The 72,089-nt window shown below is 34.9% G+C and overlaps 2 protein-coding genes and 4 non-coding genes across 6 annotated transcripts in view; 5 read left to right on the top strand and 1 right to left on the bottom strand.

Annotated features, from left to right (window-relative positions):
- Positions 1-824, bottom strand: part of LOC131619305 (serine/threonine-protein phosphatase 7 long form homolog) — a 1,222-nt gene extending 398 nt beyond the window's left edge. The window contains exons 1-2 of the mRNA XM_058890415.1: positions 582-824; positions 1-479 (exon numbers count right to left, since the gene is read on the bottom strand). The exon at positions 1-479 is cut by the window's left edge and continues 1 nt beyond it. Coding sequence (XP_058746398.1) covers positions 1-479; positions 582-824 — 722 coding nt within the window. The remainder of the gene's footprint in view (positions 480-581) is intronic.
- A 27,122-nt stretch (positions 825-27,946) lies between these two features.
- LOC131617417 (uncharacterized) lies at positions 27,947-29,572 on the top strand. The gene is made up of 3 exons (XM_058888706.1): positions 27,947-28,599; positions 28,690-28,862; positions 29,258-29,572. The coding sequence occupies exons 1-3, from the start codon at positions 28,003-28,005 to the stop codon at positions 29,328-29,330; spliced, it is 843 nt and encodes a 280-aa protein (XP_058744689.1). The 5' UTR covers positions 27,947-28,002; the 3' UTR covers positions 29,331-29,572.
- A 10,680-nt stretch (positions 29,573-40,252) lies between these two features.
- On the top strand, positions 40,253-40,338 carry LOC131621216 (small nucleolar RNA SNORD25). The gene has a single exon (XR_009289541.1). It is a non-coding gene; the product is annotated as a small nucleolar RNA SNORD25 (small nucleolar RNA).
- Positions 40,339-40,409: 71 nt separating this feature from the next.
- Positions 40,410-40,550, top strand: LOC131621209 (small nucleolar RNA snoR136). Its single transcript, XR_009289534.1, has one exon. It is a non-coding gene; the product is annotated as a small nucleolar RNA snoR136 (small nucleolar RNA).
- Positions 40,551-40,627: 77 nt separating this feature from the next.
- Positions 40,628-40,711, top strand: LOC131621201 (small nucleolar RNA snoR31). The gene has a single exon (XR_009289526.1). It is a non-coding gene; the product is annotated as a small nucleolar RNA snoR31 (small nucleolar RNA).
- Positions 40,712-40,928: 217 nt separating this feature from the next.
- Positions 40,929-41,069, top strand: LOC131621197 (small nucleolar RNA snoR83). The gene has a single exon (XR_009289523.1). It is a non-coding gene; the product is annotated as a small nucleolar RNA snoR83 (small nucleolar RNA).
- Positions 41,070-72,089: the final 31,020 nt, after the last annotated feature.

Raw genomic sequence — 72,089 nt, 5'->3', positions numbered from 1 at the left:
CGATGATACTCAACAAAAAGCCCGTCACCCTCCTCCTCGGACTCCGCTGCTGCCACCAAATGGTTCTGATAAAGCTCTTCCAAGATGAAGAGCCGGATATGCGCCTCACTCGTCTCTCTGCACTCATAATCTTCCATGTTTGGGTCCATACCCAAATGATCCACCATCCACTTTATGGCCTCAACCCTCTGTATCCGAGAATGGTCTAGTAACCTCCAATTGATCGGCAGGTGGAGAAGACAGGCTACGTCATGTAGGGTGATCATCAACTCCCCAACAGAAAGGTAGAAATACGAAGTCTCCTTGTGCCACCTTTCAGCAAATACCCCCTGCATGCCGTGGTTGATGGTACTATATTCGGTCATGCATAACCCGCCAAGCCCAAAATGAACTACAACGTCATTAAACCATTGAGCTTGTGGTTTAAACAAATCAAATATTTTCCGCGCATGGTTCACAGATTTTATGGTCGCCCATTCCTGTCCCAACAAATAAAAAACAATGTTAGTTAAATTATTTGAAGGTGTAATGAAAATAATAATAAAAAACGGTTAAATTAGAAAGTGCAATAAAAAAACAACCTCTTCCTCCCAAACTCGTCGAGCGACATGGTCATGAAAGTAAATCAACATAGATGTGTTTGAAGGCCCTCCCGGGTAGCCCTCCTCCTCCACGTCCTGAGCATCATCCTCGTCGTGCTCAAGGTGAACATCGGGTACCTCCTCCTCCTCATGTCCCACCTCATCCTCCTCCTTACAAGAGGAAGACGCCCGAGACAGACGACTCCTCGATGCAGACAAAGATCCTGCAGGAGCGTCATCCATTTTTACAGGTACTCGGACTCGACCCTGTCCCCGAGTCACTGCTTGTTGTATAGCTCTCTTGCATCGAGCCGAGGCTGTCTGTGTCTCCCTACCCTGTCTAAGTCGAGCGATTGGTGCCTATTTGCCTGCCACTTTCTTGAAAAAAATGCAACAGGTAAGACTTTGAAACCAATTTGAAAAAAAACAATTCACACCATATTTCGAAAGTGCATCTCCGAAACTAGTCAGAGGTGATTTCGGAAATGCACTTCCGAAAACACATGCGAACAACCATTTTTAGCAGACCACCATTTCTTGCCCTAACTCAATCAAAATCTAATTTTTATCAACTAAACACTATCATTGACCTACAATAACTACACCCTACAACATTTTTCTAATTTCTAATAGCCCTAATACCATTTCCAAGTTAGAGTTCAAAGTTATGGAAACTTACAATTTATTGGAGCTTTGAGTTGATGTTGAATGAGGCTTTGAATGCTTATCAATGCTTGGAAGGATTTGTAGAGCAAGAATACTTTGAGTACAAGTTGGCACAAATGGGTTTGTGTGAAAAAAGTTTCTTTTGTAGAGAGTGAAAGTGAAGGGGTGTCTGTTTGGGTTTTGTAAAAAACGCAACAGTTTCGGAGATTTGCATCTCCAACGACACCATTTGAAAAAAAAGTTATTTCGGATATACATATCTGAAAACATTTTTTTTAAAAACAATATATCTTCGGATATGCATATCCGAAATCACTTCTTTTTAACAAAAATGTGCCTTCAAATATGCATATCCGAAAAATAAGGATATTTTGAGGTTTTTATCACCTGTCTCTAAGAAGGTGTAAGAGTGGAAAAAGAAATTCTCAAATTATTTTGATCCAAACTCCTAAAATAGTTTACATCCAAACACCTATATTTAAAAAGCAGGCTCCTAATGCATCTCATTCTATCATAAAGTAATATTTAAAAAGCAGGCTCCTAATGCATCTCATTCTATCATAAAGTAATTGATTTACCTTACGAAACTATTAATATTGACAAAAGAAGACGAACACATAAATTCATCATCTATGCTTTTCTACATGGAAGTACTAGTAAGTAACAACCATATTATCTATTAGAGAAATAATGGTACCTAATGGAACCCAATGATTCAATTGATTGATGAATAAAACATGTACACCCTACTTTCTCTTTCAAATATGAAAAATCGTCTTTTTCCATTTGGGTGAGGAGTGAAGAGGACAATGCAATAATCTTTTTTCACTTACATTTGTCCATAGAAATAAACTGCATGATTAGTATCTTATACAACACACATAATTTTTTTAATAATTGTAAGAAAGAATTATTAGCCTTCAAGTTCCACCGAGTGATTGACATGTTCGTTTAGTTTATTATTATTATTATTGGTTAGTTGAAAAATAATAAAATTTTAGCCAACTCATTCATGGTCTAGACAAGGCAGCTTTACGTTAACCGAACCGCATAGTAGAAATCTAAAGCCAACCAAATCCTACTGCCAGCAATTGTCAACTGCCAAGAAATTGAAAAAATAGAGAAACAAGTAGTATAGCCAATAAACCAATACCATCAAACAGAACCAGGAGCCCTCGAGCTAGTCGGTAGCACCAAGACTTTGACGTCAAAAACAGTCCAAAAGATACAAAATACATTGGCTTAAGGAATAGTTAAACTTTTTCTTTAGCCACATTCAAGCCAATATTTGAATTTCATTGATCCAAACGTCCATCGAACCTGCTAGAGTTTTTGAGAATCTTTTCCCTCTTCCATATAATCAAAATGCACATAAATCAGATAATTGAGAACATATTATCCCTTACTCTATCTCTGCTTAATAGTCCGACAAATTTGTCTAAATGAACAAGGGCATAGTTATGCAAAGCATATGAAATATTCAGCCAAATTTTTTTTTTTGCCACACAATAGAGTATATTAGGCAGACAAAAATAAATGAGATGTGCTTTCAGCCAATCCACTTTCTGCGGAACATTTAGAGTGAGACTCCCTCAAAATGCATCTTTTAATCAGATTATCATTCGTAGAGATCCTATTCTGAAAGAATCTCCAGGCCAACACTACTACCTAAGACGGAATTAGATTATTCCAAGCAATAACATAGACCTATGGTTTTCAGAAGTTATTCCTTTCAGAATGGAATCATAAGCTTCTTTAACCGAAAATTTATTTATGCCCCCAAACCAAACGACTTCTTTTTTTTTTTTTTCTAACTGTTCAATTTAGTTTTCTTGAGAACCAATTAGCATGAAACCCCACAATCCATTTTCAATTTTTATTTTGGAGATCTTTCCACCATTTTGAATGCGACATACCCTTTATATTAATACTACCATTACAATTTCCATATTTACACACTAATACGTTGTATCCAAAGATATTTTTTTAGTTAGCATCCTCCATTCCCATTTCTTTAATAGGGTTGTTAGAAAATGTGGATGAGCTTAACTCAACCCTACAAAACCGGCTTGTAGGGTGAGGATTTCCCCCACTTATAAAGACAGGTTCAGCCCATATATTGTCCGGTGTGAACATCTAGAGCGTAGGAATAAATGGTGGATGGCTCGATAGCGAAAACCGGATAGCAGGTGACCTACCAGATCTTAAACGAGGTTCTAATACCATGTTAAGAAATGTGGTTGGGCCTAACTGAACCCTACAAAACCGGTTTGTACAGTGGGGATTACCCCCACTTATAAAGACATGTTCATGCCATATATTGTCCGATGTGAGACTCTTAACAAGGGTTAATTTGAAGGCCTTTAGGTTTTTAATCCCAAGTTCCCCATCTTCCTTTTAAGGACAAACTTTCTTCTAATGAACCCAATTAATTTTTCTAACATCTGAACCACAACTCATAAGAAATTTTTAAAAAGAGTTCGAGTTTAGAGATTATACCCGATGAAGTTTTAAAAATTGAAAGAAAGTAGTATGGTAATGCATACAAGACATAGTTCAACATGACTATTCTTTCTCCAATTGATAAATGTTTGTGGTTCCACCAAATAGCCTGCTTCTCACAGTGTCTAAAACCAATTTTCAAAACCTTCCCTACGCGGATCTCCAACAATGGTAATCCTAAATATTTGAATAACAATGCTCTGAATGTAGTATCGATGCTGCTTCATCTAAACAAGATTGAGATATATTAATGCATAGTAGAAGGCTTTTATGAAAGTTTATCTTTAGCCCGAACACCAATTCAAAAAGTTGCAGTATTGGCTTAATGACCCAAACAATTTTCCAACATTTTACACATGTGATGATTGTGTCATCTGTATATTGTAAATGCGGGACAATCTTTCCTTGAATTCCAAATCAAAATCCCTCAAAGAGTTTTCAGATATATCTTTTTCGGTCAGTATAGTAAATTAGTTCCTGAACTCTCCTTGCGAAAACTATTAGGATGAAGTTATTCGAATCCTTAAGTATTTAAAAGGATCACCTGGAAAAGGGCATGTTTTTTATGATATAGGATACAATAATATCATTAGATATTCAGATGTTGATTGGGAAAGAGATGCAAGTGATAGATATTCTACACCATGTTACTTTATTTTTGTGAAGTCGATAGAACTTCTATGTGATAACCAATCAACTTTGCGCATTTCTTCCAATTCATTTTTTCATTAGAGGACAAAGCTTATAAAAGTTTATTTCCACTTTCTTAAAGAGAAGATTACCACAAGGACTTTCAGAATCTTCTTTGTTAATTCTAAGGATCAACTTGCTGACCTTTTTTACAAAATCTCTCTGAGACATTGAATTACTCACATATGGCACAAGATGTCTTTAGTATCTATTACTTTAATTAGCAGTATAAATTAAGATATTATTGTATCTAATCTTTATTTTTTTAGTTTATCTTCCTCCTAATTAATGGAATTGATTGGAAGGGTGTGACATATTGGCTTCTAGTTCTCAAATTAAATTAGATTCATATTGGATTCAACATATGCAAATTTATTCATAAATCTTTTTATCTTTATGATATTTAGGCGCATTCTTGGATCATATTGGCACCACTCCATTTGCAGGTAGGTTTGACTTCTGCAATTTTTTTCAATGATTATCATCTGATATTATCATGACGTAACTTTATTATATTACTTCACAAGTTATCTTCAATATTTTTTTGTCCCAAAAGTTTAAACAATGTCCACCAAATGTCGGCACAAAAATAATATATTTTGTTGAATGCTCAAAATTCAGTGATTGTAGACATGGAGGCACCGAGGAACAAATGAAGCAAATTGAACTTATTGGTAGAAAAAGGACAACGCAAATGATAATGTCGACATTATGATTTTGAGTATGAGAACTCTCTTAAGAATGCCAACCTTACAAAAGATAATGTGATCACAAGATATGTCTATTCAACATTTTGGGATTCCATATATGTCCTTAATTTCTTTTATAGTATAGCTATATTATTTTTTAATTCATTATTATTCTAAGTAATCTAGAACTCCATTTTGAAATTTCTTTAGAGATAAGATATTCAATTTTTCTTTGGTATAGTTTTTATAATTTAAAATTTTTCTGTTAACAAATGAAATCGTACTAAATGTTGTAACTGGGTGATATGGTGTAGTAGATTAGTAATCTATCAGAAATTCTACTGCCAAGCTATCTTAATCCGGAAGTCCTTTTCCAAATGGCCATCATTGGATTAGGGGTCTCTTTTTATTTTTTTGTCGGAAACATACAAGGTATTGGAAAAAGGTAGAATGTTTTAAATTATTTCATATAGGCCTCTCGAAATTTATCTAGTTAATATTTCAATAATCGAATTTTGAGTTATTTATGTTTAATAAATTTGTCACTTTTTATGAAATGACATTGTATTGTATTTCGGTCTTAAATGTTTGATTTATATTTCATTTTCTTAAATTTCTATTGCCTAATGATAATTAAAGAATACGATGTTGTGAAGAATGGAAGAGTCATAAACACTTACCAAAAGATCTAAGAAGATATCTAATATCTTTATTATAATAGCTACGATAGAATATAACCTAAAACACATTAAAAAATAAAAAAATAAGTGTTCCTTAAGATAGTAACACTTAATTGCTGTTTTATATATTTTTTAGTTATATTTCACATCATAGTTATTATAATAAATCAAATAGTATGATAAAATTTTGATCCGACTATAATAAGGAAAATAGATACCTTAGATATTATGCTAAGCATATATGACTCATCCATAATTTAACATCACATTATCTAATTCTCATTAGCCTCTTTGAAGAGAGTTTTAAGAAAATCAAATATAAATCAAACATAAATATTACTTATAAATGAGACACTAATCAATATATCATTCATAAAAGTGGCAAATTTATTGATTATAAATAGATTCAATCTTGATTATTGAAAGTTTTTTTTTTTTTTTGATGGGAAAATACTTTCATTAAAGAGAAAGAAAGCCAGGAGCCCCCACAGGAGGGTAAATACTTTCATTAAATATTAACTAACTCTATTAAATAAATTTCAAGAGACATTGTATATATGAAGCAAATAAAAACACTCTATCTTCTTCCAATAATACCATCTATGTTTCTAATGAAAAAAAAGAAAAAGTTAAGAATCATAATCCAAAGATTGCCATTTTAAAAAGGACTTCTTGACTAAAATAGTTTGGCATCAATTACCAATTGGATACACCATATCATATTATCATCCAATTATAATATATATTAACTGAAAATAAATATATATCAGACCATGTTTACTTTTGTGCTAACAAAGGGGTTAATAAAACTTTATCCACACTAACAATATTGGTGGTAGGTCAATTACAGCATCAATTAAACACTGCAATCACATTAAAAAAGTGAAACATCAATAAAATCAAGAAAAAAAAGGATTGTGGAAGTGAAATGGAAAAACAACACATATAACTATTGCAAAATGAAAATGAATAACCTAACGTAAGAGGAAGAGAAGTGAAAGTAACAGGTTTGTTTGGTTGGCTATATAATGAAAATGATAAGTGATCCGACGGCTAGTAAATAAACAACACATATAATTATTCAATAAAAAATACCGAGAAAATGGTGAACTTAATGTTGAGAAGTCTTGCATGGAAAGTGGAAACGGTCATAAATCTAATTCTTAGGCACAACCAATAAGAAGAGAGTATTTTTTAATTTATTTTAATTTTAATTTTGTTTTTAATTAGATTCATGGGGTGATTGAGATTACGAAAGAGAGAGAAAATTATTAATTTATTTTTTAATTAATTAAAATTTTATGATTGGTCGTGTATAAAACAATTTGTTGTATCTGTGACCACCTAAGAATTTTTTCTTAATGTTTGAACTAATTGGGCTTTCAAAATCAGATCCACTTTTGTTGCAAGCAATTAGCTGCATTTGGCATGTTTCCAATAGTTTTTAAATTTAAATATAGTTTTTAATTTATATTAAATAAAACTTATTTAATTTAAAATTTAATTGTTTAAATTTATGTCAAGAGAAAAAAGAATATTCAATGATAGTGTAAAATATTTTTAAAATATCAACAAATAGGCGGCGTGTATCCAACCAAATCATATTTTTAATTTAAAATACAGATATATGAAATGACAAATGTTATATTTCTATTGAATAATATTATAAAACTAATTTACATGGACCATGTACTACTTTTATTCTCAAATATCAAATACATAAATACGGCAAACTTGCAACCGAGGAGTACTAGTCCTCTTTTTACATCTCTATTTTTGCTACTAGATTGTTGCATTTCTTTTTGAAAATAGCAATAACAAAAATTCGAATACAATCTTTTGAAATTTTGTTTTTGATTTTGACATTTCATTGTATCAAAATCTCATAAGCAAACAACAATGCATTGACAACAAAATCAATGATTTTAAATAATGGCAGTAACAATTTTTAAGTGTGGCAATTTTGAAATAATCAAATTGTAACAAAGGGAAGTAGTATATGACACTAGTGCAGAAAGTACTATTTATAACGGGCGAAAAGTACTTTTTACATCGGTCCTGGACCCGATGTAAAGCCAGGCATGTAATAAGTCTGAGACATTTTACATCGGGCCAAGGCCCGATGTGAAAAGTATCATACCACATCGGTTGAGTTCATAGGTCTGATGTGAAAAATAATGCAATTTTTTATAAAAAAAATATATGCGACATTTTACATCGGTTTTCAGCTTGGCCCGATGTAATAGATAGACTTTTCCCATCGATTGAGTTCATAGGTCTGATGTGAAAAATAATACAATTTTTTATAAAAAAAATATACGCCACATTTTATATCGATTTTCAGATTGGCCCGATGTAATAAAGAGTTTTTTACATCTGTTTTCTCAGAGCCCGATGTAAAAAGTTTTCTGTTTTTTAGCATATAGTGGCTGTTTTTCCTATTTTTCCATTTTAACCTGTAATTTTTTTTGTACCTAATTTTCCATATAAGATTCAAATACCACATAGACCAAAGAGGTCGCTATATATTTTGCACATTTTTACCCACAGCACAGGCCACATTTAATTGCAAACAAATAACTAAGATGCATATATATATATATATATATATATATATATATATATATATATATATATATATATATATATATTCGTCAAAATATACAAAAGTATTAATCTAGGATACACAAGTGTACAAAATGATAAGAAAGGTTTACACACGGTTTACTACTACAAAATAATAACATAACAAATATTCAACCATTTAAGTCCTTTCGCGCACTTGAAAACCAACACGCATCCACGAGAAACATAAAGTTATTCTTTATATAACTCAAAGAAACATTTTGCCCAACGGAGTCGCAAATCATACAAATCTTCTTGTGTCAATTCTGTAGGATCATTAAATACCTACAATACGTAAATAACAATATAGAGTTATTCTTTGAAAATTCACATTAAGTTGCAAAACGCAAGGTAAATAACAAATTAGAGTTATTTTATTACCTACATCCAAGATTCAGTTATATTGGCAGAGACAATATCCAACATATTAAACACATTCAACACTTAAAAATTTAAAAATTAAAAATTATACAAATTGCATGCTCTCTTAAAAATTGGATGCAGGTATATGCTCTCAACATATTGCATTCAACATATTAAACACATTCAACTATATGCTCTCTTAGAAAAAGGTCATATAGTTGAAAAACTTAAAAATTGCATGCTCTCTTCTCTTTTGACTTTAATAAATCATACAAACTTGAACAAATATAATAAAATGAATTTTATTGTTATTTATTCAAAACTAACTTATATAAATTAAACACATTCAACAACAAACAAACCATTATATTTTATTGTTATTTATTCAAAACTAACTTCTTCAAACTTTTTTTGTTCTGATCTGTTTCTGAATTTCAGAAAAATGGGTACTTTCTGTGATGAAACTGAAACTTCAGACCACAAATGCAAGTACTTTCTAAATTATGTTTTTATTTTAAAACTAGATCAGAATGACTTGCAAGCTAAAACAACATGCAAATAAGTGAACGAAAGCCACTGAATCAGGACTTACAGAAGAGGGAGAAGAGCGAACTTACGGAAGAGGAGGTGGGTCGCGGTCAGAATCAGGTTGTCGCGCGGAGACGGGTCACGCACCGTCGGACTCGGGTTGTCGCAGGGAGACGGGTCGCGCGCAGGCTGAAGCGGGAGAGTCACGCGGAGATGGTGAGGAGATTCGCGCGGAGGCGGCAGTCGTGGGTCTGTCGTGAGTCGCACGGAAGCTTTACCGGCGAGTCTGCTGGGTGTCACCGGCGAGTCTGTTGGGTGTTGGATTTTTGTCTCTCAGTCGCGCAAAAAGGGAAGAAAGAAAAGAAATATGTTTTGTGAGTGAAGGAGGCTAGGGTTTAGTTGGAAATAGTGGGAGACTTTTCCCATCGGGTATTATATGGGCCGATGTAACAGCCCTTTCTGGTAGACTTTTCCCATCGGGTATTATATGGGCCGATGGAAAATCCCTTTCTGGTAGACTTTTCCCATCGGGTATTATATGGCCCGATGTAAAAGCCTTTATAAAAAATTTCGTTTTATTTACACTAATGCCACCGTGTATTAGACTTTTCCCATAGGGTATTATATGGGCCGATGGAAAATCCCTTTCTGGTAGACTTTTCTCATCATGTATTATATGGCCCGATGTAAAAGCCTTTATAAAAATTTTCGTTTTATTTACAGTAATGCCATCATGTATTGGATTTTTAATTTTTGAGTTATTTTTCCCATCAGCTCCATTAACTGTCTGATGTAAAATCCTTAAATCAAATTTTTTTCACATCAATTTGTTATAAAACCTGATGTAAAATTCTTTGACATATATTTTTCACATCAGTTATCTTTATACCTGATGTAAAATCTTGTAATCAAATGTAATATTTTTAGTAGTGTGATGTTAAAAATCATTTAAATTGTAAGATAAAAAATTGTGCCATTCGATTTATTTCGGTTGATTTTTAGAAATAAACCAAATAAAACTAATGTGATTTAAGTTGGTTCGATTTTTTACTAAAGTCATTCGTAGATTACCAAATAACAAATAAGAAGTTATTTATAATGACTAATAGTTTGATTACATATTACACAATTAAGAATATCAAAGTAGTTATAGTCAATCAAATCAATACATTGTAAAGTATAATCACAAACATATAGTAAAGGATGTTTCCAAGTCTTATAGATCAATGACCCGGTCCTTGATACCTTGTTATGAGGAAGGGAAATGTAAGAATGAAGAGAAAAATTGGGAGAATATTTTCAAAGCAGTTGTTGTGTGTATCTATGCTATAAGGACATGTATATACAATAGAGCAGTTATATAGTTAATTACAAACAGTTACACTAGTTAGTTACAAAACAGAAAATTTATAGTAATCTTCATCAAAACCAAGCTATGATTGATGATGAACATCTTATTCACACTATTTTCTTCTTCTTTGCTCTGTGTTTTTGTAAAATTTATAGTAATCTTCATCAACATCATGGTTCCCAAAAGGATGTATACTTCTCGAAGCTCCTCATCAACAATTAACATCTCAGAACTTTTTTCATCTTAAGAGCAAGAAAATTGTTTCAACCGAGATTATGAAGAAAAAAAGATCCTACAATCCTACCACTTAGAAGAGAAGATTTTTAGATATTGCGTGTTCTTGAATTTGTTTGATGAAGCATACCTAAGGAGCTTCATTTGTGATATTCCTGAAGAAAAGTTTCTAAGTTTTGTGAGGATGTTTTATTCCAACCTCAACCATGCTAGGGGGGTCCTTATTAGTGCAGTGAAAAAGCATTAAATCAAATTATCTCTTGAGGATTTTTCTGATATTTGCAATCTTTAGGATACTAGTTAAGATTCCGAATATGATGATAATGGTTATTCTTATATGCATGTTATCTCTTTGGAAAAATACCCTTTTTGGTACCTTATGTAAACCTCGGGGTTTATTTTGGTCCCTTAACTTCAAAAAGTGTCATATTGATCCCTTAACTCTTCAAAAGGTGTCATTTTAGTCCTTTTTGTCATATTAGCGACCGATTTTTGAGTTTTTCCGTCGCTAATGTGACAAAAAGGACTAAAATGACACCTTTTGAAGAATTAAGGACCAATATGACACTTTTTGAAGTTAAGGGATCAAAATGAACCTCGAGGTTAACATAAGGGACCAAAACGAATATTTTGCCTATCTCTTTCTTAGTTGAACCTAGCTCAGGCATCCCTAATCCTTTCATGGTAATCATGATGCACCTTGATATTTGTCTCATCCATTATGTGGCCACCCATATTCTTGTCCTAAAGAAACACAAGTTTAGGAAACTATCCAGAATTGAGGTTGATGTGGTATGGAGAATTTCCAGCACAATCGATTTTTTTTTGCCAATGTTGTAATCCATCATATGATGGATAACAAATCAGTAATATGTGGTTATCATTTGATGGGCTGATAACAAAAATCTTAGAGCATGTCGGGTTCAACGTTGAGGATGAAGAGCTAGACCAAGAGTACACTGGGATATGAAGTATCAAAATAGGTCTAATGAGAACAACCATAACCAATGGAGTGTTAGCGCGTAAGACCTCCAAGGAAAGAGTAATCTCCTCAAGTTAGTCAGCTCCACCTCGACAAGGAGATATGTCTGTTCTAGAAGAGTTCGGTTTTATATTCCATACGCTACTCCAATTGAAACACTTGTCAACATCATGATCAAGAGGAAGAAGAATACTAATAGGAAGATCAACATTCTAGCTTGTATGCTCACAGAGAGTGGATCCCATATGCCTCCTAGAGTATTAACTGTTGTTGAGAAGGATTTCGAGTAGTTTTTTCTGCTTGATTTCCATCATGTTTTATTTATGTTTTAAGTATTTTTCTCTTTCTCTCCTTTTGTACTTGAGTTTTGACTTTATTTAATGCAATAATTTAAACATTTAAATGTGTATCCATGTTTTATTTGGTGATCTATGTGCTTGAATATCTTCCTTATATGTTTATTTCTTTTCTACCTTTTTGATAATTCTAAAGAGGGAGAAGTATACTATTAGGAAAAGTAGGGTATTTTTTCTATATTTTTTAGGGGGAGTTTAACCACTCCAATCTATCACATTGGTTTTCTCTGTTTACCCACCTCTTTAAGATATGCGTCGTGATCATAAAAAAGAGGATAATTTTATGTGCTTGGAGGTATGATGTCCGCCACAATATATTTGATTTTTATGATGACAATTGTATAAGGTGAAGTCGTCATCTGTTATTGCAGTAAAAGTGTGGTTCTTAGATCAAGATATCAAATCCTATCTCTGGAAGACGGCACATGATGTCAAGAGACATTCGATGAAGTCAATTAAGATCTCTGATCAAGCATTATCTTTGATGATTTTGCTTATCCTGAAGTAATCTTAGGTCTCATCAGAGAGAAGGCTCAAGGTTCCAATGAAGTGCTAAAGTCAAAGATAATTTAGGAAGAATCTTGAATCTTTAGAGTTATTAAAGAGAGGAAGTGTGAAATCTTGTCTTGTACGTATTGAGTGATCTACGTCTGTAAAGGTACAAGATTTCCTTTTGAATTTACTAAATCAAATCACACAAACACTTTTAAATGATCAGAAAGTCTCTCTAATTTTATTAAATAACTAAAAAAATGTTTTTTGTGCCTATCTATTGGGTTAACGACTCATTCTAATCAACTAGAAGGGGTTTTTCCTTTGGCATGACGAATTTGCGCATTAAGGTTAGTCAATTATCACTATTGTAACACTAATAATTTTTTAGCAATTATGGAGTCTAATTACTATTTAGAATTTAACTCTTTTAAAATGGGGTTAGTTTAAATTTTCAAAAGGAAGATCTCGAGAAAATTTAAAATGCTAAAGTTAAAGAAAATTATAGACCTTCTAGCACCTTACTAAAAATTGGTCGTAGATATTTTTTTTAATATGCAATTGGATTAAAAAATGAGTATAAGGGATACTCCACCCGAATACAAAACGGAAAACTTCTACTACTTAAAACAATTGAGAGGTAGAATATTCCAAACATGAAAGTTACAATTACTCACAAGTTTATGACTAGAATATAACCACTTCCAAGAATTGAGAATGATCTCCGACATACATTCATTAAAGCTAAATAACCCATTCTTGAAAAAGATCGAATTACGCCTTGTCCAAACACACCACGCCGTTGCTAACCAAAAACCGCAACAATTTCCCTTTTGGCTAGAATCCTCACCTTCTCAAAGACAAAAGGGATTAATCCCTCAAACTCCTCCAAGGATAAATCTGCAATGGGACCAATCCACTCAAAGACCTTCTTCCATATAGCCACCACTACACGACATCCCCCTAAAATATGCGATAAACACTCCTCCTACATCGAACAAAACACACAGAACACTACTATCCAAAATGTCCCTCTTATTCGTAGATGTTTTTCATCACATCAATAATGATAATTGATACTCTTAAGTTTATTTATTTTATCTTATCAGCTTTTAGTCCAAACTTGGTGGTAGAACTAATTTGTAAACTTACAATGCTACACATGGTTGGTTATCATTTTAATGTTAGGTAAGTTGGTAGATATGAGATATGTTTGTTTTTTCTTAAAAAAACTCAATAATTAAACTTTTATGCATTGCAAATTTTAATTAATTTCATATATTATTTAATTTAAATGTTAAGTAAATCAATTGTGTACATTCCACGTTATTATGGTTTCAATATGTCCTTCATACATAAAAGATGTTTTTCCACAACTACTTTAATTTGAAATGTATAATAAAAATTCATTCTTGTAAATTTTTCATATGTTAAGTATGATTCTTGTCATCATATATGTTATATGAAAATATATATATTATATATTCCCTTCTTGTTTATATTCATCAATTATATAATTCTTTTTTCTAATTTTCTTTCTCTCTTCTTGTTTATCATGTGTAAATCAAAAGACATCATTGTGTCCACACAACTACTTGCTAAACTAAAACTAAAATTGATATGTTGTGTTACAGTTGACTTGTAGAATCCTGTTGTAAGCTTAGTATAATCAAATAATACTTTTGTATTTTATGCTAGCCTTCTTTTATAAATATAACTTTTTATTTAAAGAAAACAAAAGTTAATACTCTCTATTCTAACTATTAAGAAAATGGTGTCACTCTTAGGTACATTATTTACTATTTTAATGGATGTACACTATCATGATATTTTTACTATAAAGAAATACTCATATTTCAGTTAAAATAAAGATAAAATTTAAAATGATTTTTTTTTAAGTAATATGTTTCACTTTATAAATTAAACTATATATAAACTATTGCTATCAACTCTGGATTAATTAAATTTAATTAAATACAACTTGTCTCTTATGCAAGAAATTTTGACTTAACACACATACTTTTTAAAGTTTAATTTATATGCACTGACAGTGTAAAATTATTTTACACTGTCATCCAATAGAAAACTAACAAAGTGCCTTATCATTAAAAGAATTTTTAATTTAAAGTGGAATTTATTCTGATATAAGGTTGTGATTGGTTGACAGTGTAAAATAATTTTACACTGTCAGTGTATGAACCTTTTTCTCTACTTTTTATTCATAAGACAAAATCTTGCATAAATTTTATCATTCATTCAAATACATTAAACTTGATTTTGTTCATTTATATACAATAAATTTAATGTAGTCATTAAAATAACTTATACTTAATCTTATATGGATATATATTAGAGTTGATTATTCAATTACCTACACTTTCATTTTTTTTTTCAAAACATTATTCTTAAGAAAACATTATTATACACTTAATATATATTTTTAAAAAAAATGACATAATATTTCGGTAATCTTATATGTTTTCAGCTTTTTGTATATTCCCAACAACAGAAACAGAAACAAGTTACACTCACAATCAAAAATTGAATTTTCAGTATATATCGAAACAAATATAAACATGTTAATATAATAAACAAACTTTGAAATTTTTAACATTCACAAACAAATGAGTTCAACAATCAAACAGAATAAAAAATCAATTCAATTAATTTTACACCATAAGTTAAACAAATTATTTAGTCAACAAGCAAATAAGTTGAAGCTAAATAAACTCATATATTTTTAATTTTTATAAAAGCTGCAAAATTTTGAAGATGTATTCAATTATTAATATTTTCACGTTTGTAACACTTTGAAATTATTAAAATTAAAATAATAAAATAAATAAAAGCAAAATAACAAGAGTTATTGTAAAAAGTAAAAACTCTCAATTAACAATGTGAAAAACTAACTTTAAAAACTGTTTTGTAATAAATATTGTAATCAAGGGCTTAGGTTCGAAACCCGCTAGATATAAATTGCTTATTAAAAAAAATTATAAAAATGAAACATACAGGAATATTAAACAAATAACATTATTAAACTGAAAAGTATAAAATTAACAAACAAAAAAAAAACATTACCAAAACACATAATAAATAAGTTTAAAAAAAAAAAAGGAAAATTCAAAAATATAAAATCTCTCATCCAACTTTTAGAGGTGTTCTTTTTTCATGAATCATCCAACCATATAAATGAAACATAAATCATACTATTAGGCAAAACATTATTAAAATGAAAATCATAGGTGTAAAATAAATATAATAAAAAAAGATTACAAAGCATAAAAATAAATAATTAAAATAAAAAATCACTTTAGTCTAAGGTACAAGTGAAAAGTTTAATTCATATGAAAAGTATAATAGATGTACCGAATGATACTACCTTTGCTAGAGATTATTCATCTAAAATCTTAAGTTGATAGGTGAGAGGTTCTCTCGTTTATAAGTGTTAAAGTTACCACACTCCTATCCAATGTGGAACTATTTCTACACTTACTCACACTTGTATTATTATTCTAACATGAACCACGTCTTGTCCTTAATACACATGTTTACCTAAGTGGTACGAATTTTATTTATATAATCAGAAAAATAATAAATCAAAGCACAAGTGATAGTGAATTTGATTTCATCATAAAAATTTGATAATAAATGAGTTAATTGTATGACAACTTTTTAATTTTTTTTAATAGGCAATGATACTATTAATGGGAGCATAACGGATACTCCACCCGATTATATAAACGGAAATCCTTCCCCCGAAACAACGAAGAGGAAAAGAAACAAAACAGAAACCAAGAAAAGCAACAGGAACACAAACAAAACACTCCTACACGACTAACATACAACAAAGAAAACTGGCCTACGGCCGTACGGCTGAGACAGAAACCAATTGCCTCTTCTAGGCCCACCTCTTACTGAAAAACGCTCCACTAACCAAGGAAAAAAACACACCACTCCTGACAGCATCCAGAAAAACCCAAACACAACCTGCACAGACAATCCAACACTGCCCACTACCGGACCTGGTCCAGCTGCCACGACACCCTGCGCACAAAAAAACAACCACTCCAATTAAGCCAAAACAGCGAAGAAGCAAGCCATGAACTGCTACAAACAGAGCAACATAGCAGAACACCATGCCCTCAAAGATAGACCGAAACCTCCAAATACGAAAACCAAACAATATAGCAAAGGATCCTACCCCATCGAAGAGTGAAGGCACTACTACCTGAAGCAAAGATGCAGAAGAATACTCCACGTGTTGAAATTACAACCATCTCTGATTTTACATTTTGACTTCAACCACAACCACGCCTAATCAACTGTCTTTGACATACAGTCATCGAAGCTAAACGCCTCACCTTTAAATATGATTGCATTACGCTTAAGCCAAATATTCCATGTTGTCGATAACCAAATTACCGCCACAACCGCTCTTTTTGAAATACGACTCACCTTATCGCAATAGTAAAAGAAACTTTGAAATTCCGCCAACGTTAACTCCTTTAGCGACCCTAACCACTCATAAACCTTCCTCCAAATGGCTGTCACAATTGAACAGTCCCCTAAAAGATGCTGAAGAGATTCCTCCGCCGACAAACAGAACACACAAACCGAATCAGTGTTATTCAACAAGATACCCCTCTTCTTTAATTAATCCTTTGTCGCGATTTTGTTCAAAATAAGTCTCCATCTGAAAACTTGCACCTTAGCCGGGGCCTTAGACTTCCAAAGGTAATTTACAACATTAACAACTTCTACCGATAGAGGAGTACCATCCAAGAAGTTACTAAACAAGTGGAAGCAAGACTGCACCGTAAAAATGATGTATGACTCTTTCGCACACTTGAAACTATCCAGCTCCAACTCTCCCTCTAAAACAATGTCCGAGACTGTAACCACAAATTCGTTCCACAGCTGCACCTGGATTTTACTGCTATAAAAAACCAATGCATGCATATTCCAAGACCACTCTTGATCATACCAACTGCCTGGTGCTGCCATCGGAACCTTGTCATCAACCGCTTCCGTAAAAATTTCTGGAATCGCCTCCATTAAGGACTGATTACCAACCCATTTAACATACCAAAAAGGATTATCCTTACTATTCCCCACAAAACAATTAACCGAACCTGCAAAGTGATTTTCCAAAAGATTGACATAATTATCGAAAGTCAAAAGATCCCTCCACCATATGGAATCTCTATTACACACCACACTTTTATCACCAATGAGAATTTTTAACACCGGATTCACATATCTAATCTTTATAATACTACTCAACACCACTTTTTCTCCGTCAAGATTCTTCGTATTTCCATTTGCTTAGCAACGCAACATTCATGATCTCCATGTTCTTTACTCCAAGTCCACCCTTATCACGCGTTTTGCAAACGGTATCCTAATTTACCCAATGGATAGTCCTTCTCCTCTCACCTCCACTCCAAAGAAAATTGCTTTGTAAACTTTGAATCTCATGAAAAATCTTAGAGGGCGCTTTATAGAAAGATAAGGTATAAATCGGGATAGCATTTAACACCGAGTTGATCAAAACCACACAACTCGCTAGATTAAGGTGTTTACCTTTCCAAACCGCCAGCCTCCTCTTCAAATGATCAATTAAGGCCCTAGCTCATCAATTTTGCAAGAAAGAAAAGTTGATGCTGCTTCTAAGTACCAATCTCCCACATTAAAGCCTTAGATCTTGCTTTTATTAAAATTGATTTTCAAACCCGACATCAACTCGAAGCCCCTAAGAATAGCTTTCATACACCATAGGTTCTCACAATCACCCTCCGCCATTATTATTGTGTCGTCCGCAAATTGGAGTAAATTCACCTCCTCCTCTTTGTTTAACTTGAAACCACGGAAATCACCCAACTCAATTGCTTTCCTCATGAGACTCGAAAGGATCTCCATCATCAAAATAAACACAAATGGAGAAAGAGGGTCGCCTTGGCGAAGACCTTTCTCCACTATGAAGTCTTTCGTTGTGCTTCCATTAACAATGACGAACATAGTACTACTAAAAATACACTCTTCCATCCATCTCATCCACCTATCACCAAACCGCATCTTGATTAGCGCCTTCCTCACAAGATTCCAACTTACACAATCGTTAGCTTTCTCAAAGTCCACTTTCAACACCACACAACTTCTTTTCTCTCTTTTAGCTAAGTCCAACACCTCATTAACAACTAACACCCCATCCGCAATATTTCTACCCGTGACAAAAGCCGTTTGGTTGGCCGAAACCAATTTACCAAGCACACTTCTCATTCTAGCCGCTAAGAGCATGGCAATCACCTTATACAAACATCCCACAAGACAAATCGGCCTAAATTCGACCAAAGATTAAGGGTTCTTACTTTTTGGAACAAAGAGTGATGAAAGAAGAGGTACAAGCCTTCGTGAGCTTACCCCTCACATAAAACTCCTCTACGGATCTAAAAACGTCAACCTTGACAACTTCCCAATTTTGTTTGAAAATTTCAAGAGAATAGCCATCCGGGCCGACACTTTTATCTCCATCACAAGACTAAAATGCTTCCTTAACCTCCTCCACCGTAAACACTCTCTCCATACGCACTCTATCATCCTCACATAAACTATTAAGGGCTACTCCTTTTGGAATAGGTATATTCCAGTTCTCTTTGAAGAATCTTTCAAAGTGATTCTTAATCTCGTCTTTAATTTTGTCCACCCCTTCCACCCTTACGTTTTCCCCTTCCAAAACCGATATGGCGTTCCTTCTATATCTATCCTTCATAGAATTATGGATAAAATTAGAGTTTTTATCGCCATCCTTCAACCAAAGTTGCCTAGATTTCAACCTAAGCATGCTTTTTTAAAAATATTTAACTATAACATATAAATAATCTCTAAAATATATACTAAAATAAAATTATAAGAGTCACAAGAATAAAATTTTATTTCAACTCTCATTATAAATTGTGTTGTTTTTTTTGTCGCGCCACCACTACTCGTGTAGTTCTCTGCTTGATTTTTTTAAAGATTTACTTATATAAATTGGAAAGTTATTTTCCCTTTATACCATATGAGTCATCAAAGGCTTCAACCTCGACATCTTCAGCCTCAACATAGGTCACTCTCTCTTTCTTATAATTCTTATTGGCTTTGGCCTTTTCAGCTTTCAGTCGTTCGACTTGTCGAACTCTATCTGCCAACTGGGCCATATCTCTCAAATATTGAGTATCTAACTTCTTTCGAATTGAATAGTCCAAGCCGCCTGCGGCCATTTCGATCAATTCATGTTCCGGTACAACTGTGAAAATCTTGATTTCAATAAACGGAACCTATTTAAAAAATCATCAATAGGCTCTGTGAATTTCCTCTTAATGTTAGCCAATTCTTTCAAGCTAATCTTGGTTTGTCCCATGTAAAAGTGCTCATGGAACATTCTCTGCAGATGAGCCCAAGTATCTATGGAATTTTGAGGTAAGGTGGTAAACCATATAAAAGCATTTTTTGTCAGTGAACTAGGGAAATATTTGATTCTCAAGTTCTCGTATTCGCTAAATCACCTGCCTCTGTTAAATATCGGGCTATATGTTCCATAGTCGATTCACTAGTGTCCCTTGAAAATTTTGTAAATTTGGGTACTTTGGTACCTCTTGGCAATTCAGTTTGCAGAATATAATCTGCTACAAGGGAAGTGTAATTGGAACGTCGAAGTCCAGTATTAAGGCCGTTATTAGCCATAATCCTCTCGATCAGGGTTGTTAAGTTATTTTCTGTTGCCATGTTATCTCGTCTAACCCTGTTCATTACGTCATCAGCATTTTGTTCCCTATTAACCATAACTACCCTAGGCTGTTCTTCAGAAATTTCCTGTCGAATAACATTAGTTCTCCGGTTTTGCTGTTCCAACTCTGCCCCCTGGTTCCTTTCATCAGGCCTTTGTCTAGGTGGTCGAACTGGTTCTAGGATAGGTTCCAAGACGGGTTCGTCTGCCTGAATTACAACCTGATTGTTTCTTCGTCATGTAGAAGTTTGAGGGGCCCTAAGAAATCTTCTATACACCCCATTTATGTGGACAGTCATTGGTATGTATCAACATTATTCTGGTTAGTCTGATTAAGGTTTGTTATTAAGGGAGAAAAAATTGACCCCATTTCTCAAGCAAGTACACCCACCATGTCATGGTTGCTTGCATCCATATCTTGCCTAAATGATGCTTGGTTATTGGTGGTTAGGCATTTGGCCCGACGGCCCTGGATTTTGTACACTTCGACCCATTGAACCTACATTTGGCGAAAAAGTTACCGTAACAGGTTGTGTGTATGTAGGTCTACCACCCTGAATTTCTGTCATATAGGATGCTGGCATTCCATAAGGTTGTGGGTTCCAAGGTCTATAACCTTCGAATCCCGTTGGCCTAGGGGTGAATGGTGGTCCCTGACTTGCGAAGTTTGTCGAAAAATGTGGGATTTATGTTGTACTTGTGAAGGGGGTACCGTAGTCGAACTAAGTACTGGTATCGTCCATGTGCACGTCGATGTAGATTCGGGCATGGCCTGAGAACTACTTACGACCGCAGACCCTGACGATGTGGGTATGGCCTGTGATTCTGGCACGGAGGTCGAAACATTTGTTGTACTCGCAACAACTGTACCTGACCCTTGTGGGGGATCCTGAGTTCCCCTTTCACTAGTTGAATTGACCATTTTCTTTTTGTATTTACATTTAGGAATTGGCTGAGAATTGTTGGTAGATTTACCACTCCTAAGGTTCATACAAGGTTTAAAGTATTTTAAACCTAAAAGTTAAAACAAAAATACTTAAATGACAACTTTTGACACCGTCCCACTGGGCGTGCCAATTTGTTTACGGTGATTTCCGGTAAACAACCGCTTGTCCTCCAAATTATAAATATACTTTGGTTACTTGCATGATCGACTAGATTGATCCTAGGACATGTGTCGAAAAACTGTCTTTTATGATGATTTGGTTCATACTTTCTTGGTTTTGGTTTTTTTATAAAGTGATGATACGGATCTACGAATAACTACAAAGTAAAACTAAGTGAAAACGTAATGAAACATAAATTGATTAGACAATAATCGTAAATGACTTCGACAGAAATATAAAGGAAATTAAACTACAAATATGAAAAGACTCGACGAGAAAGTAAAGGAAATTAAAAACACTTCGATCCTATAATAGAAAGATAAACATATATAAGGTGTTGGTGTTACACGTACATTTCTCAGCAAAAACTCTTTCTCTAACGCTTGATACTTGAGTGATTTGTGAGTAATTTGTACAAAATGAACATACTTGGATTCTACCACTAGGACCCTTATTTATACTAATTCAACCCTAACGGTCCTATACTAACGAAATGCCACGTTGTCCTCATGCATGCGCTTCGAATTCCTGGGGCTCCACATGTCCTCCTTGATTCAAACGGAACTTTTAGAATTTCAAACCTTCCCGCTCTAACCTTCTCCGATTCGTGACAACGTGTCCTTCACGAGAATATATCGAAATACCTTAAGTCTCAATTTTTTTTTACGTTTCGAAAACTACTTAAGGTTTCGAAGGCCACCTATTTCCATTCAGCTTCGATTTAGGAACCTTCATGATATATAATAATCTCAAAAATAGCCATTCAAAGCCATTCTTCCTTCAAAACTTATACCTTCGAAGAATATACACATCATTCGAAATCTCCAGCTAACAGCTACATGTTTTAGGAGAATGACTTTGTGTCATTTCTCTAACATGTATGGTACATAAATTATTATTGATCGACCTTGTATAGTTGTGACTTCTACATAATTCCAATTGTGATTGCTTAACATATCACTAAATTTGTTTCGAATCAGATCACTAACTTTAACTTTAATACTAACATTATTATTGTGCTAACTTTACTTCAATGCACTTTAATTTCTTGTCATTTAAATTTTTTCCCTTTATTTTATGCAATTTATCTTTAAGCATTACATTTCATGTCATTTTATCTTTATGTCATTTATTTGATGTCTTTTTCCTTTTTCCCCTTGGGAATTCCTTTTTCTGTTCAAAGGAATTAATAAATTTCAAACCCTAAAAGAATTAATGTTAACTTGAATTTGATATTACTATACTTGGGTTGGAATTGTACTTATGGACTTAGATTTAGGTTCTTGATCCTATGCTTTAGAGATTTGACTTGAGACTTTGGAATTCATCTAGTACATTTGACCTTGGGTTGACTTTTGGACCTATAATGAAGAATTCGCTATGATACTTTGACTTTTTGGGCTTGAGTACTTTGTCCATATGGATCCTTAAGTTTTCATTTGATACATGATTTGTTCCTGGCTTGCTTGTGGCTTAATGCAAAGGAAAGGAATGTTTTGCTTGATTTATGTCTGATGTTTGCTTTGTCCTGGTTAGTTCACTTGCACACACTAAGGCTTTCTCTTGGGCTACCTTACAATGTGACCATTTATTTCTTGCAATTTAGTTTATGCTTTAGGATAATCTCTTCATCTCCTCCCCTTCTTTAATTTTCAAAATCTTATCTCTTTTCAAAACCTTCTTGTTTTTAAACTTGAACAACTTTCAAATAAACCTTGACTTTGTCAAGTGATTTTTAAACTTCTTTTCTTAATAAAATTTAAGACATCTTAAGCATATCAAAATTATTTTCAAAAGAGCAAAAAATATCAAACTAATTCAAATCTTTTGTGCCCTTTGTGCACTTTTTATTTTAAAACCTTTTCTTAAGGATGGATATTAGTTGTTTCTTGAAGTGATGCAACTCCTATACTTATACAATAATGTTGAGAAGTGATTGACATTTTCCACTTAGATGTTGAGAATTTCCTTGTTAATTAAATCCAAGCAAAATTCTCTATCAAGATGATGCAAATGCTCATTCCTCATGATTGTGGGTAGTAAATTGAGTTTTCCACTCAAATACGACGACATCTCTTTTCGTTAAAATCAATCAAAACAAACACTTTTGTTATTTGTACCACGAACTACGTGGTTTTGATCCTTCATTGCACTTGGTTGGTACGTATGCATAAGACTCATGAAGCCTTGTCAAAACAAAAATCATAAAAAACAACTTCTTTTCTCATCTCCACAATCTGTTTTGCAAACAACCCAATTTTAAACTAACACAAATTTTTAAGAGGTTCCTATGTGAAATTATGGCATAACAAATTCATATGTCATGAAAGATGTCGAGACATTTGATCTGTCAAAAACAATCAGGAAAGAATATACATAGAATTATGTCAAACTGAAAGATAAAAGACACCAGAAAATGTTAACCCAGTTCGGTGAAATCATACCTACTCTGGGGGCATACCACGCCAGGAATGAAGTCCACTATCAGCAGTATTAATTCAGAGTTAAACTAGTCTCAAGCAACCCCTCACTTAATCCCTACCCAATGACCCTTCTACCTAGGTCCTCCCTAGATATGGAATATCCCCATCCCAATTCCAATTATCGCAATGATGTTGTACAGTTCTCTAGTCCTAGGATCTGTAGCAACGACCTAATATCCATCTCCTTCTAGTCTCAAATATCTAAAGGTTTCGAAGCCATACTTCCATGACAATCCCTAGCCAAGAACCTTGACTATGACCACGAACCTGGAGTTACTTCAAAGCTTCCTCCGAGAACAATACTCCTCTTGCCTACAAGCTTCGAGGATCACATATGTAACCTTCCCACAGGCCGGGAGGTTTACCTTGACAAACCCTAATGACTACATCTTTTATGCTCGGTGGTTGTCTTCTTTTTCTAGGTTACAAAGTGTTCTATTTATAACATATGCCCTACTGGATTTGGGCCTTCAATCACAGCAAATTTGGAGATTGCTATTTTCTATGTTTTATTTAATACTTTTGGATATGTTGTTTAAAGGCTATGTAACCTAGATTGTGAATTTCAAATAGCATGTTTAGAGATGTTAATTGAATTTGGTAGATGAATATAGTATGGGATATATTCATTGAAACTTTTGATAGCAATCCTATGGTTTTTCGCAAGCGTTTATGCATAATGTATGAAAGCATGAGATTTTAAATTTGTGTTACAATATGATTAGTGCATATTATGAATGTTGTATGCTATTTTTTTTATTTTCATTGCGGTGAAAATTAACATGTAACGCTCTTTTCCTTTATGCATGATTACTCTGTGAATGTTATGTTGTAATTTGAGGTTAGAAAAGGGGTGTTACAGAATCTAATAAAATATAATCAACAAATGTAAATATCAATATAAATATTAAAAGATAACCAATAATATCAATATAAATATTAAAAGAAAATAGCAAAGAATAAAATTGAGAGAAACTGAAGAAGTCTTGTAAAGAAAGTTGTGATTCTTCAAATTCTCATATCTAAAACAACCAATGATTAGTAAACAATAAACATATTGTATCCATTTCAAATTATACATAATCAATAAATAGTATATACCAAAAAATATAAGAAGAAAATAGCAAAATATAAAAATATTGAGAGATTGAAGAAGTAACAAACCTGCTAGTTGTGAAAATATGAAAGTTGTCAATGTGAAAAGATGAAGAAAACCTATTATTTCTCTTCATAAGTAACCACCTAAGTTTGCAATGTAACTTTCAATAAAAATTTCCATTTGCATCTGTAAACATGATCACTACTTAAATTGACTTTGTGGTGTTCTAGCACCCCATGTTTTCTATGCCACTACTTAGATTGATGTAGTGGGGTTCTAGCTCTAACACCCATGTTATTAATGTGGTTTATTTATATTTATTTATTTAGCAATTAAAAGAGAATGGTGAGAGTGAGGTATATTAGATAATATTAAATTGTATTTATTTAAATAATAAATTAATTGAAAAATATCACAAAAGAAAATGGTGGAGAGTGGTTTAGAAAGAGTGAAGTGGTTATATATTATAAGTGAATATTAGAAAAGGTATGTTAAATTAATGTTTTTGATAATTGAAAGTTATTTAAATTAATTAGAAACATTTTTTCAGTTATTTAATTCTTTAATAATGAAAATAATTTGAAAAGTGGGTGGATAAATGGAAACATGGGTTAAACGAAAATAACAATAATTCTTAGATAAATAGTATAGGAAATAGTTAGTGGGAAAATGTAATTAAATAAAAATTATTAAAAAATAACAAATAAGTAATAAGTAAAAATAGTCAATAACCCTTAATTTTGGTGCCAAAATAATTGTATTTATTTATATAATAAATTAATTGAAAAATATCACCAAAAAAAAAATTGGTGGAGAGTGGTTTAGAAAGAGTGAAGTCAAGTGGTTATATAATATACGTGAATATCAGAAAATGTGAGTTAAATTAATTTTTTTGATAATTGAAAGTTATTTAAATTAATTAGAAACATTTTTTCAGTTATTTAATTTCTTTAATAATGAAAATAATTTGAAAAGTGGGTGGATAAATGGAAACATGGGTTAAACGAAAATAACAATAATTTTTAGATAAATAATATAGGAAATAGTTACTGAGAAAATGTAATTAAATAAAAATAACAAATAAATATTAATAAATAAAAATACTCGATCACTCTTAATTTTTATCAATAAGATATACTAATTTATTCTAAAAAGAACACTCATATTAAAATTCTAAATCTATTAATAATTAGGATTGGGATCGGAGGAGTATTGTTGGGCTATTTTATGGTTAGATCCATTTGTGTACCCGATTCTGCTACATGTGCGCTATCTGTTGCTCGGAAGCAGATTCTCTAACGTAAGTGCGCCAACGTTAGAGTGCCTTTCAATAAATTTGAACCGTTAGATAAATCAGTCCGCTTAAATAATGCCATGCGTCCATCAAGAAGTAAAAAAAAAAAACACATGAGCAAAGGAAAATACAACCAGAAACTCTTCGCCACTTTGTTGCTGTGAGTTTGGCCCCCTGTCACCTTGCCGTTACCGACTCTTTGCGATGGTGTTCCATCTTGATGAATGCTTTTTTTAGATTTGGTTACAGTATGTTTCACTCATGGCATGCAGATCAAATATAGCAGTCCAAAATGAAATTGAATTGCAATAACACATTCAGAACAAATGAATATTAGCTCTGTCAGCCCCAAATCTTAGCTCTGTCAGTCCCAAATCAAACGTTATTTCCGTCATTTCCGGCAAACCGTCAAGTATCTCAGATCTTCCGTCATTTATTTCTCTATCGTTTGCCGTCATGATGGCGTGTAGCCTTCTGCGATCAGGCCGGTGATGATGTAGCTGCCATTGATAACCATTCATATTCCACACAACTTTACCAGAGAGAGATACGTTTTTTTTAATTCTTAAATGGCCGCGTGGCATAAAATGGATCACTTGATCTATCTAACGGTCTAGATTTACCCAAAGGCAGGGTGACGTTGGCGCGTTAACGTCAGATAATCCATTCCCCTGTTGCTCTTTATATATTTTAAAAAACATTGGTTAAACACGTCTCATCAATCAAAAACACAGAGAAGCCTTTGTCTCTGCTCCTGCTTGTGCCGTCGTCCTTAGCGCCGCCGTCGTCCTTAGCGTCGGTCTGTCACCGAGATATTCTAGCCGCCTTACAATGAAAAGAAGAAATTATGATAAAGACAGGTTGAGTGTATTACCTGATTGTCTTTTACTTGGTATACTGTCGCATTTGAATGCCAAGCATGTTGTTCAAACATGCATCCTCTCTACAAGATGGAAGAATGTCTGGAAGGATCTTCCTGTTCTTTCTATAGATTCTTCTTACTCCCAAACTATGAAAAGTTTCAATAATTTCTCTAATTTTCTGTCTCAAATTTTGTCTCTACGCAATCACAAAACTCCTCTGCAGGATTTTTTTACCTACCTGCCCCAATAATGAAAAGTTAATACCAAAATGCCATGAAATGAAAAAAAAATACTCAAATGCCACACTTTTAGTTCACGTCCGTCCAAGGGTTGGCCGGACCGGTGAAGACTTTTTTCCTGTTGGGGTCCGTCCAGGGGTTGGCCGGACTCTAACTGAGCCTTTTTTTTTAATTTTTTTTAATTTTAATTTATTTAAATCATTTTAAAAAAAAACGAAAAAAAAAAGGGTCAGTTAGAGTCCGGCCAACTTCTGGCCGGACCCCAACTGGGGCATTTTGGTGTTTTAATTTTAACATGGGGCATATTGGTATTATTATTTCAGAATAGTGGCAGATAGGTAAAAAAATCCTCCTCTGCAAGCTCTCAAATTTAAGTCTCATCGTGTTAAGGATGAGCCTCACCTGCTCAAAATGATCCTAAATTACGCATCTTCACCCAATCTCCAACTATCACACATGTCTTTGGCTTGTCATATGGAACAACTTTCCCATTGCAACTTTTCATCTCACACTTTAACCTCTCTTAACCTTATTTCATACCCTTACCCTACTCGGGGACCATTATTATTTCCAAATTCTCTGCTACTTCCTGCATTAACCTACTTGGCTATAAACCGCTTTTCCTTTCGCAGTGGTGATGATGGCTATGCCAACCCCTTTTTTGCATTTAAAAGTTTGAATACTTTGGTCATTCTATATTGTGAAGTTTTTGATAAAAAGAACCTCTCCATATCAAGTGTCTCTCTTATTAATTTATCAATACTACCGTCTATAGAATGCCCTTACAAATTTGAATTATCTACCCCAAATCTTCGCCGCTTTTACTTTATGGGTCCGCCTCTTCAGAAACTATGTGGGCGCAATAGCAATTGTAATCTCTCCTCTGTTAAACATGTCAAAATTGATTTTCCTTTCTGGGCATGTGTAAAATCTCCTTCAATTCTATTCAGTTGGCTGCATGACCTTGCTCTTATGGAATCATTCACAATCTGTTTTAAGACTCTACAGGTATTTTAATTTGGTTTGTGGTTTGTTTAAAAGATACAACAGTTTTCACTATTTTATTGAGCTTAATATCCTTCATTTCTTCTTGTTTAGATTCTCGACTTAATTCCTGATTCATCCAAGATTGATTTCCCTTATTTACATAACTTGAAGTTGCTGAAAATTGAAACACATGACCTTTCATTGCTACAAGATGGAATGGGAGACTTTTTGCTTCAAAATGCACCGTCAGCCAAGAAAGTCATCATACATTTACCTTTGCCAAAGTAACTCTTTGCTTTCTTCTTTGTTTTTGTTTCCCTACTTATAACAACCTAGTATAAGGGGATAAATTGCAAGTCATTTGGGTAGAGAAACAGATTTGATAGAGTGAAGATTATATATGTCTTACTTCCTTGCACCTGTTTGAAGGAATAGCCTTTATGTTTTACTAATTGTCAATGGGCTTGCTCTTATGCATTCTGATTTGCAACATATATTGCCTCTATGGTTTACTATCACCTGTTTTGATTTTGGTTCTGATTTGCAACATATATTGCCTGCATTAGATTTTCCAAGAGATAAGCGTGGATGCGCATGATTACAACAATTTTCTTTCCATTGCTAGATATAAGATATTCCTGCTACTTACTGAATTATTGTTTCTATTTTGTTTATTAAGAAGTTTTGCAGATATTCGGAGGAAGATGAGAGAGTTGTATTTCTCTGTACCAGACAATTCAAACTACATGTAGCCCTGACCCTCATTGCAACCGTCTGCGCAGCTCTGATGCAGTTGGAAGCAGCCCCTGACCTTCATTGCAACCGTCTGCGCAGCTCTTGAACTCATTTTTTCCAAGCCTCTTTTAACAACATAGTCGGACACACCTTCGATCGCAACTGTCATTGCTATACTTAAACTCTATTACTTGTGACTACGTGTTTGCAGTCAAGCATCACATGCAAAAGTATTGCTATTTCAATTATATAGAAAAGATAAGTTAGATTAGTGTTGTGAATTCAATGCCAAGAACAAAGTATAAAACAAGGAAGAATAAAGGACAAGGAAGAAGAGGAACACAAGAATTGGTTATAACTGTTATTCTTTCACTTTCTCTTAAAACAAGATTACAAGTTTACAAGAATAACAAATAACCTCTCTCACCCTAAATTAGGATTTGCAGCTTAGCAATGATGAGAGACTAGTATGCTATTTATAATAAAACCTAACATACTAACTAATGGGCTTTTTCAGCAAGGCCCATTACACAAGTCAACTTAATAAACAAGCTAACTTAACAAATTAGGGTTTAAACACTAAAACCTAATTTAACATGCTAACAACCCTAGCATCTTCGACATCTGCATGCTAGACCCATCTTCGACTACAGCATGCACACTTCGACATCAGCATTTAAAAAATCCTTCGACTTCATGCTTAATTCTGTCGAACTGTCGAACCAAGAAGCTACCCTTCGACAATACTAGAGTTCGATCCAATATCTCACAAATCTCCACCTTGGACCTAACTCTACAACGTCAAGGAACAGACTAGCTTTTTTCATGCAGCTTTATCAACTGCATACAGTGGAAAAACTTGCAACTCGACAATGTCTTGGTGATCATATCAGCAGCATTGTCTTCAGTCGAAACCTTCAGCACTTGGACTTCTCCACGCTCGATTACTCCTCTGACGAAATGCAGCCTCACATCAATGTGCTTAGTTCGCTCATGATAGGCTGAATTCTTCGACAGGTGTATTGCACTTTGACTATCACATTTAACAGTGATACCTCGACCTTGAAGTTTCAGCTCCTTCGCAAAACCTTCAAGCCACAATGCTTCTTTCACAGCTTCAGTGAGAGCAATATATTCCGCTTCAGTGGTTGATAGAGCAACAACCTTCTGAAGAGTTGCTTTCCAACTAATTGCTGTACCAAACATAGTGAAAACATATCCAGAAATAGACTTTCTAGAATCCATACAACCTGCATAATCAGAGTCGACATATCCTTCTATTGCTGCTTTACTATCTTCACCCAAGGCTCCACCATAAATTAAGACTCTGTTTAGAGATCCATTTATATACTTTAGAATCCACTTCAATGCTTGCCAGTGAGCCTTTCCAGGATTCGCCATGTACCTGCTTACAAGACTTACTGCGTATGCTATGTCGGGTCTAGTACAGACCATAGCATACATCAAAGAACCAACTATATTAGCATATGGGATGCTATTCATATAGGCTCTTTCGACATCAGTACTGGGACACTGATCAATACTCAGCTTGAATTGAGGGTTTGTTGGAGTCACAACTGGCTTCGAATTCGACATACCAAACTTTTCAAGAATCTTCCGTAGATATGCCTCTCGAGATAGACATAACTTCGACTTCTTTCTATCTCTTCGAATGTCAATTCCAAGAATCCTGGAAGCAGCTCCCAGATCCTTCATATCGAACTCCTTATTGAGTTCAGCCTTGACCCTCATCACATCTTCAACATTGTTGCTTGCTATGAGAATATCATCCACATAAAGCAACAAAATAACAAATGAATTACCAGGTCGAAATCTGAAGTAAACGCAGTGGTCGAACTGGCTTCTAATGAAACTTATGCGTGCCATAAACTTGTCGAATCTCCTATTCCACTGTCGAGGAGATTGTTTCAGCCCATACAAAGATCTCTTTAACTTGCACACATAATCTTCCTTCCCCTTTTCGACATACCCTTCAGGTTGCCTCATCAGGATCGTTTCATCTAGATCACCATACAAGAACGCAGTCTTCACATCCATCTGTTCCAGTTCAAGATCGAACTGTGCCACCATGGAAAGTAACATTCGAATGGACCTATGCTTCACAACAGGAGAAAACACATCATTGAAGTCGACACCTTCTTTCTGAGTGAAACCCCTTGCAACTAACCTTGCCTTGTATCTTTTCGACGTCACTCCTTCAATTCCTTCCTTAACTTTGAAAATCCATTTACAGCTGACTAACCTTGCCCCAACAGGTTTCTTGATCAGTTCCCAAGTATGATTATCATGAAGAGATTTCATCTCATCATCCATGGCCTTCATCCATTCAGTCTTATTTCGACTCCTCATAACTTCCTTATAGTCTCTAGGTTCTTCGTCTAGAACCTCACTTGCAGAGATTAAGGCATAAGCTATAAGATCTGCATATCCAAGTCTCTGAGGTGGCTTGATGACTCTTCTCGACCTATCTCTCGACAATAGGTAGTCATCGTCAGTTTCCTCAACTTCAGCATCTTCTGCTTCTTCTTCGACTTCATCTGGGATATGCAATTCAGCATCAACATGCTCCACCTCAACAGGAATCTCTACCTGTTCCAGCTCTTCGTCAGATGTTTCTGTACTTCGACCAACATCATCAGTTTTCTTAAAAGCCATTTCAGCTTCATTGAAAACTACATCTCGACTGGTGATACACCTCCTGTGACCTGGCTCTAGGCACCATAGCCTATAAGCTTTGACTCCTTCAGGGTATCCCATGAACATGCATTTCAGAGCTCTAGGTTCGACCTTGTCTTGCCTAATGTGAGCATAGGCTACGCAGCCAAATACTCTCAGTTTGTCGAGATCTGGTGGATGTCCCGACCAAACTTCTTCAGGTGTCTTCATATCTAACACTGTCGAAGGACATCTGTTTATCAGATATGTTGCTGTCGAAACAGCCTCAGCCCAGAACACCTTTGTTAACCCCGCACTAGTCAACATGCATCTGACTCTCTCCAAAATAGTTCGATTAAACCTTTCAGCCAAACCATTTTGCTGTGGAGTACCTGCAGTAGTTCTATGCCTTGCAATACCAGAGGCAGCACAAAAACTGTCGAATGCCTCATTGCAAAATTCAAGGCCATTGTCGGTTCTCAACCTCTTGACCTTTCTGCCAGTCTGATTTTCAACCAGAGTCTTCCAACTTTTGAAATTCTCAAAAGTTTCATCCTTAGTCTTCTGGATGAATACCCATAATTTTCTGGAATAATCATCTACTATGGATAGAACATACCTTGCTCCTGAATGTGATGGACACCTTGCAGGCCCCCAAAGATCAGCATGGATGTAATCAAGGGATCCATGTGTTCTTTGTTTGCCTTTGTTGAACTTCACTCTGCAAGATTTTCCAAGTACACAGGGTTCACAAAACTTCAGCTTTTCGACTTTGTCTCCACCAAGCAGATTTTGTTTCCCTAATTCGACCAGACCCCTTTCACTGACATGGCCCAATCTCATGTGCCAGATTTCTGTTTTCGACAAAGGTTTCGTGGATGCAACATTTGTCGAACCACTTACAACTTCAGCCTCAAGGGTATACAAGCCTTGTTTCTTCACGCCTCTCAAGACTTCCTTCGAACCCTTCATGACTCTTAGGATACTTTTCTCTCCTTGGAAAACATATCCTTTCTTGTCGAATTCACCAAGAGAAAGCAGATTTCTCTTCAAATCAGGAACATACCTGACTTCAGTCAACAACCTTATTGACTCATCATGGAGCTTGAATCTCACAGATCCAACACCTGCAATATTGCAAGCCTTGTTGTTTCCCAGCAATACTGATCCACCATCTTGATCACATAATTCCTCGAACAAGTCTTTGTTTGGAGTCATGTGCCAAGTGCAACCTGAATCCATAATCCACTCCTTCTTAGAGTCACTGCTTGAAACCACAAGAACATCAGATGATTCGAAATCATCTTGAACAATGGCAGCGTTGCCATTATCCTTACCTCCATGATATTTCAAGCGTTCAGGGCACACCTTTCTTGTGTGACCCTCCTTTTTACAATGGTAGCATCGAATGCCAGATGCTTCGCCACTGTAAGTCTTCGACTGGCTTTTGCCTTTCTTCTTGTCGAACTTACCATCCTTTCGTAAGAGTTTTCCTTTAACGGCCAAACCTTCGCCAACAGTCGAAGGTTTATGCTCCTTTCGTTCATTCAAGTCCTTAGAGTACAAGGCTGATTGAACTTCTTCAAACGTCAGGGACTCCCTTCCATACAAGAGAGTTTCTTTGAAGTGAGCATGTGATCGAGGCAAAGAACACAATAGTAACAGCGCTTGATCTTCATCATCGATCTTCACATCAATATTTTCAAGATCAAGAATCAGCTTGTTGAACATATCCAACTGCTCAGCCAATACTTTGTCTTCAATCATCTTGAATGAATACAAAGCTTGCTTCAGGTAGAGTCGATTTACCAGCGATTTGGTCATATACAAACTTTCAAGTTTCACCCATAACCCTGATGCCGTCGTCTCCTTTGATACCTGCCGGAGAACCTTATCACCAAGGCTCAACAAAATTGCGCTGTGTGCTTTCTCGATCATATTCGTCTTCTCCGCTGCCGTCAATTCTGCATTCATGGCTGCCTCTCCCTTCAACGCTTCCAAACAACCCTGCTGAACCAGTAGGGCTTTCATCTTCAAGCGCCACAGACCGAAATCATTCACTCCGGTGAACTTTTCAATCTCATACTTTGTTGAAGGCATCTTATCCACGCTCACCGCACCAATTTGTTGTGAATTCAATGCCAAGAGCAAAGTATAAAACAAGGAAGAATAAAGGACAAGGAAGAAGAGGAACACAAGAATTGGTTATAACTGCTATTCTTTCACTTTCTCTTAAAACAAGATTACAAGTTTACAAGAATAACAAATAACCTCTCTCACCCTAAATTAGGATTTGCAGCTTAGCAATGATGAGAGACTAGTATGCTATTTATAATAAAACCTAACATACTAACTAATGGGCTTTTTCAGCAAGGCCCATTACACAAGTCAACTTAATAAACAAGCTAACTTAACAAATTAGGGTTTAAACACTAAAACCTAATTTAACATGCTAACAACCCTAGCATCTTCGACATCTGCATGCTAGACCCATCTTCGACTACAGCATGCACACTTCGACATCAGCATTTAAAAAATCCTTCGACTTCATGCTTAATTCTGTCGAACTGTCGAACCAAGAAGCTACCCTTCGACAATACTAGAGTTCGATCCAATATCTCACAATTAGCATTACTATTACTTTAATGACTTTTTTTTTTGTGTCTTCATATTTGGGTTAAAAGATTAGGTCCAAACTTAATCAATTGTTATTTCTTACTTTATTCGGCAATTGTTTTTGCTATCTCCTCAGTTTCAAGAGGTTATTCTAATTCCAATCCAGTGTTGTCAATTAGTGGTGACATACATTTGGATTTTGACAAAACCACTACTGTTTCCCACTATTGACCATGCCATGCCAATAACCAGAGTTAACAGCTATAGTATATCTATACTAATATGATTTAATGTAAAATTGACAGCGGTGAAAGAAACTGCAAGCTCCTCAACTAAACCGGAGAACAACGATGAACTAGAGCAAATCACCATAGCATTGTTTTTGTAGTTGTTAAGCCTACCATACCATTCACATAGAGGCATCAACTTTTTCTTCACCTGTACATTTTTTTTGCATGAGAAAGGAATAATGTGAGGATTTTGTTAGAGGGTATTGTCCAATATGTAGTCTACCTTTTTTTTTTGTTAGATACCATGATGGGTGTATGCAATCTTGATTAAATCTATGTTCCAAGTCCATAATGTGAGGATTTATTAGAGCAAAATAGAAGACGGGATAAAGAGAATGTTGATGTGGCAAGGGGTGGATATAGTTAGGGATGTTATTCTCTAGCGCACTCTCCATTTTTTTTCTCTAGTTCGTGTGTTCGCACATGTTATTGTTACATGTAATATATTGTAGTGAAATTAAGTATAAAGCAACGTTTAGTTAGATAAAAAGTGTATTAGCAAGCTTATAATAGAAAACTTGTTTCAACATAAACATTGTTTAGACACTAATAAAACAACTACTATCTAAGCAAAATGTGTAGGATGTTTCAACTACATAATGATATACAATTAGAACATGTAAAAATAAATAAAAACTTGTTAGTAAAATGAGATATAGTAGAGGTTATAAACACTAAATAAGGCATAGACAAAGAAATAATTTTTTTACCTCTCAAATGATATGAAAGGCTTCATTGAATATAACATTTGTAATTGTGGTCAAACATTATTTTTGGTTTTCAGAAATCTAAGAGTTTGAGTCCTTCTTTGGTTTTTATTCTAAAGATTTTCCCTTGTGACTTGTTATTGGTCATGACAAATGACACAATAATTATAAATTATCATCGTACAAGTTTGAATGACCATGGTGAATGCAAACGAGACATACATCCTTTTAGCATATATGATATTCCCAATATTTTCAGACATAATTGTTGTCTCAAATATATCATTTTCTAGCCTAGTAATAATAGTTAGGGGTGAAAATAGGTCAGGTCAGGTCTTCTTAGAAGGCCTGAATCTAACCTATAATAAATTTAAAAAGGTCGACTTATAAGGCTTCATAAGCTTTTTTTAATAGTTTAAGTCTGACTTGTTTAATCTAATAGGCTTTTAAAAAAAATCATAAGTCTAACCTTTATATTAAATAGGTCTGATTTGCCCTGGCCTAAAATAGTATAAGCCATAGGCCCTTGTAGGTCGTCCCGACCTATTTCTATACCTATTAACATTTAACTATGTCATAACCCCTTTGATTGATACAAATTTTGAGACAACATAATAATTGTGCCAATTTTTAACTTTATTGAATGATTAGGCAAGCCATAAATTTTAAAACAACCCAAGAACTCAGGTGTTAAATGTTCAAAAGCATCAAAATCAATAGCTTTAGATTGGTCAATTGAATCACAACTCAAATATTTCCTTTCATGACCTACAAAATAAACTTGTGTATTAACAACATTATACATATGTCTCCAACAATAATGATTGTAAAGTAGACACACGTTTGTGAGAAAGTACCTGATATAAGATTTGTCACATAATCATTTATATCGCTAACAACATCAATAGTTGAAGCTAAGATTACCTTATATTGAACATAATAAGGATCAGTGTGGTGGTTAATAAAATTTGGATATGTGTTGGTGATTTTAGTATCACCAATGTATTTTGGTAGTAATGCGATTACTATAGGCCGATGCAATTATGCGTTAAGTTTGAAATGAGTTAGGGTAGTGCGGAGTGCACGCTCGTCGAGCCAAACGTGTAATTGAATACGAATAATTAAAACAGGGTTCCAAGGGGCGTAGCCCCAGGCGGGGTGCGGGGCAGCGCCCCGTCCGGGTCCAAGGGGCAGAGCCCTTTCCCAATAGACATGACCGTTTTTTCTGAACAGGTATGTATTTTCAATTTCTGTTATTGATCTCCTATATAAGGAGTCATTTGGCCTCAATTTTGGTACACGAAAAATAATACTTCCTCTCTACATTCCTGATCTGTTCTCTATTGTCAGAAACAGATTGCTCTTCGAGAATTATCCCCACAAAGATTTCGTGAACCCAGACAAGAATAGGGTTGAAATACTTTGTTCAGAAAGTGAACGAACACGATTCTTCGAAGTTATCCAGGATTATCATACCCGAATTTCTAACAATATGTACTTATAAAATTGCCTCAATTTAATCAATAAAATTAGATATTAAGAACTTTTTTGGAATTGAAAACTTAGGATATCTATAATTTGGTTCAGATATTTTTCCATCACACATATTTAGTGACATTCTGAAAATTTTTGGATTTCCTTGGGTGTTGATGATGTAGAAGAATTCTCTAGGTGCATATTCTTTATAACCCGTAATACTTTGCAATGATCCCAAATATATGAAATATTTATTGTTGCAAGTACAATATCATCTCTAGTACCTCTTGGTATAATAGAGAGAATCTATGAGAAATCACCACAAAATACAACAACTTTTCCTCCAAATATCTTCTTTGAAGCATTCTTGGTTTCAATGATAATATTTTTCAAAATTTTATTGAGTGCTTCAAAACAAAACTTATTTGCCATATGAGCTTCATCCAATATTTTCAGATTTGTTAGCTTCAAATGCATCCGCTCTAGAATAGAAGTATAAATGTCAACATCAGAAGGGCTAATATCAAACAAAAACATTAGTTTTACTTAGATGGTTAAACATCAGCTCTGACAGATTCCACTTGAGCCACCACCCGAGCTTCATCTACTTCAATATTTGTCTCCAGCTATGCCCTCAAAGAAGTATTCAGTCCCTTAAAAGAGATATATTTATGTTTTTTATTGGCTTAATTAGTCCTGAAGACCTTTAATTTAATTTTAGATTTCATTTTAGTCTCTTATCTATTAAACGTTACATTAAGTCCCTTAAAAACGGTTTTCTTAACCAACTTAATCCTTTCTATTAAATTGTGAAAAAGTGTTAAAAACTGTGATGTGGCATGACAGCTAAGCAATAGTTGAATTAATGAGTCAACATATGTGTTTTTTTAATCATGAGGGCTTTGTTTTTGGAGGTTAAGAACCCCTGCAAAAGTTAACAATATGTAAAAAATATATAATAATTATTCTCCTCTAAGCTTCTTTAAAAATTGGCCATGACTGAAAATTTAGGCAACACTGAAATTAATAAAAGAAAATAAAATTAACACTCAAGATAGAAACTGTGAAATTCTTCTATTGTTAATAATATATTAAATACAAAAACTAAGACAATAGAGAATTTTAACAATTTCGTGAGGAAATCATGGTAGAATAGCCTAGATAGTTGGTGCCCTCAATGGGTTAGCATAGAGGAAGAAAGAGAGCTTACAATCACACATCGACTGTTTCATGCAAGTAGTTATGGGGGCAGAAGGAGATGAATATGGTCTGAAGTGTTGGAACTTTGAGAATGGTATAAGGCAATGGAGTTATTTCGGGGATAAATTATAGCACATGGAGACTTATAATGTGAAAGAATCGTTGAACAGAGGGGATCCCTTCGTTAACTTAAAGGAGAAACTTAGCGCTTAGGTTGACAACCAGGTTGCGAAAGATGTAAGAACTGACCGACAGTCTGGGAAAGACTCCGATAAGCGGAGAAATGAATTTGAATGCAAAACCCGTGGTCGATATGACAAGTACATTCATCTGAAAAACTTTCCAATTGAAGATATACCAAGAGTGTGCCAACACGAAATTCCAAAAGGTCGGGATAAAAAACCCTTTCATGTCAGAGAATCTTCCAGAATTGACAAGACAAAATATTGCTGCTTTTAAAAGGTCCATGACCACACCACAATTGAATGCATCCAACTGAAGGATGCCATCCAAGGTTTGATAAACAGGGGTCGTTTTTTCGAGTATACCAAGGGAGGCAAGAGGCATATAGAAGAACCACTGAAGAACAAGTCCCCTTTCTAAGACCGTGGATGTTGTGACTAATGGAGAGGGGACCAACGTAGAAGATAAATGAACAAGTAAGAGGAAGCGGCATCATATTGCAACCATCACTAGGGGAGCGCCCCGAGCGAAGATTCCAATAAATGGGACACTGAAAATGATGATTGTAGAACTAATGGTCGTCCATAAGACATAAATGAATAAACCATGGCAAGACAAATGCTTGGGATTTAAGATAGTGAGAAAGTGTCACAGATACTTATCGATGATAATAGATCCTATGGCATAGTGTATTTAGAGTTGTTTGAAAATATGAGCCTCAAGAAAGAAAATTTGTGGTTGTATAAAGGTTCAGACTTGCAAGCATTCAACAACACGACTACCCTGATACATAGAGCTAATGATAAAATATAAGGGAAGAAAGAGATGTAAGGACCGTAGAATCATAACTCCTTGTAGTTTATTTCAAGAGCGTCTATAACTGCATCCTCGTAAAGTGACCTATAAAATGAGACAATTTTTTTTTAAAACGTCTTATAATTTGGGATCGATTGGGTATTTATTTAAGATGTTTTGATACCATGGAAATGTAAAAGACAAAAAATAAATTGAATTTAATGGGAATACAGACGGTGTAAAGTAGTTTTACATCGTCTCTAGATTGTAACCGTCAAATTTTAAGTTATGTTTGACTTTTATTTTAATTATATATAAAATAATAATTATAAATGGTTGTGATGGAATGACATTGTAAAACTTTTTACACCGACAGTGTATAACCATTAATCCCAAATAAATTTCAAAGCATTGTATTAGAATTATTTTTGTTGATATTTTCAAAATATATATATTCAACACTGTAGAAGAAAACTAGAGGTGCAAAAAGAAAGGCCAGTTTGTTTATTAGTTCCAACGGTATTCCCTATTCAACATGGAAGCTGGGTATTAGGGTTGGACCCGATTACTCGTTTCCTAGCCGTCAGATCACTTATCATTACTCGTTTCCTAGCCGTCGGATCACGTATCATTTTATTATATAAACTACCAAACAGGCCACATACTTCATGCGCCGTTCACATTCTCTTCCTTTCCTCTTACCCTCTTTCTCAAATTAGGTTATCGATTTTTCATTACATTCTTTACTCTGTCCTCAATTAGTTGATTTGTTAGTGTATGTTTCAACTTGCAATTGAAATAGGCTTCACTATCTGGTCGTTGGGATAATTTCAGTTCCCTTTAGACTCGTTCCCTTGAAGCAATAGTAATATGTGTTGTTTTTTCTTTTCACTTCCACAATTCTTTTTTATTGATTGTGGGAGAATGAGAAAACAACTAAATTCTCCTCATTTGTAATTTAGATTTATTCGTTTTTGGATGTGGAGAATGATTAGTTTTAACGATGATGAGTTCTTAACAGACCTGTAATGATTTGCGGGAATGATCGCAGATTTATTGAACATCTAAGGGGCTGAGTTAACTGCCTATTCATTCTCCCAATTTTCTTTTTAATGATTATTTTCTAATTTTTCAATTTTAAATTATTGATTTTGTGGCTTCAGATCTATATTTAAATGATGCTTTCACTTTTTAATTGTGTTTGCAATATTCAATTGAAGCCTACAATTGTGTTCCCCTCGCTATCCAATACTGCAATTTTGATGCTGTGATTGGACGTCGGGGAACTAAATTTCTAAATTATATTTAAATCATATTTTGTTTCTGCAGATCTAGCTTCTTTGAAAATGTTTTGTAATGTGTAAACTCTGGTAGATAAGGATGAAGCAAAATATATAATCCAACACTTGATCTGATTTTGTGATGCTAAATATATCTATAAGCTTCTGAATCTATACTTTATAGTTGTTATTGTTTTATTTGATATTGCATTATATGATCATGTGATGAGTTTGGAATAAATCTTAGGACACCTTCCTACACAACATCTGTTGTGGATGAGATGAATTATCCTTACTGATGATGTACTATGTATATGAGTTTGTGATTTTATGAATCTAATACTGAATTTTCATTGGATTTCTTTGTAAATTTTAAGTTACTGGCCTTCATAATCCCAGATAAGATTGAATATTTTTCAAAGTTCTTAGACTGATTCATGGGAGGCCCAAATAAATTGTTGGAAGTTTCGCTGATAAATGCCTTTAATTCAATTTTACATCAAGGTGTTTACTAGTAACTGTGCCACACATTTTTTTTAACATTTGAAAACTAGGTTTGTTTCAGTATTTATAGTTGGGATTAACATAAGGATAAGGATATGCTGAGTACGTTCTTAGCTTTTACTACTTTCATCCACATCCAAGTGTGAATTTTCACCTTCTCAACCAAGCTTTCAGACTTGAAATTATTGTTTTGAAAAAAAAGTATTGTTTCTTGCTTTCAAAATATTCGACACAAATCGAATTACTTGGGCCATAAGACTGACATAACTAACGTCACACCTCGTACCAATCCCTGCAAAAGTTGGACATTAGAAGAATAGGTGAGCCACAAACTATTTTTATCGCACTCTTCGATGCAAAGATTAGATTTATCATCAATCGCACCTCTCTTAATAAGGTTATCTTTAGCAGCTATGTTACTTGCAACAATCTGATTTGAAAAAACACAAAATAACATCTAATTGAAAACAAACACAAAAACACCGAATTTATGATCTTAAAGCCGCGAAGCACAAAAGAAACATATCATGACAATTTTTAATTTTTAATGAAATAAATGCATTTAATAATTTTTTTGCATTTAATGAGTTTGTTGAGCATGAAATGTTTTATAAAACTTTTTAATATAATTAAAAAGCTCATAATTAAAGTCAACTTTATTACACAACACAATGTTCTTTTATTTCGAAGGTGATTCAAATTTTCTTTATTAAATTTAGCAAATGTGTTTTGTAAATCTTTGTTTTCTCCCAAAATATCACATTCATCATACTTGATAGATTTATCTCAACTTTAAAAATGGAAAGTTTAACGGAATGAGAAGGGCAATAAAAATGGAAAGTTTAATGGAAAATCTCAACTATTGCGAAATAAACATTGAGTCCCAAATTTCTAACCGCTAGTGACATACCAAAATAAACCATTTCACTTTCAATTCCAAGAATCGTAATAACTATCATTCTTATAAGAGCTCACGATTTATGAAAGAATAATCTTTTACAAATGAGTAAAGTTGAAAAATTGAAACTTTTTTCTTTTATAGATGGTTTTGATAAACTCAAAACTAGATTAAAAATTGCAACATGAATGACTCTAAACGATTGTTGGCCACATCTTCTTCCTCCTATCAAAACTCAAACAAATTCTAATAAATTAAGAGAATTTCTTTAGCCAGTGAAAATTTCAAAATACCCCTCAAAATACCCCTGCTTTGGAAATGAATTTTCGAAGCGTTTTTTTTTTAAAATAATTTCCATAATTCGGAAGTGATCTCCGAAAACACCTCATGGGGGGTGTCTTCGGAGATGAACTTTCGAAAACACCTCATGGGTGAATTAGGAAGTTCATTTCCGAATTATGCAGAAACTGTGTTTTTTTTATGTTGTTCCTTAAACAGTCTCGCATTTTAATTAAACATAAACGCCAAATAAAATAAGCGACATATTAATAGAAAATACTAATACGATAAATAAAATCCAAATAATATATACAAGCCGAACCAAATAGTAATAGTGTGCGCAAGATACAATCCGAAAACAAAAACTAAATAAACCCGACCACTATTGGGTGTGCCTAACCCTCTCACCCTGAGCCCTCCTCTGCCGCCTGTTCCCCGCCGCACGGCCCGCATCAGTGACGATCGTCTCCATCACGGCGACTGCATCTGGACCGCCCTGAAGAACGACACCCCGATCCAAGGCGTCCCGCCCAAGCATCGCTATCCGCTGGCAGATCGGCAGGAGATCAATGGCGTGGTCATCCTCGGCCTGATGGTTCTCCAGGATCTCCTCATGTGCTGGCCTAGGAGCGCCGGGAACGTCGGGTCTCAGTAGAGGATGGGACACCCGGTAGAACCATGTAACGTACCCCTCCTCACTGTGCCAGTCCTGTGTGACCTGAGTGAGACGGTACTCCTGCGGTACCACATGATGCTGCCAGTCCTCCCATATGGCAGTGAGCTGCACTCGGATCACTGTGTCGGGAGCTGCCTCAAAGGGTGACCTGGGTATCCGCTGCACGAATCCGAACTGACGCATGCACCGCTCAGGGAGATACCGGACCATGATGCCGGTCCCGCATGCCAACCAGCCTGAATATAGAGCAATGCCGTCAAAGGGGACAATCTGGGCGTAGTCGGCGAACGGCCTCCATGTGACGTCGTCGTGCATCGTGCGGTCCAAGTACAAACGGTATGGTCCCACTGCATCGTTCCCCCTCTGGAGAGCGTATCTGGCGGCCCTGGGCATGGCGTCAACGTACGCAGGATCGATGTGGAAGCCGTGGATGCGGGAGAAGTAGAAGATGATCCAGCTCTGAAACACAAACACGATAATGTATTAAAAATAAATACGAAACATAAATAAATGAATAAATACGATAATGTGTTAAAATAAAACGTACCGTAAGTAGTGTGCAAGATCTGACCAACTGCCTCGTCCTCCAGTTGGAGGCCTCATTCAGCTTCTGGTAGAGGTATGCTAGAGTAGCTGCCCCCCAGTTCCACTGGTGAACGGTATCCAGGTCCATGAAGTAGCGGAGGTAGGTCACATCGACGTACCTGGCACTCTTGTCCGCAAAGCATGCAGCGCCTACCACATGCATGTACCAACACCGGAGAGCGCAGCCGCGGTGATACTCTGTGAACAGCTCGTTACCCGCACCCTCAGCCTCGGCAGCCGCGTCCAGATGCTGCTCAAAATAAGTGCTCAGTGTGGTGAACCGGACATGAGGCCCAGAAGTCGTGACACACTCATAGTGAGCAACCTCGTGCTCCATGCCCAAGTAGAGCATCATCCACTCAATGGCCTCCACCCTCTGGATCTTGGAGTTGGTCAACAGCGGCCCCCTAATCGGCAGGTGGAGAAGACACTGTACGTCATGCAAAGTGATCGTCATCTCCCCAACCGGCAAGTGGAAAGAGGACGTCTCCTTGTGCCAGCGCTCCACAACTGCCCCCTGCATGCCGGTGCTGATGGTAGTGTACCCCGTCATGCAGAGCCCGCTGAGCCCTGAACCTCGCACATGGTCGTTAAACCACTCGGCTGCTGGTTTAAACAGACTGAAAATCTTGCGGGCGTGGTTGACCATTTTCAGCGGCTCTCTATCCTGTTACAAAAAAAAAACAAATAAGCGACATATATTAAATAAGCGACAAATAAACGGTTAGATTATAAAAAATGGTGACAAATAAACGATTAAATTAAAAAAATACCTCTCCCTCCCAGATCCGCCGAGCGACGTGATCGTGGTAGTGAATCAGCACGGAAGTGTCAAAGGGCCCTCCCGGATAGCCATCCTCCTGCTCATCCTCCTCCTTGGCTGGAGGGTCAACATCCGGTACCTCCTCCGCCTCGTGGTATGGCACTGGCACCTCCTCCTCCTCCTCCTCCTCTCGCTGGCGGGAAGAAGATATCCGAGCCAGCCGACTCCTAGATCCAGATGAAGAGGTACCCTCTCCCACGTCCTCGGGTACTCGCACACGGCGTCCCCGCCCCCGTCCCTATGTCGACGCCAGCTGCGCCGCCGCCCGCTCGCGTCTAGCCCACGCAGTCTGGGTCTCCCTACCCTGTCTGATGCGTGCTGGTTGGTTGTCTGACATGTTTCTGTAAACAATCGAAATCGATTAATATGCGAGACAAAATAAAAAACAAAAAAAATGCACTTCTGATACAGTTCAAAAGTTCATTTCCGAAAACTGGGATGGAGGTGTTTTCGGAAATGAACTTCCGAAACACCCCTGCGCAGAGCTTCTCTGCAACCTACAATGGCAGACCCCAAAACCAAACTACAAAACTACTTTTGCAATTTCTAAACACCCTAAATATCAGTAACAACCTACCCCAATGTGGTTTTTGAAATTTCTAAACACCCTAATAGAGATTTTATTAATAGATCTAAAAATTGAAAAAATTCAAAAACTTACCAATTGAAGAGATCACGATGACTTAGGTTGAGTTTGGGAAGCTTTTGGAATGCACACTTGCTTTTGCAGAAATTTTTGAAGAGAGGAAGTTTGAAGAAGATTTAGGGTAAAATAAATGGGGGAGGGGGCTGTTTTGCTTAATCTGCAAAACGCGCAATATTTCGGAAATGAACTTCCGAATTGTTGTTTTCAGAAGTGCATTTCCGAAATAAGACAATTTTTCAAAAAAAAAGGCGCTTTCTGAGATGCATCTCCGAAAACACCTTTTTCTTACATTTCGGAAATGCATTTCCGAAGTCAGGGGTAGTATGGATTTTTCACCAGAGGTGGACTAGAAGGTTGGGAGGTTGGCAAAGAAATTCTCTAAATTAATTATAGAAATTCGTTGAATATGCGGTTTGGTTCGGTTCGATTTTGTGAAATGAAAACCGCAAACCGAATCAAACCGCGCGGTTCAGCCCAAAAAGCATCCAAAACCATCTAAACCAAATGCGGTTTTTGCGATTTTCGGTTTGGATTGGTTCGATCTGCGGTTTTCCTTTTGGATTGTTCGGATACGATCACCCCTGGTTTCATTATCATCCAAGAAACATATGTTTGATTCTTCATTATCATCTGAGAGATCCATGTCATTGTTATCCCGAATAATGAAAGCTTTATTATATTCTTTTTGGAGTTTCTTGAACTTCTTGTGATTTTGATTCTCTTTTTGGTTCTTAGAACAATTTTGTCTTATTTGCCGTTTTCTTTTCACATTGCTCCTTTTTCTATTTTTTTGTGCTTTATAAATCTTAAGTTTTGAACAATCATCGTTATTTCTTCATCGGAGTCTGAATCATTTTCTTATATATTTTGAGAGCTAATGTTTTGTTCTTTTTTCCGCCTTCCTCCTCATCTGCAAGTCTTTTCAACTCCATCTCATGTTCATGCAATTTATCAAAATGAGTAGCTAAGTCCATGTATGACAAATTAGATTTGGAATTTGCAGTTACTTTAGGTTTCCAACTATGGTTTAAGCATATACAAACTTTTTCAACTAAGTCCTCGTTTTGAAAAACTTTTCCAAGAGTTCTCATATGATTAACAATGTGGGTAAAACGTTTCTGCATGTCATAAATATTTTCCTCATGTTTCATTCTCAAGAATTCAATTTCATGAGTTAATGTGTTCATCCTTACTCTTTTTACCCTTGTTGTACCTTCATGAGTAATATGAAGTGTGTCCCCCATTTCTTTATATTTTGCAGTGACAAACACACAAAAACTCATCAATCCCAAGAGAGATAGTGATAATATTATTTACTTTCAAATTGCGTTAAACTATTTCTTTTGTTCTTATGTCCAATCATTTTTCCACTTTGTTTACCACATGACCATTATTTTGATATGTGAGAATAAAAGGACAAATCTTTACATATTACCAAATTTCAAATTAAATGCCCTTTATAAAGATTCTCATATTCTCTTTATATAAAGCATAACCTTCTCCATTATTGGACGGAAATTTATTTAGTGAATTGTTTGAAGTCATTTCTTCCACTTGGGAAAATTAGTCTTGAAATACAATTTAGGCTCTGATGCTACTTATTGAAAAAGGGACTCCAAACAAAAGAAGGGGATGAGTGAATTGTGATTTTTAGAAATCATAATTAACTTTAAAAAAATATTTTCTTAAGCTACTATTTATGTTAGTTCAACAATCAAAAAGAAAAATAACAAAAAAAAGAAAAGAAAATAAGGAATTAGAGAGGAGAGAAAAATAAATATTAAAAATAAAAAAGATTAGAGAAATTACACCAGAATTTATATAAATTCGGCCTGCCACTTGGCTTACTCCCATCCCCAATAGTTTTTTCGTGAAAGTTCCACTCATAAAATGTCTGGAGCTTTAAGGATATGCCCACAAATCTTTTTTTATAATCGATGGGAGATTTTACACATGTTGGTCCCTTAAACAAAACAAAGCTTTTAATAGGCTAATCTCAAAAATCAAACAAAAATTTTACTAAAGATTCTCAAGAATTAAAGAAAGATTTTATCAGGATAATCTTAAGAACCAAAAAAGAAATCAAATAAGAGAATCACACTCTTGATGAAGAACACTTAGCACTAACACAAATAAAACGAAATGCTCATAAGTATTTTTCACTCACAAGACACTAAGGTAACTTTTTATGGTGAATCTGAAGAGAAAAATATTTTTTTGCTGAGTTCTTGTCTTGGCTGAGTTTTTTAGTTTCCATGCCCAACAATGGTACTAGTGAACGCTCGCACGTTGAAACTATTTTTCGTCCAAAGTTTACCGCCTAGTGTACGCTGAAAAACTTCCTCGCTATTGGTTTCTTTGCCCGCTGTCGTAACACCCTCTTCTTCTTTCGTAAGAGGGATGTTTCTCCATTTCTCCTTAATCGAACTTTGCTGAGAAAATGAGATTAAAACCAACTGAAAATAGATTGGAAAAAAACCAGAAAAATCTGGGTTTGGCCGCTCTACGAAACCCTAAAGGGAAATGGGGTTTTATCACTATAAATTTTGGAGATAAAGGGCCCGACATCTCTCTAAAAACACGTGGAAAGCTCTAGTAACAATGTTTTTTTCCCACACTCTTTAGATATCCATAGATCTTCAAATTCTTAGAACAATTAGCCTTAAGAATCTTTTCTTTTGCCTCTCTAAATTTATCTCTCTAAAAAAGTCTCTTTTTCTATCATGTGTCTCTTGTACTAAAAAATTTGTTGAAGAGCTCAAAATCTTTGATAAGGGTCATAATTCTTTGAGACCACATCTGTCATTCCTTTAGGTCCCAAAAATCATCAGACTTAGGCAGATGAGAGATGAACTACTTATATAATAAGGGTGCACAACAAGTGATCATTCCTTTTCCATAAGCATTCCTTAGGTGGATGGAGTAGTAGGTGTCCCCAAGGAAGATATGAACTGAGTTTCCTTTCAAGAAGATTGTGATGACATTCATATTAAAAAAGTTGTCAATATTTAGAAACAAGAATAAATCACAGACATATAAGGCCAAGCCAGCCTCAAAAGCATCCATATGATTAAAGGTTTAAGGAAAAAACATTGCGTTTCTTTAAAAAGTTTTGCAGAAAATTTTCCTACAATTTTTGAAGTCAAATTACGACAATTTTCATCTTAACTGTAAGATTGACGCTATGTGAATTTATCCATCACCACTTTAATTACCTAATAATAAATAATTTTATCTTTATATTATGTACATTAAATACCTAGACCTTTTATCAATTAAAGGTAGGGTTGTTCATAGTACGATTTACTGAGAAAACCAAACTAAACCGAACCAAACCATAATAAATATTTACTCGAACTGAACCGAACCGTTTCAATTTATTTAGAATTGAACCGAATCATAATCATTGGTTTGATATTCGTTTTGAAATTCCGAACCCTACCGAACCATTAGAAGTTAATTTTTCCCAAACCGAACCGTTTATTAAAGAACTGAACCATTAAACTATTTTTTTTAAATTAAAACTTGTTTTTTGTATTTATTTTTATTTTTAGTTTTGGTTCAATTTGCTTATAGTTTCGGTATAGTTCGGTTAAAATTTTGGTTCGGTTATTAAATTGTTTGTACAATTTAGTTTAGTTCACTAATCAAACATAACAATTCAGTTTTTTTAACTTTGTACGGTTCGGTTTGGCGGCACAGTTCAGTTGATTCTTTTTTTGAACAACCCTAATTGAAGGCTTCATTTAAGTGACAAACACAATGTATCATATTATCAAAGCTCGTTCTAAAGCTCATGTTTACTTAATAAGTGTGATTTTCTTTAAAAGAATGTATCATATTATATAAGAGAATTGTTTTAGTGAGAATATCTTAGCAAAGTCCAACATAAATAAAAATAATTATTTTTAGTGAGAATATTTGAAAAAAATTAAAATCTCAAGTTGTCTGATGAAATGTGCAAACGGAAATTTAGTTTGATACTACATTACTCATTTTATATATGGGTGTTTTCAAGGGGTGCAGTTACGGTGCATAGATAAAAATCTATGCACCGTGCATAGAGTATTATTGACCATTGGATCATTAGATCAAATTATAATTATTACTCAATACTCAATACTCATCACTCAATAGTTAATACTCAATACTCAGTACTCAATACTCAATACTCAATACTGGATTAAAAATATGATCCAATGGCTTAGATTGACTTATGCATGGTGCATAAGGAAAATCCTTATGCATATTAGCCAATGCCGTTTTCAAGCATCAACATTTTTGGCTTTGGCTAATAAGCATAAGGATTTCCTTATGCACCGTGCATAAGCCTATATAAGTAATTGGAAATCCAGTATTGAGTATTGAGTGGTGAATATTGAGTATTGAGTAATAACAATTGATGTCTAGAATTTGATCCAATGATCCATAATGATCTATGCATAATGCATAGATTTTTATCTATACACGGTAACTGCACCCAACATTTTTTATGTATTTTTTTTTTTTGTTACTTTTAAGGATTCTTTATAAATATATGACATATGCATATACTGATTTATATTTGGTTGAGTCTTTGAACCGTCAATTATATTTTAATAAAATAGGTGTTATCAAATACGCATTCATTTTTTAATTGAATAAAAATATTTTTTTTACATTCACTTGAGAATTAAGTCTACTCAAAACACGGTTTGTAATATATACAAATAATTTTGTATTATTTTATAAAAATTATTTAATTTATAAATATAAATAATTTATTTTACATTGATACATAATATAATCAGAGATTAAATTTCATACACCTGTTGATATAAAATATGATCTAATAAAATTTTAATATTTAATAATATCCATGTCAATATTTTAAAAATAAATGCGTGACTTAATAAGATACACGTCTCTCATTGGTTGATAATATAAAAATATTTTATACTATGAATGGATTTCATTTTTCTCATATAAATAAATACATAAATGCTTCTGTTAAAGTTTAAACTTTAACTACACGCATTTAAAAAAACTAAGACATCCTAATTGAACTATACTACCCTATTTTTAAATAATAATTTAATTTTATTCCATTTGATGTGAATGATAATTTAAAATAAATCTTACAAATACAAAATTAAATACATATTCTTTTATTCAACCATTGTATCAACCACAAAATTGATCCTATGATGTACTCTACTTGTGCCAATAATAAATTACTCACAAGTAATTTTACCATGGTCTAAAAAGAAAATTGTCTTTTTATTCTGACGAAAGATCAACAAAGTGATGAAAGTTAGTTAACAAAAAAGAATGAATTTTTAATGATTAATAAGCTTGTTACGTGCCCTCCTTAATTGGTGTGTTAAAGGACAAATACAACATTTTGATAGTACTTAGAGCAATTTGAATCTGATAATATTATAATTTTATGAAGAGATTTTAGAATTTCAAAAGTGTTAAAAGACTATTTAATTATTTTTAGAAGCGCATAAACTTTATACATTATAAAGAGATCAAACTATATTCTATTTTTCACATGAAAAATAAAATAATATGGCAACAATTCTCAAGCTTGTTTATGTTATGATTCTTATCTTTCCTTTATTTCTTGTCGCACTTGAAGATGATCGTAAAGGAAATTCTAGGAGGATGATGTATGCAAGTAATCTCAAAGATGAGCATGACAAACAAGAGAATAATAAAAGACAAGAACATCAGATGGACTCTGAAATTGAGGGAGGAAGGGGTTATATTAAAATAGAAAATGAAAAATGTTTTCGATGTGGAGAAATTGGGCATTATGCTTTCTTTTGCACTTCCAGTGAAAAGTTGTGTTTCAAATGTAAGAAACCAGGGCATTTTGCGAAAGAATGTAAGCCAATGTCAGATAACCCTTTAGTAAATGATGCTAAAACATAAAATTGTAGATCTACCTCTCAAGGAATTAAGATCCTCTCAATCTATAATTTTTCTCAATCTTCTTCAATCTTAAAATTTAAGTGGTTTTTGAAATCTTACATGTAGTTTTAGAAGATTGCATGTCATGGTTAGTTTTGTTTAGAAAATCATAAAGCTTCAATAAGATCTTTATTTTTTGATGAGTTGAGGCTTCAATTTGAGTATTTATGTTCATGCAATTTGTTGTTTGTGAGATTGTGAGATCACAACATTTCTATGAGTGTTGGAAAAACAAATAGAAAGAATATTTGTATTTGTTCATGAGACCTATACTTGATTTTGTATAGAAAGTTGATTTTTTTTTATTCTCAAATTTTGACGCTCATGTTGGTGCACAAGAATCAAAGATGATAACAAAGAGAATAAACAAAAAGGATAACGACGCAAAAGGAATGAGAGAATAATTGTTGTATTGTATATTAATGATAACTACTACAAGACTATTTATACAAAAGAAAATTTGCCACATAAGCCTTAATAGAATAAACTTAGTGAACAAGTCTAAGGTACAAACAGTACAATACTAAGAAATACTAAAGTACCCTTACTAACTAAATAGCTAAGCTAACAGGACCCAGAAGATCTGTTCACTTTCCACATCAGAACTTCTGATGCTCAACTTCAACAACTTCCGGTCAATACTATCTTCTGAGTAATCATCAGAAGATCAACCCACATCAGAACTTCTGATGCCCAGAACTTCTGATGCTCAACATCTGAATATTGAACTACTCTTCAATACCATCCCTTAATTCATATTCTTCAAAACTAACAACACCAATTCCATTCCTTAAGAGAAGAAATTGATATGTCTTGATTGCCTTCGTCAGAACATCTGCCAGCTGCTTCTGGGTGCTACAATGCACAACCTCTAATGTTCCATTCTAGACTTGGCTTCTCAAGAAATGATACTTAGTCTTAATATGCTTACTTATTTCGTGTAACACACGATTCTTGGCAAGATTGATTGCAGACTTGTTATCAATCATCAGCTTTAGAGGCTTCTTCACTTTAATCTTCAGATCTTCTAATAAGTTCATAAGCCACACAGCTTGACATGCAGCTACAACACTTGCAATATACTCAGCTTCACATGTTGATAGAGCAATAAGAGCTTGCTTCTTGGAACTCCAAGAAATAGGACCTCCCAGAAACATAAATAAATATCCAAAGGTACTCCTTCTATCAACTCTTTCTCCACACCAATCAGAGTCAGAGTAACTCAATAACTCTGATTCTTCCTTTCTCATAGAAGGAAACAATATGCCAAACTTCAGAATTCCCTTGATATATCTCAAGATTCTGACAACAACTTGATAATGGGACCACTTAGGTTTACTCATGAACCTACCAATCATTCCAAATGCATAACATATATCATGCCTGATATTACACAAATACCTCAGAGAACCCACCAGCTGTGTGAAGATCGTAGCATCAACATCTTCACCTTCAGAGTCAGAGTCCAATTTCTGATTCGTTTTTGACGGTGTAACAGCAGATTTGCAATTCTCCAGCTTGAACTTTTTCAGAAGTTCTAACTCATACTTCAGCTGATGCAGAATGATACCATCTCCTGAGTACAGAATCTCCATCCCTAGAAAGTATGACATTTTTCCAAGGTCTGTAATCTCAAACTCACTCATCAGCACCTTTTTGAACTTTATCAGATCTTCTGGACAACTCCCTATAAGCAATATGTCATCAACATAAAGACGCAACAGAATCATATTGCTTCTAGAATGTTGCACATAAACTCCATATTCCATCTCACACTTCTGAAACCCCTGCTTCTTGAAAAATGAATCAATTTTCAAATTCGAAGCTCCGGGTGCTTGCTTTAATCCATACAGAGCTTTGGGTAATTTGTACACCATCCCTTCCGGATTCTTTTTTACAAAGACAGGGGGTTGTGACACGTATACCTCCTCTTGTAATGGACCATTCAGAAATGCAGACTTTACATCCAGATGCATTAAGGACCAATTCCTATTTGCAGCTAACGCAATCACCACTCTGATTGTTTCATGTCTAGTTACAAGTGCAAATACCTCAAAGTAATCTAGTCCAGGTTTCTGAAGAAAACCTCTGGCCACTAGCCTTGCTTTGTGCTTACCAACTGATCCATCTGGCTTCAGCTTTACCTTGAAAACCCATCTGACGCTGATGGCTTTCTTCTTCTTTGGAAGTTCTATCAGCTTCCAAGTCATGTTTCTTTCTATAGCCTCAAGTTCTTCTTTCATGGCATTCAGCCAGACTTTCTTCTTGAGCGCTTCTTCAATACCCACTGGTTCAGAGTCTACTAACATGGCACACTAAATGACATCTCCCTCTGAGTCAACTTCTGTGTCTTGCAACATGTCAAAATCTGCAAACCTTCTAGGTATAGTTCTGACTCTTTGTGGCCTTTGAGCTACTTCAGAGTCACCTACTCCAGAGTCACCATCTCCAGAGTCATCCCTTCTAGAATCACCACCTCCAGAGTCACCCCTTCTAGAATCATGACTACCACCGGACTCTGGATCATCATCAGAATCTAGATCAGAATCAGATTCACCATCTGACTCATCTTCAGAAGATTCTCCATCTTCTGATTCTAACTCTTCTTCAAAAGTGATCTCTATGTTAGAAGTTGGTTGAGACTCTCTCCAATCCCATACTTCTGATTCTTTCACAATGACGTCTCTACTGACTTCAACTTTGTTAGTCTCTGGACAATAGAGCTTGTATGCACCTGTACTGTGGTACCCCACCAATAACATCACTCTGCTCCTATCATCCATCTTTTTCCTTCTAGCTTCTGGAACGTCTTTGTAACACACAGAACCAAAAACCTTCAGATGACTAACACTTTGCTTCTCTTTAGTCCACTTCTCTAAAGGAAAATTTTCCTTCAGCTTCTTCGTTGGACACCTGTTGAGCACATATGCTGCAGTAGCAACAACTTCTCCCCAGAGATTGTGAGGAAACTTCTTCTCTTTTAGCATACTTCTCGTCATATCAAGCAAAGTACGATTTCTTCGTTCAGCCAGACCATTATGTTAAGGAGTATAAGGAGCAATAAACTCATGCTCAATTCCATTATCATCACATAACTTCTGGAATTCTGTAGTTATACTCACCTCCACCATCTATTCTGAGAATCTTTATCTTCTGACCACTCTGCTTCTCAGCCTTCACCTTGAACTTTTGGAATTCTGTGAACACCTCAGTATTAAACTTGATAAGTGTTACCCACGTCATTCTTGTGAACGCATCCACAAAAGACATAAAATACCTATTTCCTCCAAGTGAAGGTTCTGGAAATGGTCCACACACATCATAGTGCACTACTCCTAGAGCATGCTTTGCTCTTGGAGCAACTTCTGATACAAATGGCAATCTGATTTGTTTGCCTTTCATGCATACCTCAGGATTCTTAGAACTTAGATGCCCCAGGATTCTATAGTTCAAGTGCCCCAACCTTTTATGCCACAACTTACTATCACCTTCTGAGCCTTCTGCACTCAGACACTCTGTTTCAGCTGTTTCTACATTCACTTTGAATGTTCTGTTGCTTCCCTGTTCAGATTGCATAATCAACTTCTGATTGGAATCATACAACTTTAAGAGGTTGTCCTTCATAACAACTGAGAAACCTTTTTCAATAAGCTGACCTACACTCATCAGATTGCTTCTGATTCCAGGAACATACCAAACATCCTTGATCAGAACAGTCTTCCCATTCTTCACTTTGACTTTGACATTTCCCATACCTTGTGCATTAAGGTACTTATCATAAGCGCATCTGATCTTTGTCGTCCTACTGGAGTCAACGTCTATCAGCCAGAGTTTGTTTCCAGTCAAGTTATTTGAACACCCAGTGTCCAAATACCACCAATCAGATGAACATCTTCCATCAGACTCATAAGCCATCAATAACACAAGTTCATCATCTGAATCACCTCTAGCTATATTTGCTTCTTCTGATTTCCTTCCTTTGTTTTCCAAACAGTCTCTAGTAAAATGGCCAAACTGTTTGCAACAGTAACATTGAACTTTCTTCTTCTACTTTCCCTTCTGATATTTCCTCTCATCAGAAGTTGAGGCTTCCTTCTGGAATCTATCACCACGTCTATTCTTGGACTCTTACCAAGAATTCTTTTGGTCCTTATTGACAAAATAAGTTTTCAGAGCTTGCTCAACTTCCCTTTCAGAAGTTCTTTCAGTCAGACGCAACTCTTGTACTTCTAGACTGCTTTGCAACTCTTCCATTCTCATGGTTTCCAGATCTTTAGAATGTTCAATAGATACAACAATATAATCAAATTGAGGAGTAAGTGACCTCAATACCTTCTCTATGATTACTTGTTCAGAAAGGGTTTCTCTACAAGCCTTCATCTCATTAGTGATCAAAATCACTCTAGAGATATACTCAGAAACTTTCTCATTGTTCTTCATGTTGAGATTCTCATATTGCTTTCTCAGGGATTGAAACTTCACCTTCTTCACTGATACGTCACCACCGTAACACCTGACCAGTATATCCCACGCCTCCTTTGACGTCATAAAATCAACAATCTTCTCAAACACATTCACATCCACACATTGATGGATGAAGAACAACGCCTTCTGATCTCTCTTCCTCGTCTCTCTTTGCGCTTCTCTTTGTTCTCCCGTTGCATCCGCTGCAACCGGAACATATCCTTCAGTGACAAGATCTAGAACATCTTGAGCACCAAATAATAAATGCATTTAAATCATCCATCTATTCCAGTTTTTACCATCAAGAACTGGAATTTTGGTATTCAAATTGCTTCCACTCATCTTCAAACATATGCAGAAAAAACAAATTTCACTCACACTCACACAGTGTTTCCTAACCCACAAACAACCAAGAAAAATGTGATTCAAGACAACTTTGTTTCCCAGAAACAAAATCAATCACACAGTCACACAAACTCACGTTCATTCGTGTTTCCCTGTGTTTGGAACCAGAACTCTAGATATCAATTGTTGGTGCACAAGAATCAAAGATGGTAACAAAGAGAATAAACAAAAAGGATAACGACGCAAAAGGAATGAGAGCATAATTGTTGTATTGTATATTAATGATAGCTACTACAAGACTATTTATACAAAAGAAATTTGCCACATAAGCCCTAATAGAATAAACTTAGTGAACAAGTCTAAGGTACAAACAGTACAATACTAAGAAATACTAAAGTACCCTTACTAACTAAATGGATAAGCTAACAGGACCCAGAAGATTTGTTCACTTTCCACATCAGAACTTCTGATGCTCAACTTCAACAACTTCCGGTCAATACTATCTTCTGAGTAATCATCAGGAGATCAACCCACATCAGAACTTCTGATGCTAAACATCTGAATATTGAATTACTCTTCAATAGCTCAAAATAGATATCAAAAGTGTAGGTTTCTCAAAGGATAAATTATTTGTACCGATTAAGTTCCTTTTAAATAAATTTTTAGTTGAACTTAGTTTTTGTTTTTGAGATTTGAATTTATGCATTAAGTTGTAAGTTTTAAGAAAAATGATTAATTTAGAAGACAATGGTACAATAAAAGATGTAAATCATAACACTTCAGGTGTATTCATATTAGTAGAATGATTCTTTTTGGAGCATAAAGTAGACACATCTATTTATAATCTAAATGCACATTTGCGTATTAACATTTTAATTTCCTTTGTGTCATAATATATATATATATATATATATATATATATATATATATATATATATATATATATATATATATATATATGGAGGGATATTCTTACTTCAAGAGTAAGTTATGAAGACTTACTCAACATCTGGACCATTAATTCTTCTCAATCTAATGATTTAAATTAATGAGTATTATTTTCTCTCTCCACATTTAATTCTTTGTTATTTTTGGTCATTCGATTGAGCAGAATTAATGGTCAAGATATGAAGTAAGTCTTGATAACTTACTCTTGGTATAAAAATATCCCATATTTGAAATACTTGGAATAATGATAATTTGGAGGAGGAGTTGAAATGATTTATTGACATTAAATGAGCACAAATAAGAACTAATATGGAGATGAATTTGAAAAGATTCATTTTAGTCTCACATTGAAGGGAACACAAATATTAGTAGTGTGTATATATATTCCAACTTAGACAATTGTTGTTGGGCCCAAGGGCACCTACAATTTTGTAAAGGAGTAGGGACACACCAATATGCCATCACGAAACACATAGGCGCGTGTGCCGCCGCCGTCCATCCGGTCCTGTCTAAATAAATTAATTTTTTAGAACCCAAATTAGTGGAAATTAATTATCATTAATTAATTTGGTGAAAAATTAAACACTATTATTTAATAGTAGGAAATTTAAGAATGAGAATCCCTCTAGGATCCCATCTGCTCCATTTGCTAGGCATCAACCACCACCTCAAAGAAATGACGCTCCGGTTTTCATTTGCTACAATTGTGAAAAACCGGGTCATATGGAAAAAATGTAAGAGCAAGCCTAAACCTGTTGCTGGATCAAATGCTCAAATTAACATGACTGATGAGCCATTTGTTGCTATGATCACTGAAATCAACATGGTTGGTGGAAGTGATGGTTGGTGGATAGACACTGGCGCCTCTCGTCATGTCTGCTATGATCGTGCTATGTTCAAGACATACACTAATACTGAAGATAAGAAAGTGCTGTTGGGAGATGCTCACACCACTAATGTTGTTGGAATTGGAGATGTTGAAGTGAAATTCACCTTAGGAAAGACTTTGATCTTGAAGGACGTCATGCACGTTCCTGAAATTAGGAAGAATCTTGTTTTTGGTTTTATTTTAAATAAAGCAGGGTTTAGTCAAACTATAATGGCAGATTTGTACACCATCACTAAGAATGGTATTTTTGTTGTGAAATGTTACGCCGCTGATGGCATGTTTAAGTTGAATGTTGATTTGAATAAAATTTCTCCTTCCGTTTACTCTTTGTGTGATTTTAATATTTGACATGCTAGACTTTGTCACGTTAATAAGCGAGTTATTTCTAATGCAACCGACTTAGGCTTAATCCCTATATTAAATGTCAATGATTCAAATAAATGTGAATATTGTAGTCAAGCTAAGATAACTAAGACGCTGCATAAATAAATTATTAAAGAATCTAATCCCCTAGATCTTATACACTCTGATATATGCGAATTAGATGGAACTTTAACTAGAAATAGTAAACGTTATTTTATCACTTTTATTGACGATTGCTCTGATTATACTTATGTATACTTAATGAAGAATAAAAGCGAAGCGCTTGACATGTTTAAGATATATGTAACTAAAATCGGGAATCAATTTAGTAAGAAGATTAAGAGACTTTGTAGTGATAGGGGAACTGCATACGATTCTGGGTTATTCAACGATTTTCATGTTAAACATAGAATTGTACATGAAACGACTGCTCCATATTATCCTGAAATGAATGGTAAAACATAAAGAAAGAATAGAACTTTTACCAAACTTGTTGTTGCAATAATGATGAATTCTGGTGCTGCACCTTACTGGTGGGGAGAAATTTTATTGACTGTTTGCTATATCTTGAATAGAATACCCAAGTCTAAAAATAAGATCTCACCTTATGAGATATTAAAGAAAATACAACCAAACTTGTCTTATTTGAGAACTTGGGGCTGTCTGGCTTATGTCAGAATTCCGGATCCGAAACGAGTTAAACTCGCTAGTAGAGCATAAGAATGTGTATTCATTGGGTATGCAACAAACATTAAGGTATATAGGTTTTATGACCTAAATGCGAAAGTGATCATAGAATTAAATGATGTTGATTTCTATGAAGAAAATTTTCCTTTTAAATCGAGAAATAGTGGGTGCACTCAATCGAGTCACATTCCTGTGATAAGAAGCGCAGAAAGCAATGACAATGTAGAAATAGATATTCGAAGAAGTAAAAGAGTAAGAGTCTCTAAAGACTATGGGCCTGATTATGTGGCTTATAATGTAGAAGAAGATCCAATAAATCCTCAAGAAGCACTGTCATCTCTGGATGCAGACTTATGGCAAGAAGCTATTAATGATGAGATAGATTCTCTGGAATCTAACAAGACCTGGAACTTAGTAAACTTGCCTCATGTTGAAAACAATCCTTTGTAAATGGAACTATTGATAAATACAAGGCTCGCCTTGTATCCAAGGGTTTTAGACAACGAGAAAATGTAGATTTCTTCGACACCTTCTCCCCTTTCACTAGAATTACATCCATTAGGGTACTTATTTTAATTGCTACTATTTATAATTTAATAGTACACCAAATGGATGTTAAAACTTCTTTTTTAAATGGTGACTTAGAAGAAGAAATCTATATGGAACACCCAGAAGGGTTTGTGATCCATGGACAAGAAAACAAGGTCTGTAAGTTAGATAAGTCTCTGTATGGACTAAAACAAGCTCCTAAGCAATGGCATGAAAAGTTTAATAATTTAATGATATCGAATGGGTACAAAGTGAATGAAAGTGACAAATTTGTTTATTACAAGTCTGAGAATCGCATATGCACTATCATATGTCTATATGTAGACGATCTAATCATATTTGGATCAAACATTCAGGCCGTTAATGCTATGAAATAATTGTTGTGCAACAACTTTGATATGAAAGATCTCGGAGAAGCGAGTGTGATTCTTGGTAACAAGATCACAAGATCCAAACAAGGAATTTCTTTGGATCAATCACACTATGTGGAAAAGATCTTGAAGAAATATAATTACTTTGACTGTAAACCAACGAGCACGCCATACGATCCAAGTATGAAATTGTTTAAGAACACTGGTGAAAGTGTTAGACAGACAAAATATGCAAGCGTCATTGACAGTCTTAGGTATGCCACTAAATGTACTAGATTGGCCATTGCATATGTCATAGGATTATTGTGCAGATTTACGAGTAGACCGAGTAATGAGCATTGGAAAGCTATTGAGCGAGTCATACGGTACCTTAAAAATACAATGAACCTCAGTTTACATTATCAGAGATTTCCTGCTGTACTTGAAAGGTACAGTGATACAAATTGAAATACCTTGTCAGATGATTCCAAAGCTACTAGTGGCTATGTATTTAACATAGTTGGAGGAGCTGTATCTTGGAAATCAAAGAAACAAACTATCCTGGCTTAGTCCACGATGGAGTTTGAAATGATAGCATAAGAAAATGCTAGTGAAGAAGCAAGTTGGCTAAGGTGCTTGCTAGCTGAGATTTCCTTATGGGAAAAACCTATGCCAGCAGTTTGATCCACTGCGATAGTACGTGGCTATTGCAAAAATCGAGAACCGTTATTATAATGGTAAAAGACGTTAAATTAGAAGAAAGCACAACACTATTAGAGACTGTATGTCTAAAGGAGATGTAAGAGTGGATCATGTACGCACTGATGGAAATTTAGCAGATCCTTTGACGAAAGGATTAGCTAGAGAGAATGCTTATAATACATCATATAAGATGGGACTAATGCCTATAGAAAAATGACTTGCTCATGATGGTAACCCGACCTAAATGACTAGAGATTCCAATAAATAGGTTCAATGGGTAATAACAAGTTGTGAGTAATATGAGACGATCATGCTAGACTAAATAAGAGAAACATGAATCCTGAAGTAATAAGAGGATGAGATAATAGAAACTTTTAATGAGATTGATCCGCTACCGCGCACAGATAAAAAACGAGTGTTTTGTAAAAACTCTAGTGTAACGGTAACGACAACTCGGATATCATCCTTACAAGGATTCTTGTAATATTATCAACCAATTGAACAAACGATAACGAATTAAGCAAACGATAACGTGACCATAGTTAGGATCATACAACCAATCAAATTAAATCAATATAGTCTATGCAAATTGAATTAAGCAAACAAGAGACATAGATTAATATTGAAAGGAATAGAACTGAATTATAGTTTTAATAACCTCATGGTCGGAACCTGAATACATCAAATTATCTCAAAGGAATTAGTTCTCCTTGGAATTCGTACAAGCTTGCCTCATAATTTTGTGAATAGTAAAAACGTAATGATGAACATTAGCGGCGAGCCCTAGGTAAATGGGAGAAACAATAATTCGGGTCATAACCCAACTGGGTCAAACAAACATAACCCAGGCCCAAAACTAACGACCCAAAACTAAATAAAACTAATGCTGCAGCTTCAAACGAAATTCTGGAAAATATGCGCTCCGAATCTGACTTTGACTCCAACACGAAAGTTGTAGCTCTTCCTCTTAGATTTATGGCGATTATTAGAACACCTCAATCGGATTCCCGGTGCTCCAGTTATGGTTATTTCCGTGCAGACTGCTAATACTGAAAATTAAATACGAAAATCAAATAACAATAAAAATAAACTTAAATATAAAAACATAATAAAATAGAAAAATAAACAAAACAAACCATAGAAATGCCTAAGTACAAACATAAAGGAACGTGCATCAAAATACACTGATCAAATTCCCTCACACTTGAACTTTTGCACTCTGAGCAAAATAAAATAAAAACTCAAAAAACACAAAAGCAACAGATACTCATTCTAGGCTACAAACTTTTCTCCAGTTAAGATAGCATTGATAGGTACTAATCTTGCACACTAAGGATATTGTAAGAACACTACTCCACAATTGTGCAGTCATACGTCTCCTACATATACAAATCAATCTGAATCATGTTATTATGCCTAAGCCTAACTTACTCATCATCCTCTCTTACATTAAGCCCGTTATCTCCACACACTCATAGTAAAAGCATACATCTTGTATAGTTTTCATATATTCAATACATATCATTGATTTGTGTATTTGGTTAATTTTATGTGTCAATCTTGTTTACGTTGTGAACTATTTAAGTTATTACGTGTCAATTCTAATCTATAAGTATAAGTTTGTTTCCGTCGCGCAAATCATTTTTGTTTTAAAACTCTGTTAAAAGTTTTTCAAACTATTTTCAACGAAAGTTTTAATTGGAAGGCCTATTCACCCCTCTAAACCGTTGAATACTCCATATTATCGTCCAACAATTTAAAACTAAATGTTTTAACAACACAATAATTACTACAACTAAATATATTTTCCCATAATTCAAAAAGATAAAGAGAAAGATATGTGAATTCAAATACAATAAAATAATTTTTGTTTTCATAAAATCATAGCAACAAAAGTAGCACTTGAAACAAATATTGTTATGGCTAGTTTGTATTACTTTTTTAAAAAATAATTTTTATATTGTTATATAATTTTGTTAAGAAATATTTACAATTTTTTTAAAAGAAAGCTTCAAATAAAAAATTGAGTTAAATAGTTATTCTTAAAATATCATTTTAGGTATTTTATCTTTTTATATAATTTTTTTGGATATCGAAATTTCAATAAACCATTTAAATTTAAAGCTATTTCAAATAGCAAATTATTTTTGAGATACTTATCTTTGAAAAGATTGTGATTTCAACTATGTTTTAATCTACAATAATGTTATGGGCCGACCAAATGCCTAAATAGCTGAGACCTAATTCATCTCAAATCTACTCCATTTGACCAAAGGTATACAGTCAATTCACACGAAACTAACTTAGGCAAGGTACATTATCTGATCTCCACTTTTCATTACAATCATCATGAATCTTGAACTAACTTGGACATTGGAGTACTAACCTTGTAGGTCCATCTCACACAATCATATCAGAGATCAACAACACATGCTCGAGATTCCTTTTCAATCGATTACATCCATTTGTGGTTTTAGAATGGAAAAATGGCGCCCTATATGAGAATGACTTCTTATTCCCATGTTTTCCATGATTTCGCGTCCGCTCTTTAATTTTCCAGCGTGTAACCTTCGAGGATCAACATATCAAGAGCGATCATAATCGAATGCAAATATATGTCGTGTTCGATCCAATCGATCATCCTTTCAACTTCAATTTATCAAGCTTTTGGATCTTTGATTCTTGCGAGAACAATGCAAAGTAAAAGAACGAATGACCCAGTATCCAAATCTAGATATACACTAGAATTACCATTGAGTGGAGGTAATTGCCTTCAAGATCATACTAAATATTCCTGATCAAACTTACGATCTTGCACCTTTGAAGATTAGGTGGGTTGATAGTTGAGGCTGGCAAAGATCCATTACCGCAACACCTTATCTGGCTAACAAAGGATTTTGAATGATGATCGAAGACTGCCTCTGTTCCAAATGTGGTATATTGCGACGAAACTCCTATTGCAACCAAAGCTACCTAAATTTTGATGAAGTGAAAGGAACTTCCAACATAAAATTATTCGCAGTTGAAGCAATGATCACCATGGATAGGCTGCGCACCACCATAACGCGGAGTGTTAAACATTTTGACTATACTCCCAAATAATTTATATCATCATTTAGATCTGGAGTTCAGTTTATTTCATCGGTGATCTGCTGATTAGATTCCTCTTCCATTTGGCTGCTAAGCACTGCATCAAGAAATGAAGATGTTTGTGCGCGAGTACATTTAGAAAACTAGAACATTGAGTAAACTGCAATTACACGACTCTTGGTGATCACAATAGTTTCCTGTGGCACAAGGGTTCATATGAGGTAAATCATATGCAATGTCCTTTGAGCATCAATTACCGGTTTTACGTGACCAAACTAACTGATCTACATAACCGAGCCTACATGATAACATAAATTCATGAATACCCACAGGGAAAAGGAATTCCTGACCCTGTTAACAGGGAAGAAAAGTCTCATTAAAGACACGTCATTTCGGAATTTATAATTAATTTCTTGCGAGACATCATAGATTCATAAGGAAGCAATCCAAACTTCATCCGTGAAGGCCGAGGAGATGAGCCTTTCAAGGAATCTCGCCTTGGACATACTCTTAGCCCTAGTAGAATCATACCATGCACCAGAAGACAAACTCCATCGTCTCCTATAAGCAGTTCTGCATTCACACTTAGATGGATCATGGAGAGTATCTACACCATAATAAAAGGGAGCGGGTGTGTTGCCACCCAATTGGTAAGAAGGTATTGCATTTGAATATTCAAAAAATAAATTTTAGAGGATTTGGAATATATATGGTCATCATCAAGCTACGCTCTTAACGAAACCGACCGTCCTGTGGTGCCCATCGGTTGCAAAGACCTAGAGGCATCTGAAGTGAACCATAATCCCCTCGGGTAGACAAAGATAAAATCGGCTACACCGATACCCCAACCAATTGAATAAAATATCATAGATAAGAGGACACAATATCCTTACCTCTGCTTTTTTAGTTAGATACTCTATAAAGTTGTTGTTCATTTCGATAATTAATATCCTAAATGTTAAATGTTGCAAACACACGTTGCATAAGTGAATGCTAAATACAACAAACAAACACACACTTAATCAGTGAATGCTAAATACAACAAACAAATACACACTAAATCAATAGACACTAATTACAACGAACAAACACAACAACCAAACATGGTGTCAAACATTGTTTAATGCGCTAAATAACATATTACATGAAACCATTATTAGGAAAGTTTGAAGGGGTTATGAGAACAAGGCCATCCCCATGAGCAAGGACAAAATCCTTACCTCTGGCCCAAGATAGCTCCATGCGAAATGGAAAATGCACAACAAACTTGTCTAAGTTAAAGATAGTGATAACGAGACTCCGGGTGTAAATAGCACGTTAAATACTTTGATAAAACAGGGCACATATTTTCCTCCTGAAGGAAAGTCAAAGGGGTTCTCACACCCATAGCAAATACCACTTTGCAATTTCCATGATACAAACTTGCAACCCACCGGTGAACGTCTACATCTCTCCGAAGGCAAACAAAATTTACGTTGCAAGGATGACAAGCAAACCTTGACGCTCCAACAACTAGAAGTGCAACACAAGAATAATTAAATGGAGCAAAATACATAACTCACTGGGGTAATTTTTTTTACATAAGTATTAACTATCATAGCCATTAGGCAAGGCACAAAAATCTGGCCAGTGTTACTGATACAACATAAGCGTACGACAATATTGAGAAGTAAAATAATTATCGTACAACAGAGACCAAGTAAATGATTACCAAACTCTCTTTTACCTTTATGTAGCTAAAACGTTCGAAAAATAGGGTTTTGGAATAATTTTTATGTTTATAAATTAATTAACAAAAGCAAGGAGAGTTTAGGATTGTGGTTAATGCCTTTAATCCTCGTTTAAACCCTAATTTGTTACAAGAATAAAGCTATATTCGTAGAAAAATGGAAAATTTAGATAGCACCCGTTTTCATCAGTGTGTTGTCTTACTCTAATCAAATACACTACCTACTTCTGTCAGCACAATGTATTTGTTCATAGTCAATTTTTAAAATAGCCATTAACAAAAATAATTTCTCTTTTAAAGACTTGAGATAATTTTGTCGCCTCTATTCGATAGTTCGACTTTTCTAATTCTGATATTGGGCCACACCCTTTCAGCGTTTTCATATCTAAATCATTCCTACTTTCACGATCAAAAACACTGAAACAAATTTGAACTATGTGTTTGTAACGAGTTATTCAGGAAACTACACAAGGATTATTACGAGATAGTCATCATTGCCCTAAACCCCTAATCGACTACTCAGACATGGTAATCATAATAACAAATAAAACATTCACTAGATACATGATCAAAAGTAACAATAATAATAGTAATAACAAGAAAAACGGTAAAATTAAGAACCTGGAATAAAAGCAAGAAACATGAATTAAGAAAAATCTCCAATAAAGTCTTGAATTTACAACACTTGAAATGAAAGCAAATTGTAGAAGAAATTAAATTGTAAAGTAAACTAGAATTCCAGGGCTTGAAAATTTTTGTTTGGTTTTTTTTCCTCAATTGACCAAATATAATACACGGATCAAAAGTATATATGGCTTTTAAGAACAAACTACTCATAAAGTGCTTCTAAAAAAATTTGGAGACTACAATACAAATACAATAGAGTTAAACTGGTATCCTATACGGTAGACTTAAGGTGTTAAGACAATACCAATTTTATTAAGTTTTTCTGGGATCTCTAAACTTAGCTTCTCATTCCTTAAATTCTTATTACTTTCTCAGTTGAATCATAATAAAATAGTTTTTTTTAATTTTTTTTGAACAATCATAGTTTGGGGAAATTTTAATAATGGCACACATTACAACTAAAAAAATATAATAGATAAAGCAAAACATACAAACTCAAATAAAAATAAGAAACAAACAAAATAATAAAATAAAGGAAATACCCCCTAACTTAAACCAAACATTGTCCGCAATGTTTTAGTAAAAGTAAGAAGAGGAAAACTCCCAGTGATCTCCACTAAGGAGGCGAGAAACACAACATCTATTATTGCATAATCATTTGTATATCTACAAGCTCTGTACCATGCCTTAACTACTCCTCACCTTGTCTTAGTTACTTTTCTCTAATACTCTAGATTTCAAACTACATCTTGTCCCATTTGTCCCGATGTTGACTCGAGGTCCAGATTTTATTATATGCAGGTAGTGAGGTGGTGGTGCAGTGTCTTCATCCATGTTCTACCCTGCATTAATATCATCGAATTCAGGGGCATCTTATTCCTCGAATAAATCCTTTGAAAATTGGATACCCCTTTCATAAAGCCATTCATTCCTATTTTCTATCCTTTCTCGCCTAGCATTGGGAAAATCGATAATAGATATATTAAAAATCATTACAAAGAAGGTATTCCCCATAAAGTTGATCATGCACATGTGAATAAGGGATTCCATGATGAGCTTAGACTTTCTTGCCACATGGCCAGAAGTATTTAGATCAAACACATGCCCTAGGTGCTCGACGATAGGGGAAATCAACCCCCACTAAAAAGTCATTCTAATCGACTTTAGTTCTCACTAGGCTTGAGCATTCCATAAAGAAGGACGGACAGGTGAATGCTAAAATGATTCTTCTCCGCTGCCTCTCTAGTGGATGCTCTTAATACCCACCATAAATAATTAGCTGCAAAAGTCAGCAAAATTAATCACTTCATTATTAAATATGGCATGCATGAAAATTAGCTCTTGTTGGGTAACCATGCCTATATTGTTTCCCTGAGCAAATAGGGTATATTCTAGAGCTTTTTAAGCATACATAAAATAAGGATTTTTGAATTATAGAGGCTTTCGCTTCAGCGGAAGTATAAACATGTTCGCCTGATATTGCCGCCTAGAATTTCGTAGCAAGAAAATCATTGGGGACATCTCCGGGCCCATATGTAGGCAATATAATAATGTATCTCAATTCTTCAATAGTCAATTCACTGTTCTTATTAAATATACGAAATCAAAAAGTACCATATAAGTACCTCATTCTCTACCCGTTTTTCCAACAATTTAAACTCTAGAGTGTTTAGAAACTCAAGAGTTTTACACTCATAAGTAGGGTTATGGATCTACATGAATTAAAGCATCCCAATTGTATCAAACTTCCTATTCACCTAAATTTTTAAACCTAACCAAGCAAGAGTATCACCACATACATACCTAGTTGGAGTTAACCTCCACTGAGCTAGCACAACATACCTCTTTGTTTGGTCCTCATTTTTGAAAATAATAATGTGAAGGTTAGGTGTTCTTAAGCTACCTCACTTTTTTGGTCTGGAAGATTCTGCTTTCTTTCTTTTGCCACTACTCTTTGGAGCCATTGTTGAAAATTTTGAAAATTTTGAAGTTTGTCTGTTGGAATTTTTGGTTGGGGCTTTGTGTTTATGATGGGTTTTAGTGGAGGTTATGTGTTGGGATTTTATGATTTGGAGTTTGGATGATGGAAATCGAGGTTTTAATTTTTTGTAATAATGGTGATTTTTTTGTTTTGTTTTGTTGAGAGAAAGGTTAGGGAAGATGAAGGTAGTGGAGGGGAGAGAGAGAGAGAGAGAGAGAGAGAGTTTTTATGGAGAAATGAGTGAAAATGTGATTATCAAAGGTTTAAATTAGAGTAAATTCGTTTGATTCGGTAATAAAAAGGTGGGTGGACCCAAGGAAATTGGAGAGTTTTTTTTTTTTTAAAAAAAAAGGGAAGGAAGGCGATGAAGCCCACTACGGCCCATTGTAGCTGCTACGACCTCCCATATCAGGCATTTGGTTTTTGAATGATACTTTAGGGTTTTGGGGAATGGGGGCCTATGTGAATACAAGATCACACTCACAAAGATGTTTTTGATTCATGGCAAACTCAACAAGCATACAAGCAACAAGGCACAAGCAGAAGAACTCAAAGAAAAGCAAGCATTGATCACTTATGACAGAGCAGGTCGACCTACTATGCATATAGGTCGACTCAACACAAGCAAAACAAGAAGAATGCAGAAAAGCAGCAGTTAGGTCGACCTACTGTCATACCCAGGTCGACCTAAAATGGAGAAAATTCCATACACTTCTGCTAGGTCGACCCACACATCAACTAGGTCGACCTAAATTGAAGAAATGTCCCAAAACGCACTTGAAGAGAATTCTGGTCGACCTACTTCCCTAACAGGTCGACCTAACTGGGAGCGAATATCATTCAAAACTAATGCACCTCTGCTAGGTCGACCTAAGCACTACAAGAGGTCGACCTAATTGATCAAAAATGCCAAAATTTCTGGTTTTCTCTGCTCCAACTGATAAGCTCTCATATATATTGTCCAAGGTTCAATTATTGCAATGAACACCAACGACTGAAAGATACACAAAGTCTTCTCATCTTCGTTCTTCATCATCTCCAACACAATTACACATAATCATTCTTGCGTTGAGGGTTAGTGATCGAGTTCGATAACGTCCATGGAACGAAATTGAAGATTCCTAGTGGGTGAAGATTTGTGGGGTTTTTGGTGAATAAAATCCGAGGGTTTTGTCCTCCAAGATAGGTGTTTCTTGGGGGTTTTTATCAAGAGGTTTCATCGAGGATCCATCTGAGTGTGAAGATTGAAGAACAAGGGTTCAAGGCAATTCAAGACACTGCAGAAAAGGGATCAAGTGAAGCTCTTGGATCACCTTGATCTGGGTCTAGATTAAGGGGGAAGAAGATTCAAAGGATCGACAAATTCGGTTTATTGTTTATCGCTTTGCTTTCTTCTTTGTATAAACTGCTTTTAACATTAATGGAAGATTTCCCAATTTCAATTTGGAATTGGGGGCAGACGTAGTCGTAGCGAGGACGATCGACGAACTGCCTGAACAAATATCGTGTTCTTGTCGCTTTTATCTTTTCATTTACGTTTTGTTCATATTTGGTCATAATTGCAAAATTGATTAACGATTCAAGTGTTAAAATTGTGAATTAAGGTTCTGCATAAACATCACAATTCACCACATCTTGAATAATCATCAATTTGAACATTATCACCAAGTGTTTGTCTTTTTGCTTATTCCATTATTACTGCATTGCAAACCAAAGTTTGTCAATTTAGAAGTTAATTGATTTTCAGCTGTGAAACGTATTGATTCGATAACATATCACTTCATCGTTAATCTCAATTATCTTGTGGTTTTGTCACATATACGACCCTTGCAATAACGGTCTGGAATAGACGCAAGTCGATTCAGAACCGCTTTCGCTTTAGTTCGAAATGATTCCGAAAAACTCTGTGAGATCTATTCACCCCCCCTCTAGATCCTCAGGCCAGCGTCTAACAAGTGGCATCAAGAGCTCTGGTTTATTCCGTGCTACGTGAAACACTTATTGGAAAGATGGCTTCCGGACCTAAAGGGGCTCATAATAGAGCTCCAGTTTTCAACGGTGAAAACTACGGCTATTGGAAGGATTGTATGTGTGTCCATATCAATGCAATTGATAGGAACATCTGGACAGCTATTGTTAATGGTCCCTTTCAGATCACCATAACAAATGCAGCTGGTGCAGTTGTCCCAAAACCAGAAAATACTTGGAATGCTGAAGATGAAAAGAGATATGCATACGATTGGAAAGCGAGAAACATTCTAATATCAGCTCTAGGAGTTGATGAATACTATCGCGTTTCCCATTGTAGATCCGCTAAAGCTATATGGGACACATTGCAAGTTGCCCACGAGGGAACGGATGATGTCAAACTAGCTAGGATCAATACGTTAACTCAAGAGTTCGAACTGTTCCACATGGAAGATGGTGAATCCATCGAAAACATGCAGAAGAGATTCGTTCACCTGAAAAATCGGTTAAATTCTCTTGATAGACCTGTTTCCAATGCAGTTGCTACTAACAAAATCTTAAGATGTTTGAACAGGGAATGGCAACCCAAGGTTACAATGATAAAGGAAGAAAATGATCTAAACACCTTAGACATTACCACTCTCTTTGGTAAACTAGAGGAACATGAACAACACCTTAAATGCCTTGACATGCATGAGAAAAGGGCAAAGAAAGAAAAGAACATGGAGAAAGAGGTAGAGAAGAAGTCAATAGCTCTAAAGGCTTCAAGCTCCAAGACCTCAAGACAAGAGCTAGAGGATAGTGATACAAGTGATGACGAAGACTCCGATGATGAGGAAATGTGACTGTTTGTGCGAAGATACAACAAATATCTAAAGAAAAATGGAGCAAAACATTCTGACAAAGGCTTGATCAACTATAGAAAGCAATCGAACAAGTTCAAACAAGATGACAACAACAAAGGAAAAATCAAAGGTCCTTGCTTTAATTGTGGGAAAGCCGGTCACTACAAACCGGATTGTCCATACCTTAAGAAGGAAAAAGAGAAGAACCAAAGCAAAGGTCATAACAAATCTAAGAGAGCCTACATAGCATGGGAAAGTGATTCATCTAGTGAAAGCTCATCAAGCGATGAAGAAGAATCAGCAAACCTATGTTTTATGGCTCATCAACACAAGAAAAAGAAAGCTGTAAGTCATCTTAAACCTGAACTCGTAGATAAGGTATCTCATTCTCAACTAAAACTTGCTTTTGAAGAATTACATAGAGATGCAATTAAAGCTTTCAAACTTTTGGCCTCAAATAAGAAATTTTTTTCATATCTTGAATCAAAAGTTGAGAAAACCGAAAAGGATATGGAAGCTTTAAAACAATCTATGCTAGACATTCAAAAGGATAAAGTTGAAATAGATCCTACATCATGGTTTGGTTGTGAGACATGTCACATTTGGCAAAAAGAAGTAAGAGATCTAAAAGCCAAGTTAGACAAGGCTCTACAACCAAAAGTGACTTTTGCGGTTGATCCAAATAAGTTCAAAAGATCGTATACGCCTTTATATAGTAAATACACTTTTGTACCAAAAGTATAAACTAGTAAAACAACATATTCTCATCATATTACCTGTCATTATTGTTGCAAAAAGGGTCATACCATTGAAAAATGCAAATTTAGGAGGATTTTAGTTCCTAAAGGAGTATTTCAATGGTTGCCTAAGTGCAACAATTTATGTACTCACCACCTAGGACCCAATGAAGATTGGGGACCTTCCACTCTAAATTAATCTTGCAGGAAAAGTGTCTTGACATTGCCGAAAGGTTGTGGTTCCTTGATAGCGGATGTTCAAGACACATGACGGGAGACCTATCTCTTTTCGTTGAGTTTCAAGCAAAGAAAAAGGGGTATGCCACCTATGGAGATAACAATCGGGGAGCCATACTTGGTAAAGGAAGTGTAGGTCCATCCACTGAAGACATTGTCAAAGATAAGGAAGACGAGAATGAAAGTATTGTAAAGAAAGATGCTGAGAAAGAGAAAGATGAGTCTCATGATGAAAATGAAAAGGAAAGCATCTCAAATAATGAAGAACTTCCTAAGGCTTGGACAAATGTGAAAGACCATCCAATTGACAACATAATAGGAGACATCTCAAAAGGCGTTACAACACGCTCAAAGGCTTATGCAGAGCGAATTTGAGATGAGTCTCATGGGTGAGCTAAATTTCTTCCTTGGCCTACAAATCAAGCAACTCAGTCATGGAACGTTTGTGAGTCAAACTAAATACTGTACAGAGCTGCTCAAAAGATTTGGAATGAGTGAAGCGAAGGAGATTAACACACCTATGGCAACAAATACTAACCTAGACAAAGATGAGAAAGGTAAAGAGGTTGATGTAAAATTGTACCGAGGTATGATAGGTTCACTATTGTATCTTACCGCCTCAAGACCAGACATTATGTTTAGTGTGTGTATGTGTGCAAGATATCAATCTTGT

This window comes from Vicia villosa, linkage group LG7, assembly GCF_029867415.1.
Source record: "Vicia villosa cultivar HV-30 ecotype Madison, WI linkage group LG7, Vvil1.0, whole genome shotgun sequence".
Taxonomy (NCBI): domain Eukaryota; kingdom Viridiplantae; phylum Streptophyta; class Magnoliopsida; order Fabales; family Fabaceae; genus Vicia; species Vicia villosa.
The sequence above is the reverse complement of the archived record's forward strand: the minus strand, read 5'-3'. Positions and strand labels throughout refer to the sequence as shown.

Bases quoted from the DNA above. Each gene is read 5' to 3' on its own strand.
- LOC131617417 (XM_058888706.1), top strand. From the start codon at position 28,003: ATGATCCTAAATTACGCATCTTCACCCAATCTCCAACTATCACACATG. The intron at 28,600-28,689 runs GTATTTTAATTT...CTTCTTGTTTAG, and splicing joins TCTGTTTTAAGACTCTACAG to ATTCTCGACTTAATTCCTGA. The intron at 28,863-29,257 runs GTAACTCTTTGC...TTGTTTATTAAG, and splicing joins ATACATTTACCTTTGCCAAA to AAGTTTTGCAGATATTCGGA.